We start from the raw sequence: 72,089 nt of genomic DNA on the forward strand, positions 1-72,089 counted from the left end.
TTATCGCCTCTTTTGCATTTCTGAGTTTACTGATTTGGGTTTTTTCTCTCCTCATTTTAGTAAGGTTTGCCAGGGGTCTGTCAATTTCATTTATTTTTTCAAAGAACCAACTTTTTGTTTCATTAATTCTTTGTATGGTTTTTTTGGTTTCTGTTTCATTGATTTCAGCTCATATTATTATTATTTCTTTCCTTCTATTTGTTTTGTGATTTGCTTGTTCTTGTTTTTCTAGGAGTTTGAGATGTATCATTAGGTCATTGATTTGAGATCTTTCAGTTTTTTTAATCTATGCATTCATGGCTATAAACTTTCCTGTCAGGACTGCCTTTGTTGTGTTCCATAGGTTCTGGTAGGTCATGTTTCATTTTCATTAACTTCCAGGAACCTTTTAATTTCCTCTTTTATTTCATCAATGACCCATTGATCATTGAGTAATGTGTTGTTCAGCTTCCAATTGTTTGCATATTTTTTCTATTGTTTTTGTTGTTGAGTTCTAGTTTTAATGCATTGTGATCAAATGTGACAGAACTCACAGTATTGTTTCTATTTTCTTATATTTGCTGAGGCTTGCTTTGTGAACTAAGATATGATCAGTTTTGGAGAAGGTTCCATGGGCTGCTGAGAAGAATGTATATTGTGCTGAAGTTGGATGAAATATTATGTAGACATCAGCTAGGTCCATTTGATCTATGGTGTAATTTAGTTCTAGGGTTTCTTTACTGAATTTTTGTTTGCATGACCTATCCATTCGTGATAGGGGGTATTAAAGTCTTCCAATACCACTGTGTTGGAGTTTATATACATTATTAGGTCCTTCAAATTATGTTGGATAAAATTGGGTGCATTGACATTGGGTACATATAGGTTGATAATTGTTATTTCCTTTTGGTGTATTTCCCCTTTTATTAGTATGGAATGTCTTTCTTTATCTTCTTTGATCAATGTAGGTTTGAAGTCTGCTTTGTACAAGATAAGTACTGCTACTCTGGCCTGTTTTCAGGGCCATTGTCTTGGTAAATTTTCTTCTAACCTTTCATCCTAAGCCTATGCTTATTTCTATCAATGAGATGGGTCTCCTGTAAGCAACAGATTGTTGAATCTTCCTTTTAATCCAGTTTGTCAAGCGGTGTCTTTTGATGGGGGAATTAAGTCCAGTAACATTCAGTGTTAGTATTAATAAGTATGTGGTGATTCCTGTCATTTAGTTGACTTTGTTGTTTAAGGGTTTGATTGTGTGCAGCTAAATCAATGTTGCTGTCTACTTTCTTGCCTTCTCTTCTCCTGTGGTTAGGTACTGCCTACCCTTTCATGGTTTTGCTTGCTTTCACTTTTTGTGTGCAGAATTCCTTGAAGAATCTTTTGTAGTGGTGGCTTGGTGGACATATATTGTATTAGTTTCTGCTTATCATTAAAGCCTTTTACTGCTCCATCTATTTTGAATGATAGTTTGGCTGAGTAGAATGTCCTACGATTGAAGTTATTTTCATTCAGTGCCCAGAAGACCTGACTCCATGCTCTTCTTGCTTTTAAGATTTCCATTAAGAAATCTGTTGTGAACTTGTTGGGTGTACCTTTGTATCTTATTTGTTTTTTTCTCTCTTACAGCCTTCAATATTATTTCTTTATTCTCTGTGCTTGTTGTAAGGATAATATGATGTGGAGTAGTCTATTTTGGTCAAGTCTGATTGGTGTCCTGGAGGATTCCTGTACCTGAATGGGCATAGTTTTCTCTAGATTTAGGAAATTTTCTATTATTATTTTGTTGAATATGTTACTAATTCCTTTTGCTTGCACCTCTTCTCTTTCTTCAATGCCCATGATTCTCAGGTTTGGTCTTTTGATCAAGTTGGTGAGTTCTTGCATATTCGTTTCACAGGTCTTGAGTTTTCTGACTAGTAGTTCTTCAGTTTTTCTTTTAATTACCATTTCATCTTCAAGTTCTGAGATTCTATCTTCTGCTTGATCTAATCTGCTGGAGTGGCCTTCCATTTTGTTTGTATTTCTGTTTCATTTTTTTTTCCTGAGGTTTTTCCATATCATGTGTCACTTCCTCATTAATATTGTAAATTTTTTCCTTTAATTCATTTATCTCTTTATTTATGGTGTTCTCTGTTTTCACTTTGGTGTTTATTTAGGGCTTCTGTGGTTTCTTTTATCATTTTTGGTGTCTTGGAATTTCTTGAGTGCCTCCTGTACATTTTGGTTAACCCTGTCTAGTAACATCTTCATGAAAATCTCAGTGTGGAATTTCTTCTTTCAGAGTGTTCTTGTGGGCATCATTGCATTCCTTGGTATAGTTTACCCTTGTTTTGTTGGAGTCTGAATCTGAGTATCTGTTTTCTTCATTTCCTTTTGAATCCTCTATTGAATTATTTTGGGGGGGAAGAATGGTTTCCATCCCTTGTTCATCTTCCCATTGCTCCACTTGGTACTATGTAAGTATGTCCTTGATAGCTACATGGTGGTTTCAGTCACCTCTTTTCTTTCCCTTGGTTTAATTTTGTTTTGTGGCTGTGTTGTGTTTGTAGCTAAGTGTGTGTGTGTTGTTTCTGTCCCTTGTCTGGGTGTAATTTAGTATACCCTAATTCACAATAGTAAAGCTAACAACAAGAACAACAACAAAAACCCAGAGAAACCAACATGGAGTGATGAATGAACAAACAAGAAAAATAACAAACAAATAATCAAAAAATTCAGGTTCAGGAACAATAGAATTTCAGTCTCAGTTTGAGATCTGGTGTTACTCCTCCAGCGTCCAATCCTAGTGTTGGTATTTAAGCAGAACCTCTGTACTAGTCTCACCAGGTGGTTGGGTAGTGTTTATTTATTCATTCTTTTTCTTCTGTTTTTCAGAAGCAGCTGCTTGGTCAACTCCTCCCTCAGTGGGGTGTGGCAGTTTAAGTTTGTATGTCATCCTCAGGTTCTGGAATCAGCTCTGAAGCCCACTAGCTGTCCTGCTTTGGAGTTGGGTTTTCACTGTGCTTGATTACTGGGGACTAGTTTCTTTGCCTTGCCCCCTTTCTCTGGGACATGGTCAGTGTTCTGTCAGCTGGCACCCTGCTGTCAGCATATTGTAATGGTTTGCTGATTATTTTTCAATTTTGCAGTGTTGTTTGACTTTGGATGTTGCTCTCTGGCTCAGGAGATGAGCTTTGTGGATCGCTACCTGCCCTGTTTCAGGCAGTGGCTTATCACCTGCCTGCTGTCAGCCCTTCTGCCTTTCCAGCCTTTGTTTACTGAAAGTTTGAGTGGAGATCAGCTCCTTGCCCTTACCAGCTTCTCTGGTGTGCTTAAGGCAACTTTGTCCCTTTACTCTGTGTTAGTTTTCAGTTCCTTGTTTATTGTTCAGCTCTTTTTCAGTGGGGGTCAGTCTGCACAGGGGACTATGCTGGTTTATCCTAGAGGTGGCTGGGGGAAAATCATGTGACATTTGGGGCACACCTGTTGGTCTGCCAAATGTCTCCCAAGCAGGTTTGGAGCCAGTGTCTGGTGGTGTGGCAGCCCTCCTATTTTCTCAGTGTAACTTGGTATGGAGCTTTCCACAGGCCAGCGGTGCAAGATGTCATAGTTTTGATTCTCCTTGCTGCTTTATTTCTGCCAAGTGTGGCTCTAGCATCTCAGTGAGGTTTTGTGTCCTTGGAATTCACACTGTCTGCTTCTGCGCCCTAGTCACCATCTTGGATCTCCCCCAGGACTCCTTTTAAATAAGTATACTTATGTAGTACTCTCTGCACAGTCCTCTGTATTAAAACACACAATACAATTAGTGGCCTGGAGAATGTTTCTCACACCCTTTCAAGAGTTTCTAAAGATTGTAATGTCTGCTCTTCCAATTGTTTTCAAAATTATAATTACATAACCCAGTTTAGTTTAAGTGAAATGATAATTTGGTTTTTATATGTCATACTCTCTTATCTTGAATATTAGTCATTATTAGTTTTTCTAATCTTCTAAAAAAAGTGTAATATTTCCTTTCAAAAATATTTCAAATTCAGTTGTCAAAAAATATTCTGAAAAGAAATATACACATGTTTAGGGCTTAAGTATTCAAGTATAAAACCCAATGAATTCAAATACATTAGGGATAAATTGAATTGCTTATGGCTTTTTAGCCTTTTGATATGGCAATATTGTTATAGATTTTGTTATATACATTTTTAAAGAATAAACTCCTCAATATTTCTTTGAAATCATAATCAGGGCTGATTCCTTGTGGTTTGTTGTCTCTTGTTGTCTCCTGGGAAACAGGATCTTGCTGGGGAAGGGCAAAGGTGTTCTGAAAGGTGATCTTCTACAGTGAGACTGGGTCAAGGATGCACTCCCATTAGAGGGAATCTCATTTCGCTGGGCTGTGGTGGATCCAGGAAACAATCTCTGCTACCTAAACTGTGGTGGGGGTGGATAAAATAACAACAAAATGGCCTCTCCAATGGGGCTTTAGCAGTTGACCATTCCACTCCTTTTCCCAAACAGCATACCATTGTTTATAAGGGTATGTGGGAGTTGTGAGGCTAATAGGAAGTCTCTCTACCCACATCATTGATTTTTGAGAGTGTCAACCTGAGGACCTGCATCTGCTGTCTCTGAATGAAGTCACCTATTGCCTTAAGATCCCCTCACAGGCCCTTGACTAAAGCAGCTGAATGCTTCCCAAAAATTTTAAAATGGAGAGACCCATCCACTTGGTGAAGACTCTAGTCCCAAGCAAAGCTTTGAGTAGTAACTGATCCCATTGTAGTAAAGTCTCCTGGCATAGTTTTCCCAATTGCAATTTTAGAGTTCAATTCATTTGTTCTACTTTTCTGAACTCTGGGGGTGGTAGGTTGTGTAAGCTTCCAAGTTATTCCTATGTCCTTAGCCACCAACGGTACCACCTCAGGCACAAAGGCCAGCCCATTTTCCAACCTAAGAGATACAGGTATTCTGAACCAATGGATGATTTTCCTTAATGGGTACCTGGCTACTTTCCAAGCTTTCTCAGTCCAAGTAGAGAAGGCTTCCACCCATCCTGAAAAGGTGCAGACAAACACCAGTAAATATTTACAACCTCTGGCACATGGTGTCTCAGTAAAGTCCACAATCAGGTATTCAAAAGGAGTTCCTCAACCTAAAATATAAATGTGACTGATGTGCCCACTGTAGATGAGCAAATATAGTAATCTGAAACTGGCAGAGGCCACAATGGGAAGGTGACCAGGAATTAGTGAAGAGATCTGGTAGAGATGAACCAATGTGGGTTGCAATGCACAAGTGCATGGAATCAACACTAGGAATCTCTCTGTACAGCTATCTTTATCTCAAACTAGCAACAATGTTATGTCTTTCTTACTATCACTTATGTCTTCTCTTCAACAAATTTGATGAACAATAGGGCAGAACAGGTTCTGCCTGGAAATGATGGGGGGAGGGCTGGTAGGGGAAAGAGTGGGGAGCAGGAAAGAGAGGTGGCCCAAACAATGTATACAACATATGAACAAATGTAAAAAAAAATGAAAACAAAACAAAACAAACAAACAAAAAAACCTACTACCTCATCAAAAATAAATAAATAAATCTCTTACTCAAGTCAAAAAAAAAAGAGAGAGAGTTCCTCCCACATTTTGCACCTGGGAGGCACTCTTGGCCCTTGTCAGGGGTTGTTTTTGGCACACACACTGCACCTCTCACATACTGTTTGACTTATGCCAAATAGCTTGGGGCGTAAAAATGCTGGGCCAAGGTAGTCTCAAGAGCTTTTTGCCTTGAGTGAGTTCCTTTATGGAATTGCTTGACTAATGTGGGAACCCACAACTCTGGAATTGCGATATGGCCTTTGGCAAATTTCCACCATCCACATGACAGGAAACTTTCTCCTTCTAGCTCAAATCAAGCCTGTTCTTGTGAAATATACCATGGATCCCATTCAGATAAGGGGCAGGGAAACAAGGCAGCTGTCAGTGAGGCTGAGGTTTTGTCCTCCTGTGAGGGCTGCTTGCTTGGCTTCCCTATCAGCTGTTTGGTTTCCTGAACATCTGTTGTCTCCCCCTCTGGTACCTTTGCAGTGCATGACTGATGATCACTTAGAGGCCCATATAGCTTCTAGCAATTCCAGAACTACTTGTCCATACTTAACACTTTTTCCTCCCAAGTTAATCAGCTCCCTTTCTTTACATAAGACTCCATGCACATGAATGGTAGTAAAGGTATATTTTGAGTCTGTGTAGATGTTTACCTGTACTCCTGCAGTGAGTGGAAGCATCCATGTGAGAGTAATAAGCTCAGCCTTTTGTGCAGAGGTCCCAACTGGCAGTGGACATGCTTCAATGACAGTGTCCAGAGTCACTAATGCATATCTGGCAAAACATGTGCTGTTCTGTACAAAGCTGCTGCTATCTGTGAAATACTCAATGCCCAGATGACTGATAGGCTGATCATTCAATTCTGGCTGGCTGGAGAACACCTCATTCATAGCCTCTAAACAGTCATGCTCCAGTGGGCCTAAATCAATCAGCAATAGGGTGGATTGGTTTAGTCTTAACAACCTCTAGCCAGATATGCAGGTTTTCACATAACATGCTTTGATATCTGACCATTTGGGAGTTTTTCAGCCAATAATTTTTTTATATTCCATAAGAGTCAAAACGATTGGGAACTCAGACTGTGAGTTCTTGTACCAAAGTTAGTTTGCTTCAGCCACCAAGATGGCAGTGGTCACCAGGGAATGCAAGCAGGGAAACTGCATCAAGTTGTTTTAATAAATAGGCCACTGGGCAGTGCCAGGAGCATAGCAGCTGGGTCAAGACTCCTAAAGCTGTCCCCAGTCTCTTATGTACATATAGGAAGAAGGGCTTCATCATATCTGGTGAGTCCAGAGCAGGGGCATTTGTGAGTGCCCTCTTAATCTCTTTAAAGGCCTTTTCTTGCTCCTTGCCCCACACCATGTGTTTCTGTCACCCTTTGTGACTTCATAAAAGAGTTTTGCTGAGAGAGTAATTGGAGATCCAGATCAGGCAGAAACCTGCAACCCCTAGAAATTCTCTAATCTGTTGATGGGTCTTGGGGGCTAGAATGGAACAGACAGCCTTTTTCCTCTCAAGGCCCAGTCTACATTGTCCTTGTGATAGGTGAAACCCAAGACATTTGACAAATCTGAGCCCTCTTTTGGGCAACCTTATATCCTGCCATCCACAAAAGGGAGAGAAGGAGGTGAGTTCCTTCCATATAATCCTCCTGAGTTGGTCCAGCCAACAGAAGGTCATCTATGTACTGGAGGAGTGTGCAGCCATGCTGGTTGGCTGAGAAAGCCTTTGGGTATGGAAACCAAGTACAAGTCAATTGTCCCTTCTCTCCAGTATTAGGACTTTTCCATTGGAAGGCAAATATGGGTTGGTTCTGTGGGGCCAGGCAGATGCAGAAAAATGTGTCCTTAAGGTCTAGGCAGGAAAAGAACTTTGCCCTAGCTGAGATAAGGCCCAAAAGCATATATGGTTTTGGACCACAGGGTGTAAAGTAACAGTTGCTGAGTTGATTGCACAGAAGTCCTGAACTGGCCTAAAGTCTTCAGTCCCTGGTTTTTAGACAGGTAGTAAGGGAGTGTTCCAGAGAGTCTGACAAGGCTGAAGAATCCCACACTTAAGAGTCTGTCAAGATGCTTTTGGATTCCCAATTTGGGCCTTGCAAGGAATGCAGGTTTGCCTATAGTGAACATGAATGACTCCTAGCTTTGATTTTACTATCACTGGAGGTACATTCTGAGCCAGTCTGGGGGGCGGGGGTGGTGTTGTCCTCAGCCCATATCCCTGGAATCTTAGAGGGAAGCTCAGGCATTTCAGGAATCTCTTTCTTAGAGGCATAGAGCTGCCATTCCTCCTCCTCTGCAACCATTAGAGTTAGAATCTTGGCTTCAGGCCCTCTCAGCTTTAAGGCTGCCATGCCATCAGACTCAAAAGTTATCTGGGCCCTTAGTTTGCACAGCAAGTCTTTACCCACCCAAGCCATTGGGTAATCAGGAAGGTAGAGGAACTCATGCTTTATTTCATGCTTCCTAATAATGCCTCCAGATATCATTCAATCTGCTGGCAATCTCAGTCATCATTAAGGACCCAATGGAGGTCCTCCTCAGGGAACTGGCCCTGAGCATAGTGTCAAGCATTTAAAGTGCCTGCAGGCAACTTAGAACCACCAAGGTTATACAGCATCTTTCCTCAGTATTATTTTTTTTTCATTTTTCTTTTATTATTCATATGTGCATACAAGGCTTGGTTCATTTCTCCCCCCTGCCCCCACCCCCTACTCCGCCCCCTCCCTCTCCCCCCCCTCAATACCCAGCAGAAACTATTTTGCCCTTATTTCTAATTTTGTTGTAGAGAGAGTATAAGCAATAATAGGAAGGAACAAGGGTTTTTGCTGGTTGAGATAAGGATAGCTATACAGGGCATTGACTCACATTGATTTCCTGTGTGTTCCTCAGTATTAAATAGCTGTCAACTGTCTGTCCAGGTGGGCTTATGAGTTTGGATGACAGATTGCATTAGATTAATCAGAACCTCAGTCTTTTTCATGAAGGAATTGGTGCTTCCAGTTTAGGAGGTTTGTGGTGGTAAAGGGCTGGTAGATGAATGTCTGCCTTCCTCTTTGTGTCTGACCATGCTGGTCATAATACACTGGACCCTGGACTTCTCTCAGGGGCATCTGCAGGGTAGTGGGTTCCAGGGGAGAGGCTAGGCCTGTATTAGGACTGTTCAAATGTTCCTGGTTGGACCTACAGGCCACTCTTGCAAGGAGCTATGGGGTGAGGACTGTTGGGCTGAGTGGGCATGAGGTTCATGGGGTCTGAGGAAAGTAGGGTTGTTGCAGTCTCAAGGACTCTTGGGCCCAGGCTTGTAGGCATATTTGTTGCTGGAGCTTCCCTCTGTGATGCTGCTTCTCCTTCTAAGGGTTGAGGCAAAGGGATGGAAGGCGGTAGCAAGTGTGGGTACAGAGGCATATAACAGGGTGGGGTCTCCTCAAGATCCCCTGCTAACATGGTTTTCTCTGGCTTTTTACATTTTCCCCTGCACTTGGAAGCTGCTGCCACCCTGGCTACCATGACCCTACATGCTTCCTCTAGGAAGCATGCTTTAGCCACGTGGGTCAACTGAGGAATGCAGCCTGCCAGCAATCAATATAAGGAAATTGATCTGAGTGTCCAGGTTGCCCTACAACCACTTCAAAAACTCTATTGACTATGTATGACCTTATCTAGTGACCCCTCCAAGAGCCATCTTACACCAAAAGCAGGCCAGTCTATTTCACAGAATGTCCTAAGCTTGCCAGGAGTCAGCTTGATTCTGTAATCTCCATTAAATCCCTTTTTAAAGTTCTTACACATATGTCCCCAAGGAGTGTTCTTACTCTGACCTCCTCCCATTCCTCAAGTTACAAACAGTCAAGACAGAGACAGAAATGGAAGGTATGAGGGCTGTGGAGAGGGGGTAAGGGGTCCTCGTTTCTGACACAAAGGGGAAAACAAATAACACCACTCACTTTGTCTCAGGCCATTCCCCTTGTGAGGACATAGGCACAACTTAGCCATAGTGGGATTGTATAAACTGTAGACTGGAACCCCAAAGCAGCCATACACCATAGACTATATGAGGATCGCCATGGAAACATGGATAGAGACTGTGCACTTACCTTGCCATTGGGCCACATCTCAGGCTCACACTTTCATACACTCTCACACAGCACAGTAACTTCCACTCTGCTCCCTGGACATAAAAGACGGTTTTATCCCCAAAAGGGATTACTCAGGTGTTTCTTGGAGTTGATCAGACTCTGTCTCTGCCTCCTAAGGCAGGCCTAAATTTGAACCTGGGTTTTTACCAGTCTGATGAACGGGGCTCCAAAGTTGGTTTCCAAGCCTTTCTAATTTCCTTTGTGCCACCAACTATCTCCTCAGTTCACTGGGAGAAAAGTTCCCTCCACTCACATCAGCTGCCATCCGGTGGTGCCTGGCAGGGTCAGTCCTCCCACCAGGCAGGGGATGCTGAGCCTGAGACAAGGAGATGAAAATATTGCCACTGAATCTTGGACACAAGTCCCCAGAAATGCTGCAGGCTCTGTCTGAGCCTTCCAATAGAGAGATGAGGCACCAAAGGTTTTGGGAAGCAAGTTTATTAAGCAGGCTGGTATTCATTAAGCAGATTGGCATCCCAAGACTGAGCCCTGAGAACAAAAGGGCTTTCCTTATATACCACTTAGAGCAGGTTACAGAAATGGGGGGTTACAGCTTGTCTCATACATGGTCACATATTATTTCACTGGCCATTTTAACCTCTCAAGCAAGGTAACCCTTCTCTGGTCTCACCCCAGGTGCTACTTGATATTCCTCAAATCCAGTTTTTTATTTGTTTGTTTCACTGTTGCACACATTACCTCTCATTATTTCTCTTCCCTCTCCCTGCATTCCTGCCACACTAAGTCTTCCTAAGCTCTAACTAATATGTTTTTCCTGGGATCTTTCATTTTTACAAGGGTGACTAAAAAGGGCAACTTCAGTATTTTCTAGCTGGGCATTTAAGAACTTTTACACATACCTGCAAGGGACAACAGCTTCATTCAAAATTATTTTTGGAAGGACAATCTTAAACTTACTGCCATCAAATACTTATCAAATAATCAGTTATGGAAAAAACATGTTAATAAAACCTTATTATATATACATACATATAATTAAAATATGTACAATTGTAATATATAACATAATATAAGTGTACACATTCAGTACAATTGACAGGTAGCAAGTAGACGTAAGCAGTGGCCTCAAGAGAAAGACATGGAAAAAAATCATTTTAATTTACCTTCGCAAATCCACTAATCTCTATTTAAGATCAGGTAGCCAGAGCCCAGTGGCTATCACAAGGTGATTTGAAGTTAGCCACTACTCTAAAATGTAATATACTCTTAATCCAAGAGTAATCATACCCTAAACATCAACACCTAACATAAAGCAAAGGTTAGGAATTTTTAAACAGAAATTCTCTATCAATTAGAACAGGAACTAGTAAATTATTCAATATCTTTCTTAATAAGACAATGACCCAAACCCAGAAAATCATCCCAGGGGCCAAAATGATCACTCCCTGTATTAATAGCCATCTCAGCTACCAAAATCCACTACCTTTGATCAGTGCATCCCCCTAGCTCTCCAATATAGGAACAGATGGGATGTAAGACCACCATTTTGAGTTTTTGGGGAACAAGAAATGTCTCTCTTTCTTTCTCTACCCTGACCCCATTACTCTCACTCTAGAAACAACTTGCTTTCAGTCTGTTGAAAGCATATTGCTTTCCTAATAAACTTTGCTGTTAATTTTCTTGCATCTTTGCATCTTGCTTGAATTCTTCCCCTGATGTATACAAGAACCAAGGTAAATTTTCAATGCCATTTTTCTGGTAACAGTACTACTTTTATTGCACTATTTTAATCTATTTTCTTCTGTAACTCAAAATTATGATATATTTATATTAATATTTGGTCATTTACAAATATCCAGCAATTTGTTACCATTTCAAATGTTGTAATATATAATCTTCTGTGTTTACTTATTTGAATTTCAAAAGAATAATGATTCAATACTTTAATCAATGCTATTCCAGTGTGCTCTTGAAGGTGGTAATTTAATTTTATGTTTGAAAGGAATAGGAGGTCTCAGCGGGCCCCAACCCCCTTGTTGGAGAAACCAGTACCAAACACCCTGTGTAGATAAGATAAGGATTCCAGGTCCTAACAGTGTTCTAAGTACATGAATTAGTACAAAAAAACTCAGATAAAAGACTGAAACAATCCTAGAATGATCTAAAAGCTATTTAAAATGGAATCTTTGAATTTTAGATCTAGGAACTTTAAGATGTAAGTAATTGCATTTCCTCCTCTATTATGGAGATGTCTGAATAAGGATGTTTGTATAACAGAAAAGCAAAGAACTAAAATGTACCATCTAGATAAAAATATTAAAAGTGTATTTTGACAACATGTAGAGAGAATAAACATTGGAATACAAATTATAATGCTCTGATCTTGAAAAACAATGAGTACCCCAGGGGTGCAGGGCTTTCCTGGGACATAAAGGGTCTGCAGTGAGACAATGGGCAGGAAATCCCCTTCTTGGGTGGGGATTTTCTCTCTTTAGCACTGGATATTGAATTCCTAGGGTAAACATCTGCATTTTCTTTTCAGTCAAACATGTTACTTTTCTCAAATTCAATTCATATGTCCTAAAGAGAGGAGGAGGCATTATAGGTGCATCTGAGTCACTAAATGATTAAGGATAGGTTTAGGGAGGGAAGGCAAAAGTAAGTTTCTGTCTTCTCTGTTACACATCTATAATAACTCATAGTAAGTAATAATCTTATGTAACATTTTACAGAAGAGGCATATTAGTTTGGCTCTCTGACTTATTTACCTTTTGAGGAAATGGCATTGAGTATACACACACACACACACACACACACACACACAAATTTACTCTGTTTCTCAGGATGAACAAATAATGGTATATTACTGGTCATTGTATCAGAATATACCAATAAACTGAAGTTGTAACACAAGTGCAGAAATTGAACACATTTATAATATAGTGTGGTAATCATCCATTGAACATGTTTTTATTTGCAAATATTCTATTTATGATAACAGACAAAACAAATAATTTAATTCTCACTTAAACAATATTTCCTTCTCTACAGGCATTTAATTTTTCTTCAGCAAATATATCTATTTAGTTTTAATATAATTTCTGTGTATCTTATAGCTTTTTAATGGTTTATATAACTTTTCATTCTTGAAATATTCCATTTACAAAATAAGTTGAAAATGATGAGAAAGGCAGCATGTTTAAAAACATTATCTTGGCAATTATTTGCTTTAAAATTGACAGATAAAAAACTAACATGATTATTTGTCCTCAAGAGACAAAAGTTAAAGACAATACCAACAACTAAAAAAGAAAGAAATGCAAAACTAGGGAAAAAAGAGACTAAAAAATCCAGGCCTTAGAAGAAGAGACCTAAGCAGACAACAATTATGTTAAATGGTGTTGTGCCTTATATATTATTTACAGGTATATGGAGAATCCTGGATTGTAGTGTTAAAATTGAATAAACATCAAAGCTTACCAATAAGGAAATGTTTTAATAAAGTAGTGGTATACATAATTTAAAATAAATTATGAGGCATTAACAATACATTATACTGTTTTCAGGCACAAAGTACAAATAAGCAGTAACAATGCATTCCACTGGAGTTTTTTGGGTTTGCTTTTTATTTTGTTATTATTGCTGTACTAGGGATACAGTGTGACATTTACAGAAGTTCTTACAATATATCATAGTCGAATTCACCCCCTTGATCATTCTCCTTTATTCTCCCTCTCCCCCATTTCTGGAATAGTTTCAACAGGTCTCATTCTTCACTTACATACATGTGTATATAATATTTCCACCATAATCATCCTCCTGCACCATTTCCTTGGATCCTCCCCTTCACACTACTAACAACCCTAGACAAGACCTGTTTTGCCTTCCTGTTCTCCATTTTTATAAAAAAGAAAATTACATTTTTGTTTATTAATATAGCTACACAGAACATTTCCATGTTTATCTGTATTATAATCTGAATAGGTCCATCTCCTCTATTTTGGAATTGCTGTTTTCTCAAAGGAACAGGAATGCTTGCTTATCTTCTTATTTAGTGGTAAACTGAGGCAAAAACACTGATATCCAACATTTAGTAGAAAGTATATAATACACTAAGGCTTAAATTTACATATACTGTTTGCAAGCATGAACTGTTGGAAATGTAGGCCCCAAAGTGACCACGTGGAAAGGAGTGATCTGGCCAAGAGACTCTTTATTCTGAGTGGGAGAGGGAGAGAACCAAGGGAGAGAGAGAGAGAAGCAGGAGGGGCAAGGGCTTAAATACCCCTCAGTGGGACTCAGCATGATCTGATTGGTTAGGATCTTATGGTTCATGCTGATTGGAGGTTGTGGCAGAAGGAGGATTCAAGCTAGACTTGAGCCAGGACCGTGACCCTGGAAATGGAAGCTTAAGGGTGCAGTAAGAACCGAAACCTATCAGCGCCATTATTGCCAACATTCCTCCCTTTTTTTGTTTGTTAAGGAAGGGGTGCGTTGTGTTTGCTCTGGCTTCTTCGAGCTGGCAAGGGATGGTGTAGGGGAAGGGAGAGTTAGTTGGCAGATGGCATCGGAGTAGTGAGTCTCATAACGGCATACACCCAGGCTCCAAAGGTGAAAATTTCCTCTTCCCTGAATTCGATAAAGGTTCCCTGTAGCCATAGATCGTAAATGGTCTCCAGCCACTCCTCTGGGCCTCATATGGAAAGTATTAGCCAGCTGTCCTCAAGTAGGGAATCAAGGAACTGCAGTAGATGCCTTGTAAGGGATTGAAGTGGCTCATAGTCCAGTGTCCCAGTAGGGTTCATCATGGGTGTCCTCTGGCTGAGCTATGAGGGGGTGATATCTCTGAAAGAGAAGCTGGTTGAAAATTTTGTTAGAGATTCTGTTCACCTGAGATCTGAGAAACTGTAGTAAGCAGGGTAGGAGGGTGCAGAGAGTAATGAGCATAAGCAAAGGACCCAAGAAAGGCAGGAGCCAGGTGACAAGAGGAGAGCTCAGCAGGTTGGTTAAGGTGTTTTTACTGGGTCTCCTTAGGAGGTCCTCGGGCAACTCTGTTAACCTTTTGACATTTTGTTCCACAATTCTGGACTCATTAACATAATAGCAACATTCCTCCCAGAGGAAGAAACAGGTGCCCCCTTTTTCTGCTGTTAAGAAGTCCAGGGCCCTATGATTTTGGAGGCCACCTGAGCTACAGAGGTGAGCTGATGCTGAAGGGAGCCCAGTGAGGCCGAGGTGGATTCAAGGGTGATCAGTAAGCGCACCTCAAAGTCCCTTGCTAAAATAACACTATGGCCAAGAGCTCCCCCTGCGAAGCCTGCGGCAGCAACAGAGGTTGCCAAACTTATACCCACCATAACAGGCAAGAAGGCAGCGGGCTTTGGTTGAGCACCAAATAGGAGGGAGAATTCAGCTTCCCCATAAAGAGTAAGTTGGGGAACTATGATTACCAGTACGCAGGGCCCGGGGGTAGTTTGGGTTATGTAGGAGTGTAGGGTGTTGTGGTACCAGAAATATAGCACCAAGGGGGATGCCAGTTGTGCTGTAACCGAGACATTGATATGACAGGAGAGAGAAAAGTTGGACCAAGATGTTGAGAGCGGGGTATAACAGGTGTGTGTAAAAAGGGGAACTTGTGTAGAGTCAGGTGCCCATAGAGGTACTGCTGGCAAGGGAGGAGTGCATGAGGAGTTCCATAAGGCAGGGGAAGCCTTGATAGAAGATGAAGCATTAATGGGAACTGCAGCCCACAGAGCACCCTGGAGGGAGGCACAAAGAAAGCAGTCAATGACACTAATGGATGTGGCAAGGTTCATGAGTTGGAGTGAAGCCTGGAACAGTTGGAGCCAGGTAGGGGTGGAGGATTGTTGAAGGGCCTGTTGTAGGCTTTGTTCTGACTGGAGGACCTCCAAAGTCACCTCTTTTTGAGTAGGGATTGGAAGGGTGAGCTGCCTGGAAATCATAATGTGAGTTGAGGGTTTTGAGGCAGTGCACCCAGCATAGAGGGCTATCAGTTGACCCCGAACCCATCTGTTATCCCATGGGTTGGGGATGTGGGCCACGATGGTCCCATTTTGTCCCCTATAAAGGAAGAATTCATTGTCTGGGCCCCTTAAATTCAGTACCTGGTAGATGTTACAGGACCAATAGGGACATCCCCCATATTCCTGGGTATATGGTGCCCCCTTCTTGCAGTAGTCCTTAGTCTGGGAGAAGAAAGGGTAATGGCATCCAAAGTCACTATCACTCCTGGGTTTGAAGGGGACTGAGAGAGGGGTCTGGCACCTCTTAGGAGGGCAGTCTCCGGTGCCCACCAGACTGGTGATAGAGGTTTGTGAGACAGTGTAGGTCTCCCATATCTTAAACCTCCAAAAGTACCCTCCAGTGTTAGCCTGCCCACTCATGGAGAGGAGGGTGAGAACAGCGAATAAAAAGAGAGAGTCAAGGCACATCCTTGGGGGCCGGGGAGGGAACATGAACCCGAGAGATGTGAAGTTTCAAGGGGTCTCCAGGGAAAGGGGTGCAAATGAAGGCAGGGAGTGAAGGCAAAGGGTCACTGGGATCGCTCTGCCAGTTGTCTCTGGGGGATCAGGCTGGCTTTAGCCTGGAAATATGAATCCAAGATGTTTGTTTTCCTGGAGTCTCTTTTAATCAGGCTGCAGTAGGAGTGCAGAGGATGATTTTAAGGGGCCCTTTCCATTTTGGGGTGAGGGGTTTCTTTTTGGGGAAAGGGGGAGAGAAATAGACCCAATCCCCTGGGTTCAAAGGGAAAGAGAGATGAGTGTGTGAAGGGTCCGGAGATAAGGTATCATGGTGTCTCCACAGTTGGGTTTGAAGGAAGGAGAGCAGGGGAAAGGCAAGGTGTCCCAGGAGGAGGCCCATGGCAGAGGTGATCCCCGGAGGCAAAGCTGGGTGACCGAACATTAACTCAAAAGGGGATATTTGTGTGGGCTTCCGTGGGAGCACCCGTAGGCAGAAGAGGGCTATTGGAAGGAGTTGAACCCAGTCTAGGTGTAGTTCTAAGGTAAGTTTGGTGAGAATCTCCTTTAGTGTACTGTTGGAGCATTCTATTGTTCCTTATGAAGGGGGTTGGTAAGGGATATGGAACTGCCATGGGATATTAAGGGCCTTGATAATTGTTTGGGTCACCTGGGAGGTGAACTCTGGGCCAATATCTGATTGGAAAGAGGTAGGCATCCCAAACCTAGGAATGATGTGGGTTACAATAATAGATACCACATTTGAAGCCCTCTTATTAGAGTTTGGGAAGGCCTCTAACCACCCTGAGAGGTTAGACAAAAACCAAAAGGTATTTGTGTTTCTTTACCTTGGGCATATTAGTAAAGTCTATCTGCCAATCCGCCCCTGGGATGTGTCCCCTGGCCTGGTGAGTAGGGAATGGGCCAGGCCTTAGAGGGGTGTATGGGTTGGTCCTTTGACAAGTGGGACAAGTGGAGGTGAGATGGTGTAGATATTGGGAATCCTCCGGGGTAAGAGGGAAGAATGAATTTAAGAAAAACTTGAGATTCTGAGTGCTAGTGTGGAAGATAGACTGTAGATATGAAAGGAGAGTGTGTCTAGGGAGTGACTCATGGGCTGCTTCAGGAGTCTGGTCCTGAGGCTTTGCAAGGGCCAGAGTGGAGTAATTCTTCCCTGCCGCCTGTCAGGCAGCCTGATCTGCCTTAGACTTGCCCATAGTTATGGGTGATGAATCCGTTTGGTGGGACTGGCAGTGGGCGATCCCAACCTTAGAGGGGAGGAGAGAGGCCTGGAGAAGGTGGGTAATGAAGGTGGAGTTGGTGACAGAGGTCTCTCTTGTGGTTAATATATTTCCTTCCATATAGCTGAGTGGGAGAGGAGGATGTGGAAGACATATTTAGAGTCAGTGTATAGAGTGAGAGAATGGTCGGCTGCCAGTTCGAAAGCCCTTGTGACTGCAAACAGTTCAGCCTGTTGATTGGTGGTGCTGGGAGGGAGGGGCTGTGCCTCGATGACTTGGGTTAAGGACACTATAGCATAACCTGCTCTCCGTACACCCCCTCTACATATGAGCTGCCATCAGTGAACCAGGTGTAGGTGGAGCCTGCAGGGGCCCCTCCTGGATGTGTGAAGGGCAGGGGAGAAGGGCCTCCAGGGTCTCGACGTGGTAGGCATGGCAGTAGAGGTGGGCAGGAGGATGGCAGGATTTAAGGAAGAGCAAGCACGGAGGGTAATGGAGGAGTCATGGAGGAAGGAGACAAGAAGTGACAGGATCCAGCAAGGGGGAAGGGTTCTTAAGCCCTTATATGTCAGGAGTTCTGCCAGGTGATGGGGGGAGATGATTGTGATTGACCCCCCGAAAGTAAGTTTTTTTGCTTCCTGAACTAGAACATAGGCTGCTGACAAGGCCCGTAGACAGGGGGCTCATCCCTGGACTGTGGGGTCAAGTTTTTCAGATAAACAGGCTACTGGGGCAAATGTTGAACCCTGTCTTGACCCAGAACTCCCAGGGCTAAGCCTTTATTTTCATGAACATAGAGGGTGAATGGTTGTTGGATATCTGGCAGGTGGAGGGCTGGGGCTTGGAGGAGTGTTTGTTGAAGGCATTGGAAAGGGGTGTCAATAGAGGTAAGTAAAGGTTTAGAGGGGTCCCCCTTAGTGGCATCATATAAGGGGGCTGCCAGGAGGGAATAGTTGGGGATCCAGACCCAGAAGTATGCGGCCAGTCCCAAAAAGCAAAGAATTTCTTCCTTCATTTTGGGAGCTGGCATTTCCTGAATGAGCTGTTTTCTGTCCAGAGTAATTGCCTTAGAGTCATGGGACAATTGAACTCCCAGTTGTGTAACTGTTAATTGAGAAAGTTGGGCTTTGTGGAGAGAGTCCTGATATCCCTTGTCTGCCAGAAAGTTTAAGAGTAAAGTGGTGTCTGTTTGAGAGATGTTTAGAGAGGGGCTACACAAGAGTAAATCATCCACGTATTGGAGAAGGGTGGACCTAGAGAGATGGAGGTTTTTGAGATCGCTAGCAAGCATCTGGCCAAATAGATGGGGGCTATCCCTAAAACCCTGAGGGAGGACTGTACAGGTGAGTTGTTGAGAGTGGCGTGTGTGGGGGTCCGTCCAGGTGAAAGCAAAGATGTCCTGTGAGTCGGGGGAGAGAGGAATGGTAAAAAAGGCATCTTTGAGGTCAAGGACAAAGAAGTAAGTGGAGGAGGCAGGAATAGAGGAGAGAATGGTGTAAGGGTTAGGGACGAGGGGGTGTATAGGTTTAACAGCATTATTGATGAGTATAAGATCCTGGACAAGGCGGTAGGTACCATTTGATTTTTTTACAGCTAGGATGGGGGAGTTGTATTAGGAGTGGGTAGGTCTGAGGAGCCCCTTTTGGAGTAAATCGTTAATGATTGGTTGTAGTCCCAACAGGCTGGAAGTAGGGAGGGGGTACTGAGACTGGCATGGAAAGTGATGGGGATCCTGTAAGAGAATCTTAATGGGAGGACAAGTGGCCAGGGAGGGAGCATTAGTGTCCCATACCTTGGGGTCCACCCCTGAGGGAAGAATCTAGCTGGTGAAATCAGAAGGGCTGGCCATAGCCATAAGGGCAAGAAGGGGAATGGGATAGAAGTTAAATGAGATGGAGGCCCAAAATTTGGTCAAAATATCTCTTCCCAGTAAAGTTGTGGGACACTGGGGCATGACTAGAAACTGGTGGGTGAAAGGATGACCCGAAAAGGAGCAGGAAAGCATGGGGGTCTTTCTGGGAAAAATAGTTTGTCCCCCTACCCTGATAATAGGGGTTTGTGATGGGCTGGTGGCCCCCCAAAACTCTGTCAGAACCGAAAAAGTGGCACCGGTGTCCAGGAGGAGGCAGATAGGGTGCCCATCAACCAGAAGGCTTACCTTGGGCTCCAGAAACGAGATGGTAGTTGCCGGAAGGGGCGTCCCAAGGCCCCTTCAATCATCAGTTGCCAGCCCTATGAGGTCGGGACTGGAGTGAGAGTTTGATCCGGCCCCCCACCAGGAGCCAGAGCAATCAGTCACCCAATGCCCATGAGCATGACATCTAGGGCAAGGCCAAGGTGGTATCTTGGGATTAGGGCAGAATTTAGCCCAGTGTCCCCCCTTTCCACATTTGAAACAGGGGCCTGGTGAGCTCCTGTGCAATGGGTGTTAATTTTCCCATTTAGGTTGAGGGTTCAGACCTCTCATAGCCTGGGCCAACATCTGGTATTTTTGGCGCCTTGCCTTGTCATCTCGGGAGTGGAACACCTTGAAGGCGGTTGCCAGTACCTTGGTCTGAGGAGTGAAGGGGTCTCTATCAAGTTTTTTTAGCTTTTCCCTAATGTCAGAGTAGCTTTGGGAGAAAAAATAAGTCATAAGGAGCTGTCTACCATCTGCGGATTCTGGGTCAATGTTGGTGTATTGTTGGAGAGCCCTAGTTAATCTATCTGGGAAGGTAGAGGGGTTTTCTGTTCTATCCTGGATGATCTCCTGGAGTTTTTCAAAATTAATGGCCTTCTGTGATGCCCATTTTAGTCCTGCCAGGAGACAGGTGGCAAATTGGTCTTGGAGAGTGAGCCCAGCCTGGGTGTTGTAGTCCCAGTTGGGATCATGATCAGGCATCAAACCAGGGTGAGCAGGACTGGTTTGATGGACCTCATCTGCATACGTGTGAGCCTTTTCCCAAACCCTTCTACGTTCCTCAGGTAAGAGGGTGTTAGAGAGAATGAGATAGATATGGTAGGTTAGGCTGTAACACTGGAGTAAATATTGAAATTGTTTTACATAGGCAGAGGGGTTAGTTGTGTAGGAGCCCAGGCGAGCTTTGATTTGGGAGAGATCAAGCATAGAGAAGGGGACATGAACCCTAATAATGCCCTCAGATCCGGTTACCTCCCGAAGGGGTGCTAGGAGGGAAAGGGGGAGGCTGGGCAGAGAGAGTGCATGACCTAGTGGTGGGAGGACTGAAGGTGGGGGAAGAGGGAGGAATTGGAGCACAAGGGGAAGTGGGGGCAGGGGGTGGTGGTGCGGAAGGGATGAAGAAGCAGGAAGTGGAGGCGGGTTGAAAGATGACGGGGTAGGTTGGGGAGGAGGAGGATAGGGTGGAGCCTGCTGACTGTATGGAGGGGGCTCATTGGCTGGGTTGAATCCGAAGAGAGAGCAGAGGTTGAGGCTGAAGGCTTCAGAGCAAGAAGTACATGTTTAGGTTTGCAAGTGGTGCAGAGAGCTGGATTTAGATGGAGGTAGGAAAAGGCCTGAACATATGGAATCTCTCCCCATCAACCCGATCACTCACAGCAGTTATATAGGTCCCACAGGAGATTGGGATCTAAAGACCCAAAAAGGGGCCAGTGACTTTGGTTGTTTAAAGGATAAGTGGGTCAGATTTGGGTGTAAAAGCAGATCAAATTTTTTGGTTTTATGTCTGGGGTCAAACCCAAGGTGTCCAAATTATTGAGGAGGCATCTCAATGGGGAGTCAGTTGACAGAGAAGATGTAGAGGCACCCATTATGAGGGACCTGGTCCCAGAATGGTACAGGAGGATATTATGTACTGTGGAGCATCCTTGCACAGCACAAATATCCGAGAGAATGCAAAGCACACGAGAATCAGCTGTAGCTGAGTTCAGGTGGTTTGCAGGCCAAAAAGGTCCGTGGAGGCTATGGGTCACCCGGCGCCGGGCTTTTCCTGGAGGGCGGCATGCGAGGGCTGAGGATAACAAGCATAGACCCAAGCCCGTGGCAGATAGGGAGATCTTTCCCCACGGTCTGAGTCCCAGGGATGATCAGAAAGGGGAAATGTTGAAACCCCAGAGACACCAAAGGGAGAGACCGCAATGGGAGCCCAATAGAGGTGTGTGGACTCACCAAGAAGATGTCTGGTGTTGGATGTGAGTGAGGGCGATTGGGAAGATGAGTCTTGGCCAGTCATGTCCTCAGGGTGGTCGTGGGGTGAGTCAGAATCGGGGGTCCCACCAGGATTAGTGGGTAAACCCGCCCCGAGTCATGGCACCAAATGTTGGAAATGTAGGCCCCAAAGTGACCACGTGGAGAGGAGTAATCTGGCCAAGAGATTCTTTATTTCCGGGTGGGAGAGGGAGAGAACCAAGGGAGAGAGAGAGAGAAGCAGGAGGGGCAAGGGCTTAAATATCCCTCAGTGGGACTCAGCATGATCTGATTGGTTAGGATCTTATGGTTCATGCTGATTGGAGGTTGGGGCAGAAGGAGGATTCAAGCTAGACTTGAGGCAGGACCGTGACCCTGGAAATGGAAGCTTAAGGGTAAAGTAAGAACCAAAACCTATCGGCACCATTATTGCCAACATGAACAAGAAGCAAAATTTTATCAAGTTCTTAGAAACTGCTTTTGCTAAAAATAATAAATAAAACATTGACTCTTCACCTGGCCCTGCAAAGTAAGCAAGAGAAAAGAATTGTATCCTCCCTTCATTTTACATCTGTCTCCTTTTCTTAAAACTTTGAGTCAGACCCCTGCTTAACTCTATGTTAGGCATGTAGGTCATTCAAGACCCATCTGTCTAAAAACTGATGATACTTAACCAACCTCATCCCTCTTCTTGGATGAAGGCACAGAGGTAAGAGAAATTAAGCATTCTTCCATCAGTGTTTATAATGCCCTATTCCAGAACTCTCAAGAAGTACCTGAAAGTCTATAGTCATTGTCCTAAATCTGCACTCATCTTGGATTCCCAGAAAAGCAAAGCCTAACAGACAGATCACTCTATGATGAGATCAGGCCATAATAATCTCAGAGGAACCAGATTGTCCCCTCAAGTGATAATGACTTATGCAGAGTCTTCCTGTAGAATGAGAACTGAGATAAAAATGAATGGGAATGCACTTATGACTAAGATTGCTTAATTATGCCTACCTCTTGCCCCCCAACCCCAATTTTGCCTGTATGTAAACCTAAAACTCATGTCAGTACCTCAAAGATAGGCTGAAATGACTAAACTCCATTTTCCCAAAATTACCATTTTGATTAAAATTTTTTCTTTCCTTTTTATGATTATATTTGTTTAATTTCTTTCACATAAGTAGGCAGACTTAACATGTTGAAACTCCCAGAGTCAGGCCTTTGGCTTAGAACTACAGTTACAGAAGAATATAGTAACATTTACACTGTACTAGAGCTAAAATAAAAATGCTACATATGACATTACAGGAAAAATACTGTTTGATGTAGTAGAGTTGCAAAATGTGGGCAAATGTTTCCATACAGGAGTTAGAACTTTATTTGAATACTGTTCAGTTTATCCATAAGGTAACCTAATGCACCTCTATATTTTATTGCCTTCTATTTCCTGACTCCTTTTAGCATTTCTTGGTAATGTATGAACATTTAATATTTAAGAATTGCCTGAAACCTTATACGTTTTCTGGGCAAAAATTGATACTTAAAGTATTACAATAAACAATTTGACTTGAAATTTCTTGTGGGCCCTTAAGTGAGGATACACTCTCTAGGGATCATGAGGACAAAGAGTTTAAATGGCTTTTTAAAAAATGAGAGAAAAGCATGCGCACATATGAATTACTTCCTTTGACCTTAGAAAAATCATTGGAGGTTGCATAATGGAGTCTATTATAAAATGAACATCAGCTAAAAGGGCAATTAAATCCCAAATGACTTCTTTTTAAAGAGGATTCTAATGTCTATTCTCTATTAATTACCCTTTGATTTGCTTGCTACATAGATGTGCTATTTATTCTGCTGTCTTTCTCTGCTAGAAATTTTACATTTAGCCAAAATGTAAGCTTCAAATATATTTTAATTGAAATAACACTGTTTCAAAGAGAAATTGATTATGTATAGAATGATAATGGGTAATTGTAGCTATTTTATACTTATATGGGTACTTGATTGGTATATTTCAGTGTGAGTCATTTCCAAGACCTATTGAATTTATGCTAAGTAGAATTTATTTTCTGTACTCATGCAAACACCTACACTCTACTAATATTGTTTTGTTCTCAGGGAATGTCGTTGACTAGGTTCCTTAGAACATAGAGCATGAGACAAAACTGTGTTGATGTCTCATTTATTGTAAGATATAATCACAAACAGGAGAAAAGGAAAAATAAAGCAAACAGAGAATATTAGAAAGCAAATACAAAGTGATAGATATTTGAGCCAAGTCTTGAAGTTAACTGATTGTGGAGGTAACTGGAGTGAAGAGTGATCAACTTTATCCTTCATTTGTTATGGTATTCCCTTGTCTTTAAACACTAGTTTGACTGGTTTGGGATGCATGCCAGCATGCATCCCATCGTATATCACATCTGCTTGTATCAGCTGGAAATTTGAGTTTAATATTCTTGTTAAAATAGCTACCTACCCCAATGGTTGATTTTAATTATAATCAAGTCCTCCATTAGAAGTGATGAAGCTATGATAACTGAATATTTGTTCAGGCATGAAAAAATGAATATTTAAATAAAATATTACTTGATTTAGACTAATTTACTTATTATAAATAAATTCTAATCATTAGGTTTTCAGGAGCAGGTTATGAGTTTCTCTTTTACAGGACAGTAACCATACAAAATAATTATGTACTATACATTTTAAAAAGCTTGAAAAAGGATTTTCAAAGTTTTGTCACAAATAAGTAGTAAATGTTTGAGGAGGTAAATATGTTTAACCTGATCTTATTTTATGTAATATTTATATATTCTGAATATATGCTACCTCATTAATATGTATAAATTTTACATTTTGATACAACAGCTAACATTTACAAAACACTAATGTTTAGATTTTAATAATTAAAAATTTAATAAACTTAATTTAAATTAAGTTAGCTTATAAGAAATATTATGCTCATCTCTAAAGTACTTACATTTCAAATAAGATTGTACCACAAATAATTTTTATCTAATTATTTTCAATTTTTGTCTCAAATCTATGAGAATTAAATAATTTATTTAATCCAAATGAATATTTTGAAAGTGTTCAGAAAAATATTTTCATAAGGAATGAATTTAAGGATCTTCTAATAAAATAGGGCCAAAATGAATAAATTTATTGATTTATAAGAAACAGCCTTGAAAAAATCAATGTGGTATCTAGAAATAGTACCAGGATATGTAAGAATTATATATAACTATGGCAAAATAATAAATAATGGTTTATTTGTAGTATTAAATATGTGCCTTTGTGCTTGGAACTTAGTGATACTGAAATATATGCATTTGTAACATATCCAATTTATAAAATAATATAAATTCTTTTTTTAGCAAAACTTTATCAATATTTCATATTTAGTTTAGAAGTAATTATGCCCATCGTTTATGAGATAGAAAGCTGAAGTAATCACATGGATAAAAAAATAGAAATTCTTATAAATTACAGAAAAATAAAATTAAAACAAAGCCTAAAGGCTCCCATTCTGAACCAAAGAATATTTATTAAAGCAATTTTTCAATTATGCTGGAAAGATAATGGACTTCCATATGGTGACAATGTGACAAGGATGACTGAGACTTTTGTTATAGCCATGTACTTAGAAGAGATTTAGGCAAAACTGTTGACAGGAATGTATAAACCACATGCAGCTAATCAATTACATTGATTTTAATATAACTGCATTGTCCTGGATTAGCAATTTACAAGTAAGGCCCAAGTTAACCATGAATCACAATTTCTTTGTTCCTAGGTTCACTCCAATTCTCATAAAGTTTTCCCTTTAACAATTGCAGACTCCATGATTTTTAGACATTTTTATCACCTTAGGTATTCCTAACGAACCCAAGAAGCAGGTATGTCAAAGCCACACTTCAGTGAAAGTTACATTTAAAAAAACAAGATTCAAAAGAAATTATTGTACATTATTGTCATCCCCTGCATATTTCTGAAATACATGATTCAAGGTATATCTCAAGGAATTTTGAATAAATTGATTTTGCATGATTCTAAAGTTGTTCTCTATGAATTCATCTGAGCTACTTTTGTTACACACTATTTGTAAATAATAGGAGTGGTCTGTATTTAAGAATCCCAATTCCTCACAATCTCAGATACCAATGGAACAGATTGAAGACCAAATCTGTACACCATCTTGATATCTATTCAGTTCTTTCTTTCTTTCCTTCCTTCCTTCCTTCCTTCCTTTTGTAAACTGGTATAAATTACTTCATACATTGTTCTGGTGGCTTGATCAAAAAACATAAAAACTCAAACAATCTCGACCACCACCATCACCAAACCTATAGTGTTCTTTCATGTATGCTGATCAATATTTACTTAAATGATGCACTTTAAGAAAAGTAAAGGGGAGAATTTAAGGGGAGAATCCTCATCTACCTGGGAACAGTTATCAGGGCACCACAATGCTTAGATCCAATGGTGATGCACAGAACAAGGTAATCATCACTTTTGGATTTTATCTTTAAAGTTACATGCTAAAGGGTTTGTAAAACTTTTAAAATCTAGTTGTTCAGAGATAAGTAGGGTTTTCTAAATATTGTGACAAATTAGTTTTTATTACTGATCTCAACAAAGAGATTCCACTTTTGTAAACCGTATTATTACTTAGCAAGCCACTAGTTTCATAATTGGATAATCCATTTATCATGGTAATTAACAAGACTTCTCATATCAATGAAATAAAAACATAGTTAAAGCACATAAAATATCTACACGTATGAGATTTTTGCTTAGGATGTTGGTAGACCTTGTAGAACATACACTTATTTAGTATGCACATTATGGCATATAACAGAGTCACAACAGAGATCTATATATTTGAGTATTTCATTGTTTGTGATTCACATGGGATGGAATAAAAAAATGGTAATTTTTTCCTTTCAATTAACCTATATGACGGAAAGCAGTCTTGGGAAGTGTTTATCATAGTAGTAGAACACAAGGTAGAATACATTAGCAAAAAAGCATACATTCTGGATATGTTGAGTTTGAAAGATAGCTTCTTCCATTTTCATTTCAGAATGAGGTAATTATAAGACTGATTAGTTAAAATTACAAATATAAGATCCAGAATTGGATCTAAAGTAGTCACGAGCATTTTAGGTAAGGAGAAGTCTTTCAAGTGAACCACATATAGTTCCTTTGTGAAAGTACATTTTATTTTGTATTTTTATCAGAGGTCAAGGCAGAAGCCACAGTAAAGGGAGTAGAGAAATTGACATTTTTAAGAGGTAAGCATGAAATATGAGAAGTCCTCAGTGTGATTATTATAGCTTATCAGTTTAATGAAGCATCAGAAATTTAGATTCACAACACATTGGGGAAATATTCAAATGCATATGACTAAAATACTCAAAGTTCTGTATCATTACAGAAATGAAGCAAGTTATTTGTCATTTTCATGAGTCACATTAGGAACAGGAAGTCATCAATAAAGCCAGTGAATGTGTGTGTGTGTGTTTGTATATAATCTATGACACCCATTCTGAAACCTGAAGATATATTTAAGAATTTAAGAATCACTACAAAAAGACTGCAGAGTCTTGGTGAAAATAATACATGACCTTACCAATGACTATGTTTTTCTTTAAGCAACATATTAAGAACTTGTGGGCTCAACATCTCTTTAAGTAAGCCTATGGAAAAAGAAAGCATAGGTGTATGTAAGGTTACCAATATTCCGGTATTCTTTGATTTTTCTTATTGTGCATTTAAAACCAAGCTTTTGATTTGAAAAACGGTGCTTTCATAAATAAACATCAGTGACTAAAATTCTGAGAGTAACACAATGCAGAAGACAAATTCCTCAATGGTTTTGAAAGGTTTTGCTTCTAGGAGAGCTGTGTTTCCAGAAATATGCAGCAGGAAGCTCTTGTGCTTTAGGTACGGGCTTATACAAGATAACACTTTCCTCCTCAACGAAGGCAGAAAAATGAATTCTGGAGGTATGTGATTTTTCTTAACAAATACTTTCCAAATGTAATTTTCATGTGTAATACTTTAAAGTAACTTACATTTTAATGACTACAGTATGTGTCTTATTTATACATACATATATACTTGAAATTTATGATATTGCTTATAAAAATTATTAATAAAATGGAAAAGTTAGCTAAAGGAAAATATTCCTCCCAAATCTGACCTATGATTGCAGTTAATTTTGACATGTTCTTTTTAACAAAACATTTTAAGGTAAGTCATAGCAATTATCTGCAGAAAACTTCAGGGTTATGAAGTGGGAAGTGAATGTCAGAGGCAGCAGAGATCTGCCACGACTTCTTTCATACTCCCTATAACTAACATAAGGGTAAACCTTCTTTTACCTTGATTGTGTGCATGTGTATTAGTAATCGCCTTGAACAGGTGGAAAACTCATAGAGCTCTAAAGATGCAGTTGCTTGGCACACTGAAATTATCTTCATATCCATGTGGTATATTTCTGCTTAATGGTACAATCTATGCAAGACATAATAAGTCATAAGAAATGCAACTAAAGTCTAAACTAAGTGGATATTTCAATACCAAGGAATATTGATTTGAGACTTTGTACTTCAATTGAAATTATATGATTGGGCTACTTAATCATGCTTTGTAAATATTTAAGTGATATATCATATTTAAAAAGCTACATCATTTAAATTTTTGTCATTAGGCCTACATAAATTTTGAACACCCATGCTTGACTTTTTGCAGATGTTATTCTGATAATATTTTGATACAAAGCTTCCAGGATTACCCCAACATTTTATTAAATTTTTAGCTGTTTTAAAACATTGCTTATGCCTTTTAGTCCCAAATATTTTTATTGGTCCAAAAATAGCCTTAGAATTTGTGCTTTGGAGATAAATGATATAGATAGATATAGAGACAGATATAGATACAGATACAGATACAGACATAGATACAGCTAGATATAGACATATAGATCTATAGATGTCTGTTGTGACCAAGGGAATCTGCCATTAAAACTTTATTGAAATTCTGAATAATTTTCTTCTGTAATGACCACCATTAACATAGTGAAATAAATTTGCACTTTACTATCAATAGTAAATTTGTCATAAAATACTACACACATTATAGTAGCTTCATAAAAATATTTTGTACATACACACACCCCACAAGAAACCAAAAATATTGTGTTACTGTTTCTGGTTATAGTTTAATACAAAATTTTACTCCTTTCTAAACTTTATTTGAACAATTATTCCTATTCAACTTTGTATTATATTAAAATGAAAACTAAAGTTCAAAACCCAGTTTCACCAAAAAATAAACAAATAAATAAAAATTTAAAAATTGAGGGATTTGATTAGATGAAATCCAAGAACCACTGTATCAAATAAAAATACTTTTACAACACAAAAACAATTTGTAATTGTAATATTTAATATAAAAAATTAGCATCTCTATATTCAAACTAAACTATCAATAAAAGCCAATAAGAAAATAACACAGAAACAGAAAATTGTGATGGGCTAAAACATAAAAAGACAATTTGCAGCAATAGCATGCAGTGGAAATTGAATGTAACTTGGGATACTCACATTCTGAAAATGAGATACTGCAAATGTTACCATGATCGAAATTATAAACTATTGTAAATGCTTTTTGTTCAGTATAGATAGGAAGATTTCATCAAGTTGTTTGTAAGTACAAAATCATTGTAATCTGTCACATCATTGTAATCTGTCACAAGTTCACCTAAGCATATAAACAGCATCCAAACAGTTGACCAAAGAAAAGGCCCTGAGACATTATGAACAAGAGCTAGGATCTCGGAAGGAAAACTGTCACGGAAGGACAGAGTGACAGTGAATGCAGTCATGTTCAGTAGGAACTTGTTTTCTGTGATGTGTTGAAAGCATATTGAAGAGTATTAAGCATGGAGAAAATGCTTAAATCAAATATATTCTACTTCAATATATTTTCATATCTTTTTAAAAAAACATTGTCTCCCTTCATGACCCAAGCTGGCCTTGAACTCATGATCCTCTTACCTCAGCCTCTAAGGTGCTGAAATTATAGCCATTGGCTCTTGTACCTAGCATTTTCTTATCCTGTTTTACTTTTCTATATAAAAATTTATTGTATTTAAAAATACAGAGACATGAGTTTCTAAATAGACATGAAAAAGAGTGTTTTGCCTCTGGCTCTCCCAACTTCTTTAGAACCCCATAGTTAGTAAAGGCCTTTGGGAAAAGCAGCCCTAAGTTGTTACCATGACAACTGCAAGTCTAACTTAGTTCCTCATTGAGAAGTGTTCTCTGCCTGGCACAAATCAAATCCTCAGACCGTACCTAGAATAAGAAATGTCCCTAGAGAAAATTAAAATCAAAATCATCAGCTTGTTTATGCGATTCTTAACTATTATATCCCTTCATTATGTAGGTATTTAATACATATATACATGAATGGGCTATTGAAAGCTGAAAAGAAAATAAATAATTCCTTGGTGGCTTGGATAATATTTAGTGGAAAGGCTGAGGAATTTCTGTTTGCACAAAGGAACTAACAATGTTTTTGTTCTAATGAGAATTGACAAGGACAAATGCCAGGTGTTACTGGATAAGGAATATTGAGGGCATTTTGCCACATGAACTCAAAGATGACCTACCTGAATAATCCACCTTTTTTACTGGGTAAAGTAATAAATACCAGCATGATGATGGAAGAGTTTCATATCTCTGTGCTTTATTTTTTCCAGTCCTGCTGAAAGTAACCCTTAACCATGGATGATGTATGCTGGGAGTAAGAATTAGTCCAACAGCTGAACTACCTCATGTTTTAAAGAAGAAGTGGTGGAGACCTAACTTAAAAATGGTTATGTGAAAAACTTGGACTTATCTAACAATGTGAACTTCTGTGTCTTTCAAGTATTTATGTATCGCCTTGACCATACTGAATCTAAACATAAATATTTATTTGTGCCTTGTTTCCTATAGTAAAGGAAAAATTTTTCATTTGTGGAAACTTTGGACAAAAAGGAAATGGTCTTATAGTAATGAATTTACAAATGAACTTTGTAAAATGTTTCCTTATATTTGTAATTGTGTAATGGGCTTCCCTTCTCCAGGGACTTTTTGTACTCCTGTGACTTGTTACTAACTTATTACTAACCAGAAAAATCAATTGGAAGTGGATATTAGATTGTGATGTATAATACTTGAATTCACCCCCTCCACTGTTCTCCTTCATCCCTCTTTTCTCCCATTCCTGGAATAGTTTCATCTGATATCATTTTTACATTTACATACATGCATTCACAGTATTTGTAACCATATTCATGCCCCTATACCTTTTCTCTACTTCCCCTCTCACTGGTACCAATCCCCCAGGCAGGACCCTGTTCACCTTTTTAACTTCTTTTACCTTCCCTCTCTTATATGTAGCCTCCCCTTAGTCTGACATGTTTTTCATAATATTGCTATATTTGTATTAGGTCTACATTTCGCACAGGAGAGAGAACATGCAGATTTTGGCCTTTTGAATCTAGCTAACTTCATTTAAGATGATGTTCTCCAGCTCCATCCATTTACCTGCAAATGACAAATTTTCATTCTTCTTTGTGCCTGAATATTGTATATTAGTACCACATTTTCTTAATCCATTCATGAGTACTGGGGCATCTTGGCTATTTCCATAGCTTAGCTATTGTGAATAATGTTCCAATAAACATGAGTGTGCAGGTGCCTTTATTATAAACTGATTTACTCCTTCAGGTATATCCCTAGGAGCAGAATTGCTGAATCATGTGGCAATTTCACTTTAACCACAGTTAACAACACATGGACAGAAATTACATCTTTCATAAGACTGTCAGAAGATATTCTAAAAAAATATCTGAATAGTTTATTGAATTTGTCTTCTCAGATGATGGCACCCTTGACACAAAGTGAGAATTCCACACATAACATATGTTAAAAACAAACATGTAAGTAACTGCTGACTGTTAACTTGTAAACAGTATAGAGACTCTATAATCTAACAAAGTTTGATGACTGAATTCTTATATTGAGAATATCATAGCCATTTAAAGAGTAGTAAAGGCATTCTTTCCATGTTGGCATATTTCCATTCATATATTTTATGCATTTTATTTTGAGGGTTCTACTCCAATCTTAATAAAAAGTGGAAGGCAGTTGGAATTCAGCATCTTCTCTCCCAAGACTGGCTTCATTAATGTAAAAGTCAGGAAACAATAAGAGACTGGAAATGAGAATGTGCTAGTTTTGGATACTGAATGTATAAGTACCTTTACTCTAATTTATCTAGAAAGTTTAAGAATGCTTTAAATGGGTAGTTTATTGGACAATAACTTGCTCCTATTTGTCAGAAATGCAAATGAAATCCAAGTGAGTGGAGAGTGGTTTTAATGTCTCCACTGTTTGTTTCATCTGATTTGTATCAATAAGAGAAACTAATGCCATGAGAATTGCATTTTTTTTATTTTGGGGGTAGTGGGCTTTGAACTCTGGACTTCACACTTGCTAGGCAGGCACTCTACCACTTTATCCACTCCACAGCTCATTTTTGAGCTGGGTATTTTTGAGATAAGGGTCTCATGAACTATTTGCCTGGTATGGTCTTAACCTTGATCCTCCTGATCTCTGCTTCCCAGGTAGCTAGGTTTACAGGTGTGAGCCTGCAGAGAATGCATTTTTTAAAAATGTGATTATTTACCTTATTCTGTGTACTTTAGTTTCATATGTATATTTTTATTAGGCAATCCTTCATAAAGTTAGATAATATTGACCTGCCACACATTCTTCACTCCCTTTACCTCTAACAGGAGCAAAAAGCTATGACAAACTATACTTTTGTGATATTATTTGAGTCATTATCATTAACCTGTTTTGCAGCATAATAGATTCAGGTTAGGGATGAGGAGAAAATTTTTTTTTATTCTGACTGGTCTAAAGGGAGAGTTATAAATCCCCTACTGCAAAGTGTCCCTTGAATATTCAAACAAATTTTACTTTAACTAAAATTTATATCATTCTTTAAACTGTATTTCCCATTTATCCTTTTTCTGCTTTCCCACAGAGAGTAACTACCAGTTTCAAACTTCCAATTTCTGCTTTCCCTATTTTTGTGGAACAACCATTCCCTATAGCCTTCAATCTTAATCTTCCCTGTCAGGCACCAACTTTTTCCTGAGAACTTTCTTCATTCTCTTGGAAGTCAGGGTTAACTTTAAAATTGTGGTCCTTGCTTAAGTTCTGCATAGTAACTACCTAATGTCAAAATAAAACCAACTAGCAATCACAATAGATAGTATAGTTTTGTGGCAATGTGAATGGCATATGAAGAGTGCTGTTCTCAAAATGCTAATCTGAAATTCCAAAAATATCTGAGTTTTGAATAATAAGCGTTTTGTCCTGGTATTGAAGCAATTATGTCAAAAAAATTGGTTGGTTAATTTTGTTTATTAACTTCTAATATAGACATTGTGATTCAAGAAGTAGTTTGTAACAATTTGAATGCCCATAAAAATAAAAAGTTAATTATTATATGAGGTATGTGTTATCATCATTCTGGTCACTGTAGCACAGTTTTTGCCACACTAATCATATTGCTAAAAACTCAAAGCCAGTCTTAACTAGCTTGAAAAAAATAGAGTTTAGAATCTTGAGAATTTCAGTGTTAGAAACTCAGAGGGAAACCTTAGAGAAGAAAAACTGAAAGACAATCAGAAAACCCATTTACAAATTCAGTCACTTTACTACATAGCTCTTAAGCTGTAGATGTGTCTGCTAAAGACCCTCAGAAACAAAAACTCATGGACTAATTGAGAAAGAAACAGAAATATCACTGGCTGAGAGACAGCAAGATTAACTCAGGCCCTGTCAATATTTAAATGAAAATGCTAGGCTAGTTGAGATTCAAGAAGACTCAAAGTATTCTACAATGGACATTTATAACAAACTTGGTCTAACAAATTCTAAAAGCAAACATCAAAAATATCAAACTGCCAAAACCAAAAATCTCCGCCTAAAGAAAACTCTCATCATGTAGAAATTAAATGTTTCATTTAAAATATCTTTCATGAAATTAAACATTATAATGAAGGTAAAAAGTAAAATAGGAACAAGGGCAAGTATATTGAAAGTATAGATAAAGACTGAAAAAACAGAAGCAAATTCATAGGTGAGTCAAATCTTGAAACTATATGCTAAGAAATTTAAATTACTTATGATTAATATACTCCTTTTTTTTATTGTTTTATTATTCATGTGTGCATACAACACTTGGGTCATTTCTCCCCCGAACATACTCAAGTGTATCTTCTCTTCCCACCTCTACTCAACAATTCTAGAATATCTACTCAGTTAAAGCAGAAAAGAAAACATTACATATATTATAGATATTAGAAATAAGTAAATATGTCATTATTTGCAAGTGATATGATCATGCATTTAGAAATATGAGTCTATAAGCAAGCATTAATAATGTTGGGCTTACCAATGTCAGAAGAACTTGGTAAATCTAAAAAAAGGTATTTCTTCCTATTAATAACCATACTTTGGTAATCAATTGAAAGATATGTCTCTTAAAATAGCATTGACATTACCAGATACCAAGGAATACATCTATTAAAAAGTGACCAAGAAATACACTGAAAACTGATAATATTACTGAAATAAATGAAGGAAAATATAACACATTGGGAGCTACATCATGTTGGCAGACTGGAAGACCCAATGTTATGAAAGTATTAGTAATTCATATTGATTCAATGGATTTCCTTTCTAAATACAAGTAGAACTTTAGACATGGCCCAAACTGAGACACACACACACACACACACACACACACACACACACACACAAATAGCATATTGGGTAATCTGGCATTACCAAAAATGTAGTAGTGCAAGAAAAGAAAAAAACTACTAATCAGAATACAGAGTCTGAAATACTCACAAAAACATGCCATTACCTTATCTTTGATCTAACTGAGTAGAAAGATGACCTATATGTTAATGGTACTAGAAAAATGGAATATCACCATAAAAATAGATAGAGCAGATTATTTCATAGCCTTTAATATTATGAAAATATACTAAACAGAATAAGTGATTTATTTGACTCTACTAAATGTAATAATCTATTCATTAAAAGTTAGAAATTAGAAAGGAATACGTAAGCCACATATAATTGTATATTTCCATATGACCTATTTCCTCAATATTCACAGAACTCCATGAAACAGTGAGAAAAAGGTACAGAAGACCCTGCATACACGGGGAGATGTAATGAGTAAAAGTAAAAAAGGTGTTCAATAACACTAGTTCTTAGGAAATTAATGATTAAAACCATGATTAAACACTGCAGATACGCGGTTAAGAAGACTTACAATTGTTGATCAGGAAATGTAACAACTGGCATTTCTCACATTTTTGGAATGTTCATAAATGGGCACAATGAACTTGAAAAAATCCAATGGTTCAGCTAAATATGCTGGTATTCTATGACAGCCTGGATCTCAGGTCAACAAGTATTAAACCCGTATGAATATGAGATCAATAATGAAAATCAGTTTTAAAAACCTCATCAGCAGTAGAAAGGAGAAGTAAAATTGCAGTGTCTTCATTTTCAAAAACACTACATTGATATGAAAATTTAAAAAATTCTGCTACATGTTATATCACAAGAAAAACACAAAGACAAACTTTGAAGAAAGGCAGTCTTAAATTGCATATCTTGTATAATTTTATTCATTTTCAGCTCAAGAACAAACAAAATTAATGCCTACTGATAGCATAAAAAGAATGTATTTAAGTTATTGATGTTTACTGGGAAGGAGCATGAAGGATATGATTTGGAGATGACAGTATTCTATATCTTAACCAAAATGAGTCTCATAGATGAATGCATGTGTAAACTTCACTGAGATTGACTGAATCTCAGTTGAGGCCTTTGTTTATCATAAAGGGATGTTGTAACTCAGTTTGCTAAAGTAGGGTTCAGTTAACAAATATGAGGCAGGGGTTTGAAGTGTAACTCCTTAGTAGAAGGCCCTTGGTTTCAATCCACAATGTCAGGTAGTAAACGTGTAAATGTGAAACAAACATTTTAAGATTAAATTTTGGATAAAGTGATTTCAAAAAATGACAATGAGTAAGATTTTTGAAACTTGCAGCTTAGATATAAATGAAATATAGAATTGTCTTTATTTTCCTACTAAAATCATAAATTATAACTCCACCAATGGTTGTGTTCAATTTTCTAAGGCAATTTCATAGTTCTCCCATTATGGGATCAGCATTAGTCATTAATAAGAAATATTTTACTATTTATTAAGAAATCATTATCTGGTCAATGGTATTACAATATTTTGATGGTACTGGGATTTGAACTCAGGGCATTGCACTTGTTAGGCAGGCATTCTACCAATTGAACCATGCCTCCTGCCCATTTTTCTTTAGATTATTTTTTATATAGAGTCTTGCTTTTGCACAGGACTGGCCTTGGACCAAAATCATCCTACCTTTGCCTCCTGCATACCTGGGATCATCAGGCCTGGCTTGTTTATGAGATAGGCTCTTACTAACCATTTACTCTGGGCTTATATGGAATCATGTTCTCATCTCCATCTTCCATTACAGATTTATAATTACAGGTGTGCAATCTTAGTTCTTGGCCCTACTAGTCATTGTTTTAAATATATACTACTATGATTTGGATAAGTGTTCCCCTCAAAGTCCATGTGTTAATCACTTGGTCCCTACCTCATGAAGTTGTTGGCAGCTGATGGAGTCTTTAGACCATAGAGGCACACTCTCACTCTCAAACCCTGGCCATGAGTTGAGTAATTTCACTCTTCCATATGCTCCCCACAACATTGTGCTATAGGCACAAAAGCAATGGGGCCAATTGGTCATGGACTTGAACTTTTAAAACAGGGAACCATATAAATATTTTCTCTTTGTGAATTTGTTATCTTAGACATTTGCTCCAGTTATAGAAAGATGAGTAACACATATAGTTTTTATGGCTTCTAAGTCTGACACTACCTGAAATGGACAGAAGAGAGACACAAAGTAAAGACCTCTTTTTTAAAAAGCTATGATTCTATTTTTAGTTTTATGTTGAGCCTCCATATACTTCCCATAGTTGTGCTAGCTTACATCCCCTCCAGCAGAGTATGAGCGTTCCTTTTTCTCCACATCCTTGCCAACATTTGGTGTTGTTTGTGTACTGGATGATAACCATTTCAACAGGAGTGAGGTAGAATCTTAATCTGGTTTTGATGGCATTTCCTTTATGGACAGGAATTTTGAGCATTTCTTCATGTGTTTTTTTGGCCATTTGGACTTCTTCCCTCGAAAATGCTCTGTTCAGTTCATTTGCCCATTTTCTCATTGGCTCATTGGTTTTTTTGTGATTTTAGTTTTTGAGGTCTCTGTATATTCTGGTTATTAATCCCTCGTCAAATGTATGACTGGCAAAATTTTCTCCCATTCTGTGGTCAACCTCTTCAATTTAGTGACCATTTCTTTTGTTGCATAGAAGCTTTTTAATTTCATGTAGTCCCATTTGCCAATCCTTCCTCTTAGTTTTTTAGCCATTTGAATTCTATTTAGGAAGTCATTGCCTATGCCTATTGCTTTAGGTGTGTTCCCTGCTCTTTCCTGCACTAGCTTTAAGTTTCAGGTTATATTAAGGTCTTTAATCCACTTTGAGTTTATACTTACACAAGGTGAAAGACATGGATCACAGACCTGCAGATATCCAGGTTTTCCAGTAACTTTTGTTGACAAGGCTATCTTTTCTCCATCTTATGTTTTTGGCACCATTGTCAAAAATCAGGTGAGCATGGTTTCATAGATTCAAATACGGGTCTTCTATTCTGTTCCTTTGGTCTTCATGTCTATTTTTGTGCCAGTACCATGCTGTTTTTATTGCTATGGCTCTGTAGTATAGTTTGAAGTTAGGTATGGTGATACCTCCAGCATTCCTCTTTTTGCACAGTGTTGCTTTTGCTACTCGTGTTCTTTTTTGCTTCCAAATGAACTTTAGAATTGATTTTTCAACATCTGTGATGAATGTTTTTGGAATTTTGATAGAGATTGCAAAGAACATGTAGATTGCTTTTGGTAGTATGGCCATTTTCACAATGTTGGTTCTCCCAATCCATGAGCATGGAAGATCTTTCCATCTTCTGTAGTCTTCTTCAATGATTTGTAGTTTTCATTGTAGAGATCTTTCACTTTCTTTACTAAATTTATTTCTAAGTATTTTATGTTTTTGAGGATATTGTAAGTGGAATTGTTCTCTATATTCTTTCTCAGTCTGTTCATTGTTGGTATATAGAAAGGTTACTGATTTTTATACATTGATTTTTGTATCCTGTTATATTGCTAAATGTGTTTATGATGTCCAGGAGTTTTATGGTGGAGTTTCTTTGGTCTTTTTGGTATAAGATTATATCATCTGCAAATAAGGATAATTTGACTTCTTCTTTTCTTATTTGTATTCCTTTTATATCTTCTTCCTGTCTTATTGCTCTGGTTAGGAATTCCAAAACTATGTTGAATAGCAGTAGAGAGAGTGGACACCCTTGTCTCCTTCTTGATTTTACCAAAACCACTCTTAGGGATATATCTGGAGGAATATAAGTCAGGTCACAATAAAGACACCTACACACCCATGCTTATTACAGCATTATTCACAATAACTAAGCTATGGAAATAGCCAAGATGCCCTACCACTGATGAATGGATTAAGAAAATGTATTTATATAGAATGGAATTATACTCAGCCATAAAGAATGAAATTTTTTCATTTGCAGATAAAGCGATGGAACTGGAGAAGCTGATTTTATGTGAAGTTAACTAGATGCAGAAAGCCGAAGACTGGATGTTTTCTCTCATATGCAGAATATAGACTGAATACAAATATAAGCAATATTATAAAAACACATCATTTTAAGGGGAGGTCACAAATGTCAGAGAGGGAGAGAGAGAGAGAGTAAAAGAAGAAAGTTAAGAAAGTGAGTATGGTAAATAACTTCCTATACAAGAATGAACATAGAATTTTTAAACCTGTTGAAACCATCATAAGAAGGGGACTAAAGTAGAAAAAAAAATAGAGGGGATGAACCAATTCAGGTTACAAAACATATACATATGAATGTCACAATGAAACACCCTATATAACTATCTCAAACAAGTGAAACGTCTTTTTTTTTTTTTTACAAAATCAAATAACAGAAGGGTGGAACAAGTCCTGTCTAGGGTTTGATACCAGTGGGAGTGAGAAGGATATAAGGAAAGGGTGTGGGAGGGTTAATAGGGTGGAAATATCATGTACACAGGAATGTAAATAGAAAAATAAGACTTATTGAAACTATCCCAGAAATAGGGGAGGGAGGATAAAAGAAATGGTGGAGGAGGTAAATTCAACTATGATATATTGTAAAAACTTTTGTAAGTATCACAATATACCTCCCTACAGCAACAATAAAAAGTAAGTAAAACTATGGTAAGAACATTAAACTGAAGTGTACTCTCTTGAAATTTTAAGTATACCGTACAATATTGTTAACTATAGGCACAATTTGGATGGCAACCATGTATAACCTATTCATCTTCATAATGAATCTTTATGCTCCTTGAACAACAATTCCATATTCCTTCTCCCCCCAGTACTTGCCCATTACCAGTCTGCTCTCTGCATCTATGAATGTCACTATTTTAGATACCACATGTAAATGAACTTGTACACTGTGCTGATTCGAATGGCTTACTTCACTTAGAATGATGTCCTTGAGTTTCTTCCTGTGGTGACATATTTTAGGGTTTCCTTCAAGTTTGAGTAATATTCCATTGTATGTGTTTCCCATATCTTGACTATTGTGAATAATGATACAATACCCATAGGAGTGAAGATCTATCTTCAAGAGCACAATTTCAATTATCTGATAAATAGACATAAATTGGATTGCAGGATCATATGGAAATTCTGTTGTTAAGTCTTTGAGGAACCTCTATATTGTTTTCCATAGAGTTTGTACTATTTCATATTCCCAACAGTACACAAGGGCTCCAATTTCTCCAAATCCCAGTCAATGCAACTTTGGTACTATTGTAATGGCTGTGTTATATAGGGCTTACCACATTTAATCAGAATTATTTTCTAGGAGATATTACTTCACTGATTAACTATATTTTATTGCATACACATATGAATATAATATATAGATATAAAATTGATGAAATTTTTTATTCTGTAAAATCATTAGTTTAATTTGACATTTCATTTGTTAAAAATCTGTAGGAAATTAAAAGAAGAAAATAGTGGGCCATTAAAAATCTTCTGGTTGATTTTCAATGGCTTATCAGTTTCTTTCAGTAAAATATCATTGCTCTTTCATCACTATTGAATTAAAGTGGTTAAGTTAGTGAATGTCTATTCTCTGCATAATTGGGAAGTTACCAGCTCTGTTACAGAAGAATATTTCCATGGGATCTGGGCTTTGTGTATTACTTTCCAAATTCTGTCTTGAGAAAATTTATTTTTAATCATCCACAGGTAATTATTTTTTATTATGTGTGGAACCTAAACTGTATCTACTTTGCGACTAGAGAAATAGTCTTCACAATATATTTGGAGATATTGCCACATTAAGATCATCTTACCCTTTATAAATATCAGGGTTTGGAATTTTGTCATAAATCCAGTGAAGTGTAATCCTTTTCTGCAAATATATATGTCACTCTATGTTTATAACTGTCAATAGTGCATATAACACAAAGATTCTCACATTGTACCAAAGGGCACTTTATATGAAATACAATTAATTTCTTACAGCCACTGGTGATGCAATTTCTGAAAAAGGATGAAGGGATTCATGTCAAAAGCTTTACAAGTACATGTTTTGAAAAGTGAACTCTTTAATTGATGAAATGACTTTTTTTTAAACCACATATCCTCTTAAATTATGCAACTGTGTTCTCTGTTGTGTCAAGTAAAGCAATCATTTTGAATTGTATTCATTCCCAAAATATTCTTTTTATGGTGAATGCAGCTTTATGAAACCAGTGATAAATGATATAAATATAGCACAGTAGGTGAATGGAAATTATCTGGAAACTTCTGTCTTAATTAATTTCAAAATTATCTTTGAGTATAGCTTCATACACTTGGAACTTGGTGAAAATTATTTTTGAGTATAGCTTCATACACTTGGAACTTGGTGACAAACTTGCAAATTGCTATTTTAAGTAAAACTGTTTTGTTATGTGACTTTTTTCATTCAGTGTCATCCATGGTACTTGTATTGAAAATCCTTCTCTGTAAAGCTAGACCATGATACTTTTGAAAATCATTGACTGAATTGTGGTTATGATCTCTAGAATTTGAAATATAAAAATAATTTATAACCACAATATCACAGAAAAAGAAAGAGCATTCAGTGGTGACTTATTAGGTAAATCTGGTCCAGGTTTGCATTTATAAACATTCTTAATTATTCTTAATTAGCAATCTATTCATGTGTGGAAATTTAATCCACAAGGGTGTGTGTGTGTGTTGGACTCTTGAAATTCTTGACATTCCATTCCTGTTAAATGACCTGAAATCCCTTTTCAGAATACATTTGGAAAATACTTTACTTTTATGATTCACAGAGTCCTTCTAAATGAAATATGGTTTCCATTTCATTCAATTTGTTCAAATCACAAGATGATTCTTCTTTAAAGTTACTCATGTCAGTTACTGATCCTCATTCTTAGGGATTTTTTACTGTACAATTTAAATAAGAATTTTTATGCATTCTATCTGTAATTAGCATATTATGTTAAATTAGCCATTGCTAAAAATGTTTGCAGATAAGAATATTCTTCATGCACCAGCCCTGCTTTCCCTGGAAGTATTTTCACACTGAAGTAATATATTTATCTGAGTCAGTATGTCAGAAAACTTTGTATTTCGAGAGACTTGTATTTGATGTCAGATCTCACATCACTAAGTGAAGCCTTTCCGTTGATTCCTGAGAGAATACACAGAACGTTTTTCTAAATGTAGTATCTAGAGTATACCCAGTTCCCCAAGGAGAGAACTTTCACCTACAAATTTCTCTGTAGAGATGAAACACAAGCCGACTTGCCAATATTTACATGATTGCAAGCAGTATTAAAGTTCATGTTCTGTTTTGCTCAGCATTTGTTTGTTTCTATGACAACAATTCATGACCTTCTATGATCCCTTTCCTTAGACCTGGATTGAAATTCTTTCAAGTGTTACTATCTTTCAAGTTTTTCAAATATAATTTGCAGCAAAATCTAGAAGATTTAGGTCTAAAGACTGGAAAGTAATCATTAAAAATTTAAAATAACCAAACCATAGATGGAATTTTTCAAAACTTCAAAAAAGATTCAAGAACTCAGCTGAGACTCATGGAATTCTCAATACAGATGATGTTAAGATAGTTTGATTTTGCTTCTCACAACAAAAACTATAGATGTTCATATCCTGCTGCTACAGAGTAAGAGAAGAAAGGTTCTGATTTTAAATTTATGTATTCTAACTGCTTAATTTTTGGAAAGTATTAAAATTCAAATAAATCTTAAAGTATATACAAGCATTGAAAGACAGAACACTGAATCCATTTTTCATGATTTGTTTCTGAAATCATCTTTCAAGTATTTCCCTCATATGTAATACCTATTGTGATTTTTACAACTTAGCTATTTTGTCACAGAATGTCTACCCCATGGTAGATGCTTAATAGCTACATGAAGACATATCACTATTTCAGCTAATAAGATATTTCCCACTTAATTGTATGTGATTATGAGCATATGGTATGTAAAAAACTTTCAGCTCCAGATTGCAACTGTTTATTCTGACAGATCTTTCCCACACTACAGTGGCTTTAAAATTTTACTTTCTGATAATGCCAGTTGCAATACCATATTCTTGAAAAGCTCTTATTTACACATACCAGGAAAATTCAATAAGACATATCAAAGTAGTCTTGTTTACAAGAGTAAAAACTATAAACAATGAACTATCCTTTTATTAGAGGGTATATAATGAACTCATACAATGCAACATGCTAAATAGGGAAAATGAAGAAATCAGACTTATACTCACAAAACATGATCTTAAGTGCAGAAAAGTACATCTCACATTCTTGTATTGATTAGAATAAGAACAGAAAAGAGCCATGTCTTTAGTACAATTCTAGAAGCATGTATTCAAGAAGCTGGAGAAGTGCATTGCGAAGTGGAAAAGGACCAGAACCTCGGGCCATGTAGGTGCCAGGCAGTCACTTCTAGTGGAGACAGCTTCTGCCATTCTATATGGTACCCAGTAGAAGCTTCTGTCTAAATCTAGGAATAATTTCTCAACATCCTGGTAAATAAATAAAGTCTAATTTAAGAAAATAACTAAGCCTAGCACTTTTGTTGATTAAAAATTATTAGAAGAAAAAATTCAGACTGCTTTGTGAAACAGTATTTTCCATTCAGAATGCAAAAATTTTTGAGATGGTTTTATGGTTGCTTTCCTTATTTTTCTGTGAAAATAAGGAACATTGTGTAAATATTTTTGATATGAAGACTATGTAAAAAGACCTCAGTTCCACATGTTATACATGTTGTATACATCAGAGATATTTAAATTAATGATAGTTAACTTCATGATTCTTTAACTATGATATCAATAAGCAGCCTACTGTCACTAGCAAAGTTTAAGAGATAATCTGAAGTGCACAGTATTTTAATTGATTTCCAATAGTTCTTAAAATGCTTTAATGCTAATTTTATTACATTATTTTAATAAATTTACTCAGATTTAGAGATGATTCCATTCTCTTGTTTTCATTTTGTAAAAACAACATCTTAGGCTCTAATGTATAACAAGTAATTCACAGCTTTTGTAAGCATTAGAAAAAATAAAGATGTGAAGAGAGCAATAAAATCAAATCTCTGATTATATTTTGATGTAACTTTACCAGATTTATCATTCAAAGTTTCATAAGAAAATGGGATTTATATAATAACTATGACATATGTTTAATTCAGACAATTGATTAAATGTGTTTTTCTATTTCAACATTCTACACCTTTTTTCATGTTTCATTGAAGACAGTGTTGGAGGACGCTCAACCTGAAAACCACTGATAGGAGCAGGAAATTAGTCAGCCAATCCTTGGTATTTCAATTGGACTCCTCAGTATAATTGCTCATGTTTGAGCACCCTCTAGTCCACAATCTGTATGTTTCAGTTTTGTGGACATATATGTAACTAATGACTCACTCTCATGTGTAGAGCTACCTCAGAGAACTCTGAATTGCTATCCCAGATTTGTCATGCACAGTATTACGGGTTCTGGGATAACTGATACAGATAAGGTAAGATTTTCAAATTAGCTAATGCACTTTGAAAACTATATTTTGCCACAGGGATTCTGATTAATTGAATTCAGCTAGATTCCACTTTATTTTGATCAGCTAAATGAACAAATAATATTCATCTTGCCTTTTTACAAACAGGGATATTCTGAAATAGTTATATTCTTAGCATGAAAGAAGATTTTTATTCATAGTCCTTCTTAAAATTAAATCTTTTCCCAGTACAAAGTATCAAAGAAAAATACCTAAGCACTGTCTCTATTTCACAAGTATTCCACTAAAATGTGTGATATTTTTATTAGAGTCCACATTGAATTTATGAACTAACAAAACAGAATTGGCATCTCAGTGCCATTATCTTATGTGTAAGGTTTATTAAAATCTTATTTACTGTTTCCTTTAATGTGACTTAAGCAATTAATAATTTTCTGTTTAAATGTTTTGCACATATTTTATGATTATTTCTGGAAGACATCTTTATAGCATTCTCCTGAAATTAGTTTGGAGACTGTACTAATGTCTTGTAAAAAGGACTTTGGAAGTCATAAGGTTAGAAATCTTTTGCAACCATTTTGTTATAAATAATGATAGAAAGTTAAGTAATGCAATAAATGTTTAAATAACTAAAGGGTATTTGATGAGCAAGATATTATCTTCATAATCCTTGTTATTATCAACCTCTTTCATTAATTGAGGGTATAAAATGTGGAAAGTAAAATGGTAAATGAGAAATCAAAAAGTAGCAAAATCTATGCACCTTGCATACAATGTTATCTCAGTTTTCTTAAATATCCCAATATTATCAATTACAGAATTCTCTTTATAAATTATGATAATTCCATATGTTGTAGTTCACAATTTGTTTGGGGTGACATTTGAAAATGTCAATAAATTTTTTCTATGTGCATAGATTATAATGAAAAAATCTATGTTAGATGTAGAGTAACAAAATGCTCTTTAGAAATTAATAATACAAATAAAGATAAAGCATTGTATATAACACTAGAAAACTTACTATAATAAGTGACAAACTGATGCAGAAAAAATAATTCACCATGAGTACGTTAGGTTTTAAAATTATATGCTTCCTTATCTCTTTTAGTTGGTTAAATTGCGAACAAGGAACGCTACAATAATTTGCATTTTTTATTACACTAAACATCAATAATATAAACTTAAATTAGGAACAGGTTAAGAAACCACGGGGACATCCAGATATTTACTAACATGTGTTAGTCTCAAAGATTTGCTGCATTGTTTAAAAACTCTTGAAACAGTTTAATTACATATAATATATTACATTGAATATATTATATGACTAAAGAAGATACAGGAACTGCCAGAGTGGCTCAAGTGGTAGAGCACCTGCCTAGTAAGCCTGAGGCCCTGAGTTCAAACTCTGGTACTGCCAAAGAATGAAGCTAAAATTTGGGATGGGGAAGTGGCTCAAGTGGTAAACTGCCTGCCTAGCAAGCATGAGACCCTGAGTTCAAATTCCAGTACCACAAAAAAAGCATCTGAACAAAAAAATATAAATTTGTATACATTTTAAATGATTGGTCATTAGTTCAGCAGTAGAATAAGATTCAAAGAAATGGAAAAATTCAATAGTAGCAATACCTGTGACTGCCCTGTGGAGTGCTCAGTACAATGCAATATTCAAAGTGTTTTATATGATTGATATCAGTCTGTAATGTGAAAGTGACATGATATATTATCTTGTTACTATCAGTATCTTTTAATCCAGATTTCATTCAAACCCTTTGTGCTAACAGTGTAAGTAGAATCAGGGGTGCACAGTAATTTAAAAATGTCATTATTATGTTACAGAATTGATCTAACAAAGTCTTGTAATGTATATATATATATATTTTCTGATCATAAGCATTGCAATAAGTTTGTGACTATACAATATAGGGATACAGAGTATATCCATTTGCAGTCTTTTAAATTCCATTAGCATATCCTGTTTTCATAATACTATATTAACTATCTAACACATATTTTAAACTTTATTTACTCTTTTCTATACTTAACAAGACAGGGATTAATTACATCACCTCAAGAGCTTAGTTTTAATACAAAATTTCATAATAGTGATTTTTCTTTTTGAAGTACATGGTTTTGGTTTGTTCTTGCATCTAAGTTTTATGAAGTTTCCCAGTTACTCTTAATTACATTTTCAAATACCAATTTCCATTTATATCAGTTTCAGAAAGACAATTTTATTTTTGATATACAGTTTTGTTAGTCCATTTCACATTGATAATATTTTCCAGAAATAATTCAGTGAGAACCTGATTTGACTAATCATAAATCATTTAATATTTCTATTTTCAAATTTTTAACTTTAAGGAAAATATTATAGATTTAGCATTTCATGTTGAGGTTTTCAATCATGCTGTATAATTCTGAGTCAATGAAAGTATGAATTTTGAATTTGCCTGTGCACTTTTAAGTCTAACATTTTAACCTCTAAATTGTGCTAAGGGATTAAAATTCATGATGAGAAATATATTTTATTTCTCAATGATTTAATCTCTTATCCTGACTTATTTTTATTCAAGGCAACTAGGCCAAGTATAAATGTTCTTTTCATGAGCTGGACAACATTTGCATTACATGAATAGATAAATAAGCAAAGTCTGGAGGAAAGTACAAAATCAATTAACTAAACAAATCATGCATATAACTCAAAAGGTGTAAATTATAAATGCTGAAACTTGATTCAGCCTAAAATTCCCCAGGCTTGCCAATATAAGAATGATTATATACTTTTATTTAATGTAATCAATGTGCTATATTGATCTTTCAACTTCAGTCAATTTTGAAGATAAAAGAAGGTAAATGTGAGAATTCTGGTTCATAGTTATTTAGAGTTTTTAAAAGTGAAACTATATTGCCCTCTTAGGCAATATTGTCAATAAAAAGAAAGAGTTTGGTTATCTGAAAGTTTATCAGTAAAATGAGTTACTCACCTTGATTCTCTCTGCATGGAGTGATAGATAATATTAGTATCAGAAGTTTTGAATGGCTCCAACATTTAGGATCAGTATATTTATTTCTGTGGTAAATATACCTTTCCTTTTGTACTGATTTCCATCTTTTCTCAAACTTCTAGTCATAACCTTTCTAAGTGAATAAGAGAAATCACATAGCAATTCTGTGCTCAAAATAATTAGAAGCTTTTCCATTTAGCAAAGTGTAACCACAGCTCAATTTTTAGAGGAAACAATTTGAGTATCTAAGATGAACTTGAGCCTACACTCCAGTAGTTTGTTGATGAGTTTATCTTCATCATGGCTTTGAGTAACCTTTGATACAATGAACATGTCAATAAATTGGGCCTTGAATAAATATTTTTCTTACTTCTCTTCTAGGGTACTTGCTCAGCAATTAGCAAGTAGCCTTTGCCTCCTGCTGACTTTCAGAGACTGTCAAGTGGCCATGAATCTAGTTAGTTGACAACCAAATTCTCTAAAGCACTCTTGAGAATTAACTGCTCCACTGAACTTTAACTTGAATTTCTGGTTAATATAGTAAGCTCTCACTTCATTCAATAAATTATTAATAAGGACATCTTTTATTAATAATAAGATTATATTTGAAGATTCTTCCAGGCAACATACAAATAATAATTTCCAACTTTATAAAGGGAATGTGTCCATAAGTTTGGCGTATAATATTTTACTTGAACTTTGTAGCATTTTATAGAAGACTGGATTAGAGTTACTGTTTACTTATAACGTCACTTCAATCCAATGATTAAACCACTCAATTGCTACAACTGAAACAAATTTCTTCCTATTGTTTCTCTATGGCCATCCTTAATCATACTCTGAGGTTACCTATTGATTTTACATTCTATCCTACAATGCTGTTCATTCTGACCTGTCATCACTTATACTCAGAGTCCACTGTTTGGGTTCTTGAAATGCCATCTGAGAAATTAATCCTAGTACAAGTCCTAGACCAAGACTTCAGGTGGAGATAGATCTTCAGGATGTAAGGAAAATAGATTTTTGAAATTGATGACCCATTAATTTAAATACTTATAATTTTTTCATTGGTGTGCTCCTGATTTTATTACATTAGTATACAATTTTTAATACTTTCTTAGTTTAACAACCAAATTTGTGTCACATGCACTTGATTTATTAATATGTTTGTTTTTAATTTATCTATATATTAGCTTTGATGTTATGTTCACTTTCTCTGGTTGCCCACCTTAAGTCCATTTTTATCTTTCTGAATCTCTTTGACATTAATTTGGCATGATTCAAGTGATGCAATAATTTGTCATTTTCTTTTATCAGCATCTGCAGGCTTACATGCTTTCAAAAGTTTTTAATAAAATTGTTCCAGCAATTTACTTTGTTATTTGGTTATTCTAGTTGCCAGAAATAAGTTCAGGGTCAAACTTTATCAAGGGACCATGAGGCATTATCCCATTAATTTTTACCTGTTTTCCTATAATTTGAGATCTTGGATGTTTTGTCCATATTCAGTCAATCAAGAGTATTATTTTTTTTCAACTGTATTCCATTACACATTATTTTAAATGGATAAAAATAGAAACATAATGTCTATATTCTAATACTTAAGAATAGGAGAAATTAAGTTATATATTCTGGTAGATTATTAAAAATATGTAGGCATGTTTTAAGCCCACCACAAAAATTAACACATTCAAAAGTACTTCAAAGCTATGAAATACATTTTTCTCCTTAAATTTTTGCCCACAAATTTTTATCATTTAGTCATTTGTCTAGCCTGCAGCAGTTGCTATTATGATATTCTATGAGTGATTTTTCTTTTCCTAGAGATCCTTCAGCATTTGTTACCTAGAACTGTTCTGTTAGAATACTTGCCCTTTATCCATTTATGTAAAAGAGGTAGATGCATGGTAATTGTATTGTTTGTTTCCTAGTGATTCCAAGAAACATTACACACATTCAATGAGTTTAAGAAACATTACAGAAAATCAAAGTACAGTTATTATCTCGCTTTCTGTGGGTTCACAATCTCAGAATAGTGTAGCCCTACTTGTTCTCTTATTCAAAAAAATATAAAAAATACAAAACTCAGATCAATTGAGCATTTATGGATTCACTTTCAGAGTCATTCAGGTTGGCCAGATCAGTTACCTGTGGTTGTAGGACTGAGTTTTTCTTAATGGATATCAACTAGGGATCATTTTCTTCTGAGCAGCCCATGAAACTTTCTCCAAAATTGATCTTATCTTAGGGCACAAAGTAAGCCTCAGCAAATATAAGAAAATAAAAATAACCCCTGCATTCCATCTGATCACAATGCATTACAATTAGACCTCAACAACAAAAGCAATAACAGAAAATATGGGAACAATTGGAAGCTGAACAATACACTCCTCAATGATCAGTGGGTCATTGATTAAATAAAAGAGGAAATGAAAAGTTTCCTGGAAGTTAATGAAAATGAAAACACAACCTACCAGAACCTATAGGACAAAGAAAGGGCAGTCCTAATAGGAAAGCTTATGGCCATGAGTGCATACATTAAAAGGACAGAAAGATTTCAAATAAATGACATAATGCTATATCTCAAATTCCCAGAAAAATAAGAGCAAGCCATATCCAAAACAAGGAGAGAAATAATAAAAATAAATTCCAAAATTAATGAAATAGAGACAAAAAAAAAAAACCATAAAAAGAAGCAATGAAACAAAAAGCTGGCTGTTTGAAAAAATAAATAAGATTGACAAACCCCTGGCAAATCTGCCAAAATGATGAGGGAAAATACCCAAATCAGAAAAATCAGAAGCGCAAAAGGGGAGATAACAACAAACACTAAGGAATCATAAGAGACTACTTTGAGAACATATATTCCAATAAATTTGAAAATCTTGAAGAAATGGACGAATTTCTAGATACTTATGACCTTTCAAAACTGAACCACCTATGGTTTTTTAGCCACCTAAACATATCTATAACACAAAATGAAATTGAAGCAGCAATAGTCTTCCAAAAAAGAAAAGTCCAAGACCTCACAGGTTCTCTGCTAAATTCTAGCAGACCTTTAAAGAAGAAATGATACCAACTCTCCTTAAATTTTTCCATGAAATAGAAAGGGAAGGAATACTGCTTAACTCATTTTATGAAGCCAGTATTACACTTACCCCAAAACCATCAAAGAGACATTCAAAAAGGAGAATTATAGGCCAATCTCCTTAATGAACATCAATGCAAAAATCCTCAATAAAATAATGGCAAACCAAATCCAAAAACATGTCAGAAAGATCATTCACCAAGACCAAGTTGACTTCATCTTAGGGTTGAAGGAATGGTTCAACATAGCAAATCTATAGATGTAATACAGCACATTAACAGAAGCAAAGACAAAAACACTTGATCATGTCAGTAGATGCAGAAAAAGCCTTTGAAAAGATTCAACACCACTTCATGATAAAAGCTCTAAGAGAACTAGGAATAGAAGGAATGTACCTCAACATTATAAAGGCTATATATGACAAATCTATAGCCAATATTATATGTAATGAAGAAAATCTGAAACCATTTCCCCTAACATCAGGGATGAGACAAGACACTCTCTCCACTCCTATTCCTGGAATTCCTAACCAGAGCGATTAGGCAAGAAGAAGAAATAAATGGAATACAAATAGGAAAAGAAAATGCCAAAATATCTCTATCTGCAGACAACATGATCTTATACCTCAAAGACCCAAAAAAACTCTACCCAAAACCTCCTAGACACCATAAACAGTTACATCAAGGTGGCAGGATATAAAATCAACTTACAAAAATCATTAGCATTTCTATACACTAATAACCAACAAACTTAGAAAGAATATATGAAAACAATTACATTTACAATAGCCTCAAAAAAATCAAATACCTAGGAGTAAACTTAACAAAGGATGTGAATGATCTCTACAAGAAGAACTACAAACCTCTGAAGAAAGAGATTGAGGAAGACTACAGAATGTGGAAAGATCTCCCTTGCTCATGGATTGGTAGAATCAACATAGTAAAAATGGCTATATTACCAAAAGCAATCTACATGTTTAATGCAATTCCCATCAAAATTCCAATGACATTTGTCACAGATACTGAAAAATCTACCCTAAAGTTCATTTGGAAACACAAGAGACCACAAATAGCCAATGCAATACTTAGCAAAAAGAGCAATGCCGAAGCTATCACAGTATCTGATTTCAAACTACATTACAAAGCAATAACAATAAAAACAGCATGGTACTAGCACAAAAACAGATATGAAGACCAGTGGAGCAGAATAGAGGAGCAGGATATGAATCCACATGGCTATGTCCACCTTATTTTTGACAAAATCACCAAAAACATATGATGGAGAATAGAGAGCCTCTTCAACAAATGTTGCTAGGAAAAGTGATTTTCTGCCTTCAGAAAACTGAAACTAGAACCATGTCTATTAACCTATACTAGTATCAACTCAAAGTGGATCAAGCACATTAATATCAGACTTGAAACTGTGAAGTTACTATAGGAAACACCAGGGAATACTTTGGAAGCAATTGGTATAGGCAAGGACTTCCTCAATAGAATCCCAGCAGCCCAGCAACTAAGGATGGACAAATGGGGCTACATGAAATTAAGAAGCTTCTGCACAACAAAAGATATGGTCTGTAAACTGAAGAGACCACCCACACAGTGGGAGAAGATATTTGCTAGCTATACATCAGACAAAGGACTGATAGGCAGAATATACTGGAGAACATCCTCTTAAGCAAAGTTAGCCAGGCCCAGAAGGCCAAAAATCGTATGTTCTCCCTTATATGCGGACTTTAGACCTGAAACAAATGCAGTAATATTGTTGGAAATGGGTCACATGCTAAGAGGAGAATGCATACAGGAGGAATAGGGAAAGTAGAAAACCCACAACTTGAAAGTGCTTGATGTGTCCACTGTAGAGTGGCTAGTATAATAACTGTAAAATGACAGAGGTCACTATGGGAAGGTGACAGTGAAGTAGTGAAGAGGTCTAGTAGAGGTAACCAATTTGGGTTGTAATACACTTGTGCATGGAAGCAATGCTAGGAATCTCTCTGAATAACTATCCTTATCTCAAACTTGTAAAAACACTAAGTCTTTCTTATCATTGCTTATGTCTTCTCTTCAACAAAATTGGAGAAGAGGGCAGAACAGGTTCTGCCTGAAAGTGAAGGGGGTGTGGGGGGAGAGGGAGGGTGGGGGGCAGTGGGGAGAAATGGTCCAAACAATGTATACACATATGATTAAATGAATAAATAAGCCAAAAAATAAGCAAATTCAAACTTGGAGTAAAAACAAAAAGAAAGAGGATTTAATTAATGGAACTAAGGTCATGAGGGATGGCCCCCAGAGGAGGATTGTGGGACTTTGGCTGGTTCTCTCTCACTTTGTTCCCTGGCTCATTATGTGAGTGGTTTTGGTCTGCTACACAGTCACACACTCCCACAGTATGCCCTGCCTCACCACAATCCCCAAGCAAGTGAGGCCAGATGATCAGGAAATGGATCTTCCAAAACTGTCAAACAAAAATAAGCCTTTACTCTTTATAAATTAGTTATCCATGTATTTCATTATAGTGGCAAAAATTTAACTAATAAAACACTGCTGCATATCCTAGGGTCATCTAGTATTTTCCCCTACCCCCAGATCTGCAATTTCTACAAGAAGCTATGCTTTCTTTTGGTCTGAATACCCTAACACACCTCCACAAGGCAAAAAGCAAAACAAGACAGCAGATCAACTGTGAGACAACGGAACCAATACAGCACTTACCCTAATATGTAACTAGAAGGCAGAAACTACTATGATTTCACATTAGGTGTAAAAGGTAAATAAACACCCTTAGCCTTTAGAATGAGCCATGGAATCCACATCTCCTTGGTGACCCAGACAGAGACTGCACTTCAGATTTAAGTTGTAATACTGTCTGACTGCCACTTCAGGACTTTTTAAAAAAAATCTAGGTAAGTCTGAAGTTGTGTTCATCGGTGTTGTCTATCCCCTGTTCTCTTGATTTTTCCCCCACTCTGGAACTTCTGTTGATCTCTTGCAGTACTATCTCTCTTAATTTCACATTTTTTTTTATTTATTCATCTGTGCATACATTGGGCCCTTTCTCCCCACTGCCCCCCGCCCCCTTCCCTCTCCCCCACACCCCCTTTACTTCCAGGCAGAACCTGTTCTGCCCTCTTCTCCAATTTTATTGAAGAGAAGACATAAGCAATAATAAGAAAGACAAAGCATTTTTGCTAGTTGAGATAAGGATAGCTATACCGAGAGAGTCCTAGCATTGCTTCCATGCACAAGTGTATTACAACCTGAATTGACTTATCTCCACCTGACCTTTTCACTAGTTCCCGATGACCTTCCCATATTGACTTCTGTCACTTTAAGGTTACTGTATTAGCTCCTCTGCAGTGGGGACATCAAACACTTTCATGTTTTGGGTTTCCTACCTATCCCTATACCTGCCATATGTGTGCTCCCCTTAGCGTATGACCCAAGTCCAACAACATTGCTGTATTTGTCCTAGATCTAAAGTCCACATATCAGGAATAACATATGATTTTTGGTCTTCTGAGCCTAGCTAACCTCACTCAGAATGATGTTCTCCAGTTTCATCCATTTACTTGTGAATGGTGAGGTTTCATTCGTCTTCATGGCTAAGTAAAACTCCATTGTGTATAAGTACCACATTTTCTTAATCCATTCATCAGTAGTGGGGCATCTTGGCTGTTTCCATAACTTGGCTATTGTGAATAGTGCTGCAATAAACATCGGTGTGCAGGTGCCTCTGGAGTAACCTGTGTCACATTCCTTTGGGTATATCCCCAAGAGTGGGATTGCTGGCTCATATGGCAGATCTATGTTTAGTTTTTTAAGTAGCCTCCATATTTTTTTCCAGAGTGGTTGTACTAGCTTGAATTCCCACCAGCAGTGTACAAGGGTTCCTTTTTCACCCCATCCTTGCCAACACCTGTTGTTACTGGTGTTTTTAATAATGGCTATTCTAAGTGGAGTGAGGTGGAATCTTAGTGTGGTTTTGATTTGCATTTCCTTTATAGCTAGAGATGGTGAGCATTTTTTTTTTGAGGTACTGAGGTTTGAACTCAGGGCCTACACCTTGAGCTACTCTACCACCCCTTCTTTTGTGATGGGGTTTTTCAAGATAGAGTTTTGCAAACTATTTGCCCAGGCTGGCTTTGAACCATGATCCTTCTGATCTCTGCCTCCTGAGTAGTTAGGATTATAAAAATGACCCACCAGCGTCTGGCTAGCTTCACTTTCATGTTCTAAATTTTTTATTTGCTATAATCTGTCTCAAGTAACCTTCAGCTTCCACTTAATACAACAACTGAGATTTACTTTTACTTGGTATTTATATTTTTTGTTGTCACGATGTCAATTTTGTTACTCATTAAATATCAGTGAAAGAAAAGAAACAGCAGGTTATGGCAAGTAAAACTTTATAAAATTAGCTTTACCCTTTGGTCACAAGTTTTATTATACATTTGTTCAAAAATTCTATTTTTACCATTATGCTTTCTCAAGAATGAGAATATTTTTTATTCAGGGTTCATAAACTCTAATGAAAAATAGCTTGTAATTTTTAAATTATGTATGGATGTTCAATATAAATGACAATCTTATAATTTTAATTACAGAAAAATCTGATTATGTAGTTAGACCTTACCAAACCCTACATTCTACATTGCTGAAGGTTTAGTAATTCTCCATTTTATAAAAAGAATGCTGAGACACAGAGGGGATAACTTTCCACAGATTGAAGAATAAATGAAGTGACAATACTCATGATCAGTTTCCCTGGTAATCTGACCCTAGAATTTGTGTCTCTAGATTTGATTTATCACAATCACTGATTGCCAAGTGCCTTCTGGGTTTTGTAGCATGTAACAAAGCCATTATGGACTAATAGGGAGCACAAAATAATAAAGAATATGATATAGATCTTCATATAATTTGCACCATATAAATGATTTTTCTGACAAAATCTAACTAACATATTGAATCAAATATTATTGCAGCTTAAATGTACAATAAAGGTCTCAGCATACCACACAGAAGATATGAAAAACAAATCAATAAACAGTAACATTAAAAAGTTTGTAGTGGATAGACTTTAGAATGTACAGTGAAAAAAACATGAGGCAGACTGCAACAATAGTTAAAAATAGAGATACAGATTATTCCTATAATTTTATTGAGAGTCAATGTACTTTTAATATATTTTTCCTGAAATATTCTCTGGCATTTGTGAGTTTGTAAAACTCAATTAATAAGCTTAGTGTCTATGAACTCCTTGGATTGTTTATCAAAATGATTTTAATCTCCAAGTTGTCTGAGTAATGTCTGTTTTTCTAAGTATATCATAAACTCCATGACAACAGGAACAACATTTACTATAATATTTAGTTTTCTATATTTTTCCCATGACTTTTAGATGTCAAAATTATTTCAAAAAATAAAAAGTAAAGGAGTGCTTTCTAAAAAAGAATGACACATTACAATTGTTAAATTACAAATTTAAAGTTAAATTAGAAAGGTAGGTCCAGCAGTCCAGGCCCACAGTTGTAATCCTAGTTACTTGGGAAGCAGTGAACAGGAGGATCACAGATCAAAACCAACCCACCCAAATAGTTCAAGAGACCCTACTCAACATAAAACAAGGGCTGGTAGAATGGCTCAGGTGGTAGGGAGCCTACCCAGCAAGCATGAGGCCTTGATTCAAAACCCAGCAATGAAAAAACAAATTAAACAGTTAAATTTAAGACTATATTTTCTTCACCTTCACAGGTGAGGTTTTATTTCATACAATTTCCCATACTTTTTTATATTCACCCAACATATAGTGTGAATCTTATATTAATTCATAATACCAGTAAACAATAATGATTCTATAATTTGCACTATCCTATAAAATTCCTTAAGCAAAAAAGTTATTTTTTAGTATTTATGGATAATTTCCATCTTTCATTAATATAAATAAAATAGAAGAATATATAGGATTATTTTAGGGCTAGTTCTTTTGAAGAGTGGGTGCACTGACATATTAAAATAGCATCATTTTCCAGTGATATTAAAATGCTTCTTATACACCTCACATGTAATACTAATGGGACAGAAAGTTTATCGTTATAGTACATAGTGGCTGAAAACATGGAAATGCTTGATTAAGGAAGCTTTACATTTTTAAGTTATATTTTGTACCTGAACATGGTGCATGGTTAGAATATTTGATTGATGCTGATATTTGCAGTTCATTGAGAAGAGAAGCATCAGGCTTCTTGTAATGTGCAGTCAGGAAATGTGTGCCTGTTCAGGTGCCTGTCACTCCCTCTTGGATTGCTTCTTTTCGTATCACATCCACATTCAGATACAAAGGGATTTGCTGAAACTCAAGGGCTGATAATTGTATGTTTAATGTATCTCTAATGATTGGTGCTCTATGAGCTGTGGCTCACGTGTGAGTGTAGTGAGTGGTAGGAAACAGACAAGTGTACACTGTCTAGAGAAAAAATGACAGCATGGTGATGAAGTATCCTCCTACAGATCAGCAGACAGTCTGTCTGTGTGTATGAAGGAAAGTCAAGATTCACCACTGAAGCAAATTTTCACTGTCCCCATTCCTAGATCACTGTGTGTGCTGTGCTGATGACTGAGCTGGCACTGAAATGCTGGTTTGCTTGCCAGGAAAGACAACCAACAGGAAATGTCCCCACTTCTCCTTAAACTTCTGAGTATCACACTATTTTCTTTTTTTTTTAAATTATTTATTTATTCACATGTGCATACATTGTTTAGGTCATTTCTTCCCCCTCCCTCCCCTCACTTCCAAGCAGAACCTGTTCTGCCCTTATCACTAATTTTGTTGAAGAAATGACTTAAGCATACTAAGGAAGACAAAGCTTTTTTGCTAGTTGAGATAAGGATAGCTACACAGAGAGATTACTACTATTGCTTTCATGTATAAATGTGTTACAACCCAAGTTGATTCATCTCTAACTGATCTTTACACTGGTTCCTGATTCCCTTCTCATGTTGACCTCTGTCACTTTAAGGTTTCTGTATTAGTTCCTCTGGAGTGGGGACACTATTTTCTTACTTTAGAAATTAATTTTATTCAGATACAGCCACATGGAAGTAGGAAAAAGTAGTTTTGAGCTTTGAAAAGTCCCTGCAGTCCAGAAAGCCATGGTAGAAGGAGATAAAAATAGACACTGAGAACCAAGTGCTATATCCCATACCAGCTGAAGATGTACACAGCACACTGTGTATATTTAAAATCTCCACCTGGGTCCAGTGGTGCACACCTGCAATCTCAGCACTCAGAAAGCTGAGACAGGAGGGTGGCAAGTTCAAGGCCAATGTCTTCTACCTAGTGAGACACTGTCTCAATATAAATAAGGAAAATAGTAAATAAATAAACAAATTACAAATTTTTTTATAAAAGAAACAAAATGAATTTTAAAAAATCCAAAGTAAGAGAAACAACTGTTTCCATCTACGATACTACACTCTACTAAGGACTTGTGTCCGTGCTCACAAATGCATTAAATATTTTTTTCCAAAATGATACCATTTAAATTATCCATCCATGGGCGATACATAGTGGTGTGACGCCATTATACCATCAGTCTGAAACCTAACCTAGGAGAACACAGCCCAGAACAGCCCAGGTCCTCTAACACATGCAGGGTGGAGTGAGGGAGGTACAGACAAGAAAGACCACAGCCTTCCCCTATTGCCATAACTAACATTTTGAATTTCTTTCTTTCATATCCTTTGTTTGTTCCTTTAGTTTCTAGCTGTCCTGGGTTATTTATTTAGGGAATGGGAAGACTAAATTTCTATCCTTGAGGACTCAGATCTCTCTTGATATCCTGTCTGTATTAGAGTTCTGTGACCAGTCACTGTCTTTACCCATGGCATAGTCCTTATTAGAAAGAACTTTAGATTAAAAGTGCTAAGCATTTTCCTGCTCAGGTAGCTTGTAGAAGAAATTTGATAATCATTAGAGAATAACTTGTACCCTTACAACATGAACAAGATATCTGAGAGCTTTGCTGGCAAAGAAACCAATTAAATAAAATCCAAAGAGTGACAAGTCCACCTTCAGGGAAGAGAGACCATGCCAGCTTTCATACTTGATGGAGCAACAGAAGTAATGGAAAGAGCCCTTTATACACACAACACTACTGATGAAATCTGTCAAATCCCTGCTACCTGACGGTGGTTGGGATGCAGTTTAGAATCCCTAGGAGGTCCAGAAGCATCAGGAATCTGCTTACAATTTTGAAGCTTTACATAACCTTCCACATAGAGTTCATGGGAATAAATATGGAGTTGAGGAGCTAAAAGAGACTTTCGAGCACAAGTATTGAAGTCTGAGGGGGGAAGCAGGATAGGGACATCTACATTACCCTAACAGAGAGGTCAGCAGTGTCTCCCACCTGTGAGAGCATGGAGAAGACACACTGAAGGAGACCCAGTAGGAAACTGTGCATCTGTCCAAATCTTACATTAGACAGGTGGCTGAGAGAAATCCACCAACAAGCCATCAGCGAATGAAACATGGCCAGAGAAGTTGAAACTCCGTATGTACCAAGGCTAAATGCTCAAGGAGCAAAGAGGACAAGCATACAGGTATTTGAGCACCCAGCCCTGGCAGGTTGCACTGGAGCATCAAAGGCTCAAACAGATGATTCTGCAGGGGTCTCCTGTAGACTGAGGGTCAGGCAGAAGATCTGCAATCCACATACTAAGAACTACAGAGGGAAGATTCTGCTGCCATCAGCCAAAAGCTCCAACCCAACACCAGTCAACTAGCTATGCTAATGGCTTGACAGAGAAAAGTATGACCTTTCCTGAGGAAGAATAATATTATTAGGAGTAAGATGTTAATATCACTTAACTTCAGTCTCCAGTTTTTGCTGCTTGTATTGGTTCTTATTTTTAACTGATGCATGATGATTGCACACATGTACCAGGCACAGCGTGATATTTGGATACATGCACACTACAAAATGTTACACTCATGGCAAATGTTATGAAGTATTTAACAAATATTATTAGTATATGAAATAATATTACAAAAGAAAAGAGACTGTAAAGTCTGATACAGAGGTGCAATGAATTGGATTTATCAGGTGAATATACATACATATACATACATATATGTATATATTTTAAATCTAGTATAAATGTATTTAATGGCTTAGTGTCAAAGTAAATAACTCTGTGAAGATAAAGAAATATAGCATTGAGATAAAAATTATAAGATAAGCCAAACTCAAATGCCACAAATGAATAATACATGATTGGAGATGAAGAACATTTCAATAGACTTATGAAAATACTGAACAAAACAGGGGCTAAAAGTGAATAAGTTTGAAAGTCAATCAATCCCAACAAAACACATAAAGAAACTTTGAGTCACATTTGCTAGTGCAGGCTAATAATCCCAGCAACTGGAGAGGTGCAAGACCCTACCTCAAAGACAAAATAGTTTGGGGCATTGACTCAAGTAGAAAGAGAGCACTTGCCTAGCACTGGGTTCAATCTCTATTATCACAAAGACAGAGAGAGAGACAGAAGAAAGAGAGAGGAGAGGGAGAGAGAGAATAGAAAGGGCAATGGATGGAAAGTAAATTTGAGGGTTCAAGAAGCTGGGCATTGTATCATCTATCTACAAGCCCAGCACTTGGGAGGTGGAGATAGGTTTATGGACTTAAGGTCAGCCTGTGCCACACACAAGCTCCAGGCCAGCCTAGGCTACATAGGGAGACTCTGACTCCTAACAACAAGGAAACAAAATCATACCACCAACACAAAATAGCAATCTTTACACAATTAAAACTCTTCTGTTATTATAAAATTATAGTGCCAGGAAAGACAAGAGGGTTAATGGAAGAGGAAAAAAAAAACTTTGAAAGCACAATGTCTACTGATTTCCTCAAATTCAAAACATAAACCCCTCATCAAGGTTCATCAGATCAAGAATAATGATGATACATACCAGTGAACATCGATATGTGCCTAGCTAAACATAAACCTGTCAATCTTCTGAAAATCAACAGAAAAGAAAAATTTCAAGAGTAACCAGACAAAAGTAAATAAAACAAAAATGATAGCTGACATTTATTAAAAGTACAGATAAAGCAAACATGCATTCAAGTAAACAAACAAAACCAAAACACGGAGGAGTCAATGTGAAAAAGCATTTAACATATTGAGAAAAAAGAGCAATTCTTAGTATGGAATTCTAAAACTGGTGGAAATATTCTTCAGACATAAGACCTAAATAGAAATACTATAGAAAGACAAATATCAACAAGTTTATTTAGAAACAAACTGCACTGCAAGAAATACTAATAGCAGATCTTTAAATTAAAGGAAAATTTTGACACATAATGAAGATGTTTTAGAAAAAAATCATTCTCTCTATCTCTCTCTCTCTCTCTCTCTCTCTCTGCTTCCTAGCTCTGTCTGCCAGTGAGGCTTACTAACAACGAAACCTCTCCCTTATGTCCTAATATTTGTTTTTAAGTAATATTCACCAATAAAAGGAATCAAGGCTACTTAAAGAAATGGCTAATTCTAGGGTTGGGTGAGGGGAAACACAAGACAAGCCTGGAGAATCTTGTATTGGAAATATGGAGTTTGGGCCATCTGAAAAAGTATAATTGACGAGGAGGGGATCTGTGCCTATAATAGTCAGCGGTGTGGGGGTACCAAGAGCCAGGAGCTCCAGTGCCTTAGGGTAAAGGATACAGATTTTCATTCAAGGAGAAAGAAGATGCCCTCTGTCCACTTTTTTGTGATATTTGAACACTGAATATTGCATTGGTGAGAATGAGTTTGCTCTGTCTGCTGACTCTTCTGGAAACATCCTGGCAGATACCTCTGGAAATAATGTTTAAGCAGCTATCTCTCCACTTCTTAACCCAGTCAAATCAGCACATAAAATTAACCAGCAGAGGGTCCTTATTGAAAAGAGGCCAGAAAACTACCTAGCCCTATTTTTGCCATGTGAGAACTTGTCTACAACTAAGAATCACCAGCACTCTCATCCACACGATTCCTGAACTAAATTTCTGTTGTTTCTAAGTCACCCCAGTGTAAGATACTTTGTTGTAGCAGACAAAATTATTTTTTAAAAAACCACCCCATGTCGTGCCTTGAATCTTGGCGGTTTTAATGTAAGATACTTTCTAATGAGTACTATGCCAAGGTTAAATCTGATCTCTAGTAGGCTTGCTTCCTCTCCAACTTCAGAATCATTTTACCTGAGTTGGAATATAATTTCCAGAGTTGTTAGCTCTTCTTAAAGGAAAGAATATGAACAATGTGTCTATTCTGTCTTTGTGGAAGATGTAAGTACTGATCGCCTTTAAAACCCATCTAAAAACTTTTAACTTTATGCATGCCATCCTTTAACATTTTTAGAAGCAATTTTAAAGCCCTTGTCAAATTAAAGCCATTCATGGTTCACTGTTATGCTTCTATTTAGTTGTTTTTTTTCTTACTTTATTCAATGCAGTTCTATTTCTGGTGAGCCTTGTAACTGTCTAAGGAACCCTGAATATTGCTTACACAAAATACAGAAACTTTTGGATAATGTTGCTTGCCTACAAAAATGTTTTACCTTCCCTCCAGTAAGTCAGCAGCATGGGGACTGATCGCTGTTATCACCTTGGTTGAGGAAATTTTTCAGCCCTTTAAGGCTTAGTTTGCTTCCATTTTATTTTGCTCCTAGAAATTTATGAGCTCATAATGTTATTTACAGAAAACCTAAATTATCACATTGAAGTCATTTTCCTACTTTGTATTAAACTAACCATTCATGGCTCTTTTTAAAATTTCAGTTCTGCATTGCGAGAGACTTTGCTCAGATTTTTAACCTATTGTACTGAAAATAGCCATAATTTGTCAATTTTGTCAAAGGAAAAATTAGCCATATACCTTAAATTTAAAGCTCTTAATGGCTTTCTCAGCCCCTAACATTGACTTCTACCGATAAAAATTTCTGATTTCCACCTTTTTGCCAGTACCATAGTTAGCATATACTGCAAGTATAAGAATGTGTGCAAATGTGGGCTCACCTGTCTGAGATCTGAGCCCCTCCAGTTCTCATTGCCATAGAAATTCTACAAATCCTTGTAACAAACCCTTTTCTGATGGTTTTTGTGTTTTATTACCTCTCCTTTGTTTTATTGTCAACAGATTAATCGAGACACAATGAATATGCCATACAGTTTTCCCATTCAATGGTTATTATATGGTCATATAGGAATTGGACAACCATTACCACAATTTTAGAAAATTTTTGTCACACCAGAAAGAAACCGAGTACCTATTAATAATTGCTATCAATTTACCCATTCTGGACATTTAAAATAAATGGAATGATACATGGTCTTTGTTGAGTATATACTGTTGCTTACAGAAAATATATGCAAGCATCTGTGTTTTTAAGATGCAGCCCTGCTGTAGAATGCTTTATTCATTTTTATAAATTTACAATGCTCCATTTATGGTTAGACCATATAGTTATATCCACTTGTCCAGTGATTGATATCTGGGTTGTGTCCATTTCTTGACAGTCATGAATATTGATGCTATCAAGATTTATTTGCAATGTTTTATATGGGCAAATGTTTGAGTTTCTTAGAATAGTATTGTCAACTCTTCAGGAATGCTGTTTGACATTTTGAGGAGTTACAAATTTTTTTTCCAAAATGGCCAGACTACTTCATATTCTAATTTATAATGAATATAATTCTGGTTACTCCACAGCCAAGTCAGTCATGGTGGTGGTAAAATGATATCTTATTGTGGGGTTTATTTGCATTTTTATATTGACTAATTATGTTTACCATCTTTTCATTATTAATTTCTATACTTACTTCACTCTTTTTGGAGAAATATATTTATATCCTTGAGCTTTTTAAATTTGTTTATTTTTATTTTTGGCATTGTGGCATTTATATATTCTAGTTATAAGTTCCTTATCAAATATGATTTCTAATTATTTGGCTGGCAATTATTCTCAACCCTTTGTGAGTTGATGTTAAATAATTATAATGCATATATTTTCTTCTATTTATTTAGGTGTTACTATAGTTTGCATCTGGAATTTCCCCCCAAGACCCATTGTTAAAGGCTTGGTGCCTAGCCTGTGTTGCTGTAGGGAGATGGTAAAGCCTGTAGATCTGGGGGCCTAGAGGAAAAATGGTAGGTCATTGAGACCATGCCCTTGAAGGCAATATTGAGACGTTGGCTTATCCTCTCTCTTTTTGCTTCTGAAATGTCATGAGGTGGTCACATGCCCCAAGTGATCCTGCTGCTTTGATGAACTGTGCCACTACAGGCCCAAAGCAGCCAGACCAAGTGACAAGAAACCACAAACTGTGAGCAAAATAAATCGTTTCCTTCTCATTAGTAGATTGTTTCAGGTGTATTTTTGTCACAGAGATAGAAAACTAACACAAGTCTTTTATCCATTTGGAGTTTATTTCCCCTTTCTGGATGATATGAAAGAGGTCTCCATCTTCGTTCTTTCACATAAACATATGTGATTGTGCTAGCAACCAGTTGTGCTGGCAACATTTGCTGAGGCTATTCATTGCATAGGATATTACCTTCAAACTTATCCAAAATCAACTGAAGATAAAGGTAAGGGTTTACCTGTGACCCAAAAAATATATTCTAAATGTTCATCTTTATACAAACACCACACTCTCTTCATTACTATGGCTATATTATATGCTTTAAAATCAGAATATGTGAAACCTCCAAATTTGATTTTTGTTTTCCTAAGAGCTTTGACTGCTCTTTGTTCCTTGCTATACCGTATAATTTTCTTAGATCACTTTATCAATTGTGACAAAAAAATATTACCTGATATTTTCTTAGGGTTTGCTTTGGATTTGTAGATCAATTAGGATGATATTGTCACCTTAACAATATTAAATCTCCAAGTCATAAACACAAGAACTCTCCACATTTATTTAAATATCCTTTAAATTCTTTCAACAATGTTTTGAAATTTTTATGTTTTGATTCCATTATAAATGAAACTATTGTCTTGATTTATCAGTATTAATTTTGTTCTATATAGTAATATAATTGAATTTATATAGATGTAATAACGTACAAACTTTGATTAGCATATTGATTCTAATATTTTATTTTTTGTATGAGGATTCCTTAGAATTTTCTCTGTATGAGATCATAGCATCCACAAGTACAAAGTTTTAATTGTTCTGAATTACATCCTTCTACAATGATGCTTTGGTCAGGTGGAGCTTAGTTTCAACCTGCAAAGATGAGAAAATGGCAAAAAACTTCAGGATAAAGTTAAGTCACAATGACAGGCTTACCTATTAGGAGTTCCAGTTTTTCTGGCACCTTGACCCCTGTAGTCAAGTATACCTCATATCCCTTGTTGTCTAGCAACATAAGGCTGCTATTGCTTGGATCATCTTTTTCCTTGACCTCTAAGCTGAACACCAATTAAAAATCAGCAAGTGTCTCAAGAAAAAGCAGCAGAAAATATCATGCTCACCTCTCTGCTTTTCCCTTCTCCAGGATACATTGATCCTTAAATCCCAGCTTTCTTGGATGCTTTCTACTACTTTTAAATGTCAGTGCTTTCATATTTCATCTAATTTTTACTGATGCTCTTATGACAGTGTTTGTGTGCTACTCAATCAAACTCAGGCTTTACATCTGGATAAACATTCTTAAGTTAAAAAGAACACGTTGATGCAGGTTTAGACAGAAATATTGATGTTTATGTATCTATTATTTTTGGTGCAGAGGTTTTTTTAATCATGCCATTTTATAATAAAATTAATACTTGCTTCTTGCTATGAAATTGTTTCAATAGCCCTTTGTGTTTATAGAAATTTCTTTAGGTTTTGGCTACTGGTACTGTGATTCTCTCAGGTGTTCAGAAAACATCATTATTTAAGAAACAGATGTAGCAGGAAAAATGATTTTGTTATTTTATATCTGAAAATCATATGGTTCACATGTAAGTTTGGTCAGTTTTTCACATGGAAGTTCATTTGAATTTATTGCCTCTTCTCAATATGCTAAACCAGATAACCCTCAAATCTTCAAAAAGTTCTAGCTCATTCAGCATTATCATGGCAAATTATTGTATAAAAGACAGGAACATAGTGGGGGAAGCATAATTTCATATTGAAGCAAATATATCCATGGTTAGAATGGCTAGAATCTCATAAATTCTTTAAAAACTACCAATGGGAGTTTTATAGCTACCAAGAAAGGAACATCTTCACAGGTAATTAAAACTGGGTTATGTTTGCTACTGAGACACATATACACAAGAATTTCCCATCACAGAGTAAATAATGCTGATGAAGCAAGGAGAATTAGAAAGTTCACTGAATAAATGAAATGACAAAAATGACAACAAGGGGAGGTAGGAGCAACTCATGAGTTGTGTAGGTTCTTTTTTAAAAGTATTCTATCTTGTTTTAATTGCAAACTTTTTCTCTCAGAGTTAAAGGTAAAGCAGTGATGCATCTTAACATTCAGTAGTATCCTCAAATATCTGAAATGTGGTGTTGTTGTATTTTCTTTTCTTTGCTTAGCATGCACTGTCTTGCACATAACACATACTAAGCAAACAGTTGTGCATATTAAAATTATGAGGGTTCTTACTTTCAGACTCAAATTTTCACATTATATTTGTCTTAAAATAATCTATTAAAATTATATCTTCATTTAAACTTTTTTATTATTCATTTATTTGCATGTGCATACATCGTTTGGGTTATTTCTTCCTCCTGCCCCCGACCCACACTCTTCCCATGTCTGCCCTCCCTTCCAGGAAGAACCTGTTCTGTGCTGTTCTCCAGTTCCATTGAAGAGTAGACATAGCAATAATAAAAAAGACATTTTTGCTAGTTGAGATAAGGACAGCTATACAGAGAGATTCCTAGCATTGCTTTCATGTACAAATGTGTTACAACCCAGGTTGATTCATCTCTCACTGATCTTTACACTGGTTCCTGGTCCCCGTCTCGTGTTGACCTCTGTTCCTTTAAGGTTTCTGTATTAATTCTTCTGGAGTGGGGACAAAAAATGCTTTCATGTTTTGGGTTTTCAATCTAAACCGTACCTCTGTATATGTTCTCCCCTTGTCATGTAACCCAAGTCCTACAACATTTCTGTATTTGCCGTAGATCTAAAGACTGCATATGAGGGAGAACATAGGATTTTTGGTCTTCTCAGTCTGGCTAACCTTGCTGAGAATGATGTTCTCCAGTTCCATCCATTTACTTGCATATGATAAGATTTCATTCTTCTTTATGACTGAGTAAAATTGCATTGTGTATAAATATCACATTTTCTTGATCCATTTGTCAGTAGTGGGGCATCTTGGTTGTTTCCATAACTTGGCTGTAGTGAATAGTGCTGCAATAAACATAGGTGTGCAGGTGCCTTTGGAGTAACATGTGTCACATTCCTTTGGGTATATACTCAGGAGTAAGATTGCTGGATCGTATGGCAGATCTATGTTTAGATTTTTAAGAAACCTCTAAATTTTTTCCAGAGTGGTTGCACCAGCTAGCATTCCCACAAGTAGTGTATGAGGGTTCCATTTTCCCCACATCCTCGCCAACACCTGTTGTTGGTGGAGTTTTTGATGCTAGCTATTCTAACAGGGGTGAGATGGAGTCTTAGTGTGGTTTTGATTTGCATTTCCTTTATGGGTAGAGATGCTGAGCATTTTTCATGTGTTTTTGGCCATTTGAATTTTTTCTTTTGAGAAAGTTCTGTTTAGTTCACTTGCCCATTTCTAATAGGTTCATTGATTTTGGGAAAGTTTAAATTTCTTAAGTTCCCTGTATATATCCTAGTTATCAGTCCTTTGTCTGATGTATGGCTAGCAAACATTTTCTCCCACTCTGTGGGTGGCCTCTTTAGTTTAGAGACCATTTCTTTTGTTGTGAAGAAGCTTTGTAATTTTATGAAGTCCCATTTGTCCATTCTTTCTCTTAGTTGCTGGGCTGCTGGGGTTCTATTGAGGAAGTCCTTGCATATACCTGTTAGTTCCAGGGTGTTTCCTGCTTCTTCCTGTACTGGTTCAGAGTTTGGGTCTAATTAGGTCCTTGATCCATTTTGATTTGATACTATTACAGGGTGATAGACATGGATCGAATTTTAGTTTCTTGCAGATGGATAACCACTTTTCCCAGCAACATTTGTTGAAGTACCTGTCTTTTCTCCATTGTATATTTTTGTCCTCTTTGTCAAAAATAAGTTGGGTATAGTTGTGTGGATTCATATCCAGGTCCTCTATTCTGTTCCACTGGTCTTCATGTCTGTTTTTGTGCCAGTACCATGCTGTTTTTATTGCTAATGCTTTGTAATATAGTTTGAAGTTGGGTATTGTGATACCTCCAGCATTGTTCTTTTTGCAGAGTATTGCCTTGGCTATTCATGGTCTCTTTTGTTTCCAAATTAACCTTAGGGTAGATTTTTCAATCATTGTGATGAAAGTCTTTGGGATTTTGATGGGAATTACATTAAACATGTGGATTGATTTTGGTAATATAGCCATTTTTACTATGCTGATTCTACCAATCCATGAGCACGGGAGATCTTTCCATCTTCTGTAGTCTTCCTTGATCTCTTTCTTCAGAGGTTTGTAGTTCTCCTTGTAGAGGTCTCTCACATCTTTTGTTAAGTTTGCTCCTAGGTATTTGAATTTTTTTTTGAGGCTATTGTAAATAGAATTGTTTCCATGTATTTCTTCTCAGTTTGTTCATTGTTGGTGTATAGAAAAGCTAATGATTTGTGTAAATTGATTTTGTATCCTGCCACCTTGCTATACCTGTTTATGCTGTCTAAGGGTTTTTGGGTAGAGTTTTTTAGGTATTTAAGGTATAGGATCAAATCATCTGCAAATAGGGATATTTTGACAGTTTCTTTACCTATCTGTATTCCTTTTTATTTCTTCTTCTTGCCTAATTACTCTGGCTAGGAATTCTAGCATTATGTTGAAAAGGAGTGGGGATAGTGGGCACCCTTGTCTTGCTCCCGATTTTAGGGGAAGTGGTTTCAGTTTTTCACCATTAATTGTGATGTTGGCTGTAGTTTTGTCATTAATAGCCTTTACAATGTTGAGGTACATTCCTTCTATTCCTAGTTTTCTTAGAGATTTTATCATGAAGTGGTGTTGGATCTTGTTGAAAGCTTTTTCTGCATCTATTAAGATGATCAAGTGGTTTTTGTCTTTGCTTCTATTATGTGCTATATTACATTTATAGATTTGCATATGTTGAACCTCCCCTGCATCACTGGGATGAAACTGATTTGGTTATAACGGATGATATTTCTGATGTGTTGTTGGATTCAGTTTGCGATTATTTTACTAAGGATTTTTGCATCGATATTCATTAAGGAAATTGGCCTATAGTTCTTTTTGGAGGTGTCTTTGTCTGGTTTTGGGATGAGAGTAATGTTGGCTTCATAAAACGAGTTAGGCAGTGTTCCTTCCCTTTCTATTTCATGGAACAGTTTAAGGAGGATTGGTATTAGTTCTTTAAGCATCTGATAGAATTCAGCAGTGAATTCATCAGGCTCTGGACTTTTCTTTTTGGAGAGACTCTTTATTGCTGCTTCAATTTCATTTTGTGTTATACATCTATTCAGGTGATTAATTTCCTCTTTCCTCTGTCCATTTCTTCAAAATTTTCAAATTTATTAGATTATAGGTTCTCAATGTAGTCTCTGATGATTTCCTGGATTTCCATGGTGTTTGTTGTTAATGCTCCCCTTTTGCATTTCTGATTTTACTAATTTGAGTTTTTTTCTTTCTTTATTTTAGTCAGGTTTGCCAGGGGTCTGTCAATCTTATTTATTTTTTCAAAGAACCACCTTCTTTTTCATTAATTATTTGTATATTCTTTTTGTTTGTTTCTATTTCATTGATTCCAGCCCTTCTTATAATTATTTCTCTCCTTCTGCTTGTTTTGGGATTTGCTTATTCTTTTTTTTCTAGGAGTTTGAGTTATAGTATTAGATCATTGTTTTGAGATCTTTCTGACCTTGTAATATATGCACTTATGGCTATAAACTTTCCTCTTAGGACAACCTTTGCTGTGTTCCATAGGTTCTGGTAGGTCTTGTTTTTATTCTCATTAACTTCCAGGAAACTTTCAATTTCCTCTTTTATTTCATCAATGACCCATTGATAATTGAGAAATGTGTTGTTCAGCTTCTAATTGTTTACATGTTTACTACTGTTCTTTTTGTTGTTGATTTCTAGTTTTAATGCATTGTAGTCAGACAGAATGCATGGGATTATTTCTATTTCCTTAAATTTGCTAAGGCTTGCTTTGTGCCCTAAGATGTGATCAATTTTGGAGAAGGTTCCATGAGATGCTGAGAAGAATGTATATTGTGCAGCAGTTGGATGAAATATTCTGTAGACATCAGCTAGGTCCATTTGGTCTATGGTGTGATTTAGTTGCAGAATTTTTATGATTTTTTGTTTGGATGACCTATCTATTGGTGATAGGGTGGTATTAAGGCCTCCCATGATCACTATGCTGGAGTTTATATGTTTTTAGGTCCTTCAGAGTGTTTTTGATGAAATTGGGTGTGTTGACATTGGGTGCATATAGGTTGATAATTGTTATTTCCTTTTGGTTGTATTTCCCCTTTTATTAGTATGGAGTATCCTTCTTTATCTCCTTTGATCAATGTAAATTTGAAGTGTACTTTGTCCAAGATAAGTATTGCTACCACTGACTGTTTTGGGGGGCCACTGGCTTGGTAGATCTTCTTCCAGCCTTTTGTTCTCAGCCAATGCTTATTTCTGGGGATGAGGTGGGTCTCCTGTAGGCATCAGATTGTTGGATCTTCCTTTTTAATCCAGTTTGCCAATCAGTGTCTTTTGATGGGGGAATTAAGTCCATTAATATTTAGTGTTAGTATTGGTAAGTATGTGATGATCCCTGTCATTTAGTTTCCTTTGTTGTTTAAGGGTTTGATTGTGTGTAGCTGAATTAGTGTTACTCTCTAATTTCTTATCATTTCTTCTCCTGTGGTTTGGTATTGCCTGACCTTTCATGGTTTTATTTCCTTTCATTTTCTGTGTGCACAATTCCTTGGAGAATCTTTTGTAGTGGTGGCTTGGTGGTCATATATTGTTTTAGTTTCTGCTTATCATGGAAGACTTTTATTGCTCCATCTATTTTGAATGATAGTTTGCTTGGTAGAGTATCTTAGGGTTGAAGTTATTTTCATTTAGTGCCTGGCAGACCTCACTCCATGCTTTTCTTGCTTTGAAGGTTTCCATTAAGAAATCTGCTGTGATTTTGATGGTTTTACCTTTGTATGTTATTTGTTTTTTCTCTCTTACAGCGTTCAATATTCTTTCTCTATACTCTGTGCTTGTTTTAATAATAATATGTCATGGGGTAATTCTATTTTAGTCAAGTCTATTTGGTGTTCTGGGAGCTTCCTGTACTTGGATGGCCATAGTTTTCTCTAGATTTGGGAAATTTTCTGTTATTATTTTGTTGAATATATTATGCATTTCTTTTGCTTGCACCTCTTCTCCTTCTTCAATGCCCATGATTCTCAGGTCTGCTCTTTTAATGGAGTCGGTGAGTTCTTGCATATTCCTTTCACAGTCTTGAGTTGTTTGACTAATAGTTCTTTGGTTTTTCCTTTAATTTTCCATTTCATCTTCAAGTTCTGAGATTCTGTCTTCTGTTTCTTCTATTCTGCTGGAATGGCCTTCCATTTTGTTTTGTACTTCTGTTTCATTCTTTTTTCTGAGGTTTTTCCATGTCGTGGATCACTTCTTCTTTAATGTCAATTTTCATCCTTAATTCATTTATCTCTCCATTTATAACATTTTCTGTTCATTTGTTTTTTTATTTAGGCTCTTATGATTTCATTTATTTGTTTTTGTGTTTTCTCATATTCTTTATTTTTGTCCTCTTGGAATTTCTTGTGTGCCTCTTGCACATTTTGGTTGGCCATGTCTAGTACCATCTCCATGAAATTCTCTGTGATTACTTGCAGGATTTCTTCTTTCAGATTGTTCTTGTGAGCTTCCTGGGGTTCTTTGGCATAGTTTGTCTTTGTTTTGTTGGCGTCTAAATCTGGGTATCTGGTTTCTTCATTTCCCTCTGAATCCTGTACTAATTTATTTTGGGGGGAGAATGGTTTCCATCCCTTTTTCTTCTTCCCATATTTCCACTTGGTACTTTTTCTGTCCCTGGACTATGTGTAATTTGGTGTTAGCTGAGTTACAATAGTGAAACTAACAAAATCAAGGAGGAGAATATAGAGAAAGCAAGAGAAGTAGAAGAAAAAAAAAGAAAAAAAAGAGATTACCAAGAACAACAACAGGGAGAGATGGTGGACGATCAAAGGGCAAACCAGACAGTCAAACCTTTAATGGAAAGCAAACAAAAATAAATAAATAAATATATATAAAAAAAATAGAAAAAAAAAATCACCAGTTCAGGGACAGTGGAATTTCATTCTTAGTGGTTCTGCTGCTGCTCCTTTAGCATGTAGACCTGTGTCTCCTAGACAGGTTTGGAGCCCTCCTGTGGTGGGTGGCAGGTGTGTGGGGTCTCACAGGCCTGGGGGCAGAGGCTTGTGATTGAGGTGATCTAGTGGGCCTTTGGAGCATAGGCCTGGCATGCCTGAAGGGAGCAGGCCCAGAGGAGATCATGAATGTCTGTAGATTGCTGGCTTGGCAGACCTTAGGGGCACAGCCCAAGAAGATTGTGCAGGCCTGTGAAGTCCTGAGGGGTGCAGCCCAGCATAGATTGTGAATGCCTGTGGATCTCCAGCTTGGTAGGCCTTAGGGTCAGGGCCTGGTGAAGTGGAGATCATGCAGGCCTGTGCAGACCTGAGGGGCAATGTCTGGTGGAGATCATGAATGTCTGTGGATCGCCAGCTTGGCAACCCTTAGGGGCATGGCCCAGCAAAGTAGAGATCATGCAGGCCTGTGCAGGCCTTAAGTGTGTGGGCCCATCAGAGCAGGAATTGTGAGTGCTTGTGGATCGCCAGCTTGGCAGG

At 36.9% G+C, this 72,089-nt stretch overlaps 1 long non-coding RNA gene across 1 annotated transcript; it reads right to left on the reverse strand.

Moving 5' to 3' along the window:
* Nucleotides 1–12,597: 12,597 nt before the first annotated feature.
* On the reverse strand, nucleotides 12,598–47,418 carry LOC141413985 (uncharacterized). Its single transcript, XR_012439069.1, has 2 exons — nucleotides 46,929–47,418; nucleotides 12,598–14,514 (listed from the first exon to the last, which is right to left on the reverse strand). It is a non-coding gene; the product is annotated as an uncharacterized lncRNA (long non-coding RNA).
* Between the last annotated feature and the right edge of the window lie 24,671 nt (nucleotides 47,419–72,089).

The sequence above is a fragment of the Castor canadensis genome, chromosome 11, assembly GCF_047511655.1.
Source record: "Castor canadensis chromosome 11, mCasCan1.hap1v2, whole genome shotgun sequence".
NCBI lineage: Eukaryota > Metazoa > Chordata > Mammalia > Rodentia > Castoridae > Castor > Castor canadensis.